Raw genomic sequence first — 70,791 nt, 5'->3', positions numbered from 1 at the left:
TATTATCGGATAAATAGAATACCATTCTAATACCAGTGTGTACTTACATTTATCTCGGAAAGCCTAGCCGTGTAAACCTTTCTTTAACTCGTCGCACTCAATACGTTGAATAACACATAGATTTATGTCATGTTCATTAAAAAACCACAATGTGCACAAAAGACATGCATGTGGACTACCGATTGATATTCAAACACAATTGTTACGCCTTTGTTTATCGATTAAACGCCTAACTGAATTAATAACGCGTAACGTCAGTTTCTTTGTTTCGTAGCAAGATGGAAGCTAGCCTAAGCGCTTTTCATGACGTCACGCGCGCGTGCCCTTTCCCATAAAAAATATTTAAACGCAAAATACTTGAAAACCTGATTTTTCCCAGGTATAACGCCTACGCCAACAGGTAGATCGCATTCTTGTCCATATACATGTCAAATTTCAGCAAACGTGTTCGGCCAGTTTTCAAGGCGCTCAAATCGCGGCTATATGCCTCAACTTAACGAAACTTAGCCCCCTTTATCATTCGTTCGAATGAACGTCATCAATGATGACGTCCAATACATCACTCATTCCATACAGTGTAACCCAATTGCTTTGTTGTTATGCACATTAAAACACAAAGTAAATTATATGTGTTTTGTTGTCAATTCATAATGTAGTTATACTAGACTTGCGACACCTTAAGGGTTTCGCGGGATGGAATGAGTGGGGAGGTTTTTTTTTTTCAATTTTCAGCTTCCGGACGCAAGGACCCTCTGGACGTGAAACACCAGCTTTCCAACACTATATGATTCCAGTTCCAAAGCACATATTGCATTAGTTCAAGGAGAAGAACATAAAACGGCATATTCACAAATCTCTGGAAAACAAAAAGTGCTAAAAAAATATTTTAAGTAGTCATTTACTATTTAATTGATTATGTCCTCTGATTGTTGCATTTTTAATTTAAATATGTGTTCCTATATGCATTTATTGTTGTATTGACTTAAAAAACTAAAATGGATGCCCATTCTTAGTTTGCTGTCTTAGTCTACCCTAAAATTATACATGTTTTTTTGCATAATTGAATTATCAAAAACTGCATACTTTTAAAGGCATTGTCAGAGTTAATTGGTTAAGTTAGAGACAAAGTAAAGCAAATATATTCATTTTTCTTAAAATGAATCATCCTCTGAAGCCCCCACTGGGATTCAAACCCAGATCTCTTTCCTCTGGTAAGGAAAGTATTCTATCTTGAAATACAAGGGCAAGTAAGAGGACAATTTGCAATTTTAAACCTATAAACATATAAACTTAATTTTTCACATGACCTTAGAAACAAAACAGACATCTCTGAATCTGAAATACATTACAGTTACAATTCAGGTTTTTAGTATTGTGCGTTGTACATGAATGTTTAAGTATTGTATTTATCCTTGGTACACAGAACTGCCTAAAGATGCGTAAAATACCAGTTTTCAAATCTGAAAATATCCCATGTGTTTGTTTTAGTCTGTAAGTATCCCTATTTTATTTCAATAAAGCAGTTTTTCCTTCTCCTGAAAATTTAACTAAATGTCAGTTATGCTACTTTTTACATTCAGCAAATGACATGTGTCAGTAATGTCAATTTTGAAAATTTGGTAAAAACATTATTTTTACCAAAAAGGTAGACTTAATATTATTAAACAGTTGATGTATGTCACCTTAATAAAAAACACAAAAATGGGAAAGAAATAAAATGTATAAAAATGTCATTTACATGACTTATAACATTAAGTAGACGATATAGCTTTGATACTTAAGGATAAGAGTAGACCTTAACACAAATAGGATAAGAGTAGACCTGAACACAAAATTTACCCAAATTTTCAATTTTCTAACTATAAAAGGGGGCATTATTCTGTCAAAAAACAGAAAAAAATGGGTACGAAAAAATTATGCCGAAAACAATATATGCTACAATAGCTTGGGGTCTTGACCACCAAAACGGCTTGGATTTTAATTATGCTGAAATAACTCGGGGTCATGACCACCAAACTGGCTTAGAATTAAATTATGCTGAAATAGCTCAGGATCTTGACCACCAACCTGGCTTGGATTATTATGCTGAAAAAGCTAGGGGTCTTGATCACCAAACTGGCTTGGATTTTAATTATGCTGAAATAGCTCGGGATCTTTACCACCAAACTTGCTTGGATTTGAATTATGCTCATAGTTTGGGTTCTTGACCACCACACTGGCTTGCATTTTAATTATGCTGAAATAGCTCAGGATCTTGATCACCAAACTGGCTTGGATTTTAATTATGCTGAAATAGCTCGGGATCTTTACCACCAAACTGGCTTGGATTTGAATTATGCTCATAGTTTGGGTTCTTGACCACCACACTGGCTTGCATTTTAATTATGCTGAAATAGCTCAGGATCTTTACCACCAAACTGGCTTGGATTTTAAATATGCGGAAATAGCTCGAGGTCTCGGCGATGAAACTGGCTATGGTTTAAATTATGCTGAAAAAGCTCGGGTTCTTGACCACCAAACTGGCCTTGATTTTAATTATACCGAATTATACCTGATTTGATTTTAAATATGCTGAAATAGCTCAGGGTCTCTCCCACGAAACTGGCTAGGATTTTAATTATGCTGAAAAAGCTTGGGGTCTTGACCACCAAACTGGCCTGGATTTTAATTATACCGAAAAAGTTCAGGATCTTGAACACTAAACTGACTTGGATTTTTATTATGCTAAAAAAGCTTGGGGTCTTGACCACCAAACTGGCTTGGATTTTAATTATACCGAAATAGTCCAGGATCTTGACCACTAAACTGACTTGGATTTTAATTATGCTGAAATAGCTCTATGGCGAGAAAGCTCGGGTCTTGACCACAAAAATGGCTTGGATTTTAATTATGCTGAAATAGCTTGGGATCTTTACCACCAAAGTGGGCGGGGCCCTGGGGTGGGTAATGTGAACATGGATGGTCAAGATAGACTGTGTTGTCATAAGAAATCTTAAGTATTAATTTGAAGTCAATTGGTTAAAAATGGTGCGGCAGAGGCCGACGCGTATTCCCACGCCGCATGTTTGACCCAGGGGGCGCCCCAAGGGTTGGTAATGCGGCCATGCATGGTTGAGATTGACCGTATTGTCATAAGAGATTTTGAGTGCTTGACAGGTTACTGTAAGCCATCATGGAGAGCGGGGGGTTTATGTGGGTTGGTGGTAATTTAAAAGATGAACTTTCAAAAATAATTATAAAAAAAAAAATTTGGGGGGGGGGGGGATTCTGGGGTGGGGCATGGGGGATAGTTTGGGTGCAGTGCATTGTGGTATGTCAGGTAAGTGTTGCTTTGTCAAAGTATGAATCAAATGTGATCATAAATAAAGAAGTTATGGCAATTAAGCAAAATGTTCAATTATCTAAGTATAAAAGGGGCAATAATTCTGTCAAATGCTTGATACAGTTGTCTGTTCTTGTTTATAGATTGGGATCATGTTGGTAAAGAAGTATGCAAAATATGAAAGCAATATGTCAAAGGACATAGAACATATTTGAGGTGGTATGCAAATTTAAACATAGATTTATCAATTATATATGCATATTCTAAGTATAAAAGGGCAATAATTCTGTCAAAATGCTTGATACAGTTGTCTGCTCTTGTTTATAGATTGGGATCATGTTGGTTATGAAGTATGCAAAATATGAAAGCAATATGTCAAAGGACAAAGAAAATATTTGAGGTGGTATGCAAACTTTAACATACATGTAGATTTATCAATAATATGCATATTCTAAGTATAAAAGGGGCAATAATTCCGTCAAAATGCTTGATACAGTTGTCTGCTCTTGTTTATAGATTAGGGTCATGTTGGTAAAGAAGTACATGTATGAACTAGTGACCTCAAAATCAATAGGGGTCATCTGCGAGTCATGATCAATGTACCTATTAAGTTTCATGATCCTAGGCATAAGCGTTATTGAATTATCATCCGGAAACCATTTTACTATTTCGGGTTACCGTGACCTTAATGTTTGACCTAGTGACCTGAAAATCTATAGGGGTCATCTGCGAGTCATGATCAATCTACCTTTCAAGTTTCATGATCCTAGGCATAAGCGTTCTTGAATTATCATCCGGAAACCATTTTACTATTTCGGGTCACAGTGACCTTGACCTTCGACCTAGTGACCTATAAATCAATAGGGGTCATCTGCGAGTCATGATCAATGTACCTATGAAGTTTCATGATCCTAGGCCTTAGCGTTCTTGAGTTATCATCGGGAAACCACCTGGTGGACGGACCGACCAACCGACAGACCGACATGTGCAAAGCAATATACCCCCTCTTCTTCGAAGGGGGGGGGGGGGGGCATAAAAAAATATATAAATAATTTGTTAAAGTAAAAAGAAAATATTTGGGGTTGTACACAAACGTTAACATGTGCACGCTAACGGTAACGCCGACGTGATCAGGATAGCTCCATTATATATATTTCATATATAATAGTCGAGCTAAAAATGAGTGAAAATCTCTGACCCGTCCCCACCCCAACCCCTATAACTTTTGACCCAGGGGTCAGATCAAAATTCCAAATAGTGCAGGGTCGCACATAATGCTCATAGCTACCATGTGTTTAAGTTTCAAGGTTCTAGTGCTTATGGTGTAAGAGATAGTGGCTAGGACAGACGGACAGACTGATGGTGGAGATAACTACAATGAACCTGTTAACAGCCAACTAACGCTGCCAACAAAGCACAAGCTTTACGTGTCAGTATGTGGCACTATCTATACAAACTGCATAAGAAATAACAAGACGCTTAGGGTTTGAGGGACACCAAACCTGATTATGAGTCTTCCACACCTTAAGCATCTTAACCCTTTGCATGCTGGGAAATTTGTCGTCTGCTAAAATGTCGTCTGCTGAATTTCTAAAATTAGCATTTTCTTCGATTTTTTTTTCAAAGAATACTATCAGAATAGCAAACAGTTTGGATCCTGATGAGACGCCACGTTCTGTTGCGTCTCATCTGGATCCAAACTGTTTTCAAAGGCCTTTAAAATTCGGTTCCCGCACTGAAAGGGTTAAATATACTTATTTGCTTGTGTACATGTACCTGATAATAAATTATTATTATTACCTGTTTTGGCATCAACAAGCTTTATCAATTTGCCCTCAAATTTTGCACATAAACGCTACACGATCAACCAATATGCCTTTTCATTTCAAGTTGGAAAGCAATTTAGCCCTTATTCGGCCATAATAGGGTGGAGGATCTATTTAAAATACAACTGTTCCAGATACAAAAATATTAATTCAATTATTTAATGCACTTATTTTCTTCTCTTTTGCTACGAAATGACCAGTCATATTTTGCACTAGCAGATGATATTTCTTTTTTTACATATGAAAGGTAAAAAGAAATTCAAGCAGCATTTTATAATATAAATTTAAAAATGCACTAAATCATGCACTTAAAAACAATATTATTGTGATTCTGTTATTTATAATCATATTAATAATGCCTCATTTTTCTCCATTTTATGGTTTACTATCTATTTTTCCCAATTTTATAGTTTATCTTGCTTATTTTCTGAATTCAAAAGGCACTGGCTTAAAAAAACTGTCTATGCATGTAACTGTATATTGAAATCTCATTATGAGTGATTATAAATGCATGATAAAATTCTAACATGTTATGTTATAGATAAATCTATATTGTTTGTATTTTTCCTAAACATTATTAGCCACCGGTGTGGTCAAACATATTTTTTTTGTTTTATTAATGACGTTGTTTCACAGATTACTGTAACAGAGCTACAGATTAGGTGCGCATTTGTGTAAATACCCAATGTAAAATTGCCGATTACGCATAGAAAAATAAAACCATGCGTTCCGAAACCCAATTGAAATTGTCGATTAAGCATATCATATTTTTCCTTTGCATAACGAGTAAATCTGTCCCGGCCGGATTCTTTCCGCTTTGTCCAAGCGCTTTCAGTATACGTGTTATTGTTGTGAAAATGTAGATGTTAATGTTATACTTGTAATGTACAAACTGACTTAAAATAAAATTTGTATTTGTATATTTGTATACCATGTGCTCAAGTGTTTTCAAATTCAGAATGACATTTCCCGGTATTTTAGAATATTCTGGCTTGTTTTGTTAACAAATTGTAGTGTAAATACAAACTCAAAGTAAATATTTAAAACTACCCGATTCACACTGAAATCAGTTTTATAATCCACCAGACGTATGTTGTTAATCACAAATAACAGATTTCAGAAAACAAAGGTAATGTTTACAATATCAGCAAAAGATGTCAAGGATGATCCGACAGTATCCAAATTAAAACTAGTCTTGGACAAAGCGACAATGGCTTCAAAATTGTGAATTTCAGACTGATGAGAGTTATTTTGCATCTATTGTTAGACGCATTTGAAACGTTTAAACCTTAAAATATTCCTCGATGCAGTAATTTATATTCATTCACCAATATATGTAGAAATGTATCCAAGAAAATGAGTATTCTTTGATTTATAGCGTGACATAAATATGTTACGACTCTGGTTGACTTTCGATACAGAGTTGGCTTCAGAGTACAGGTATGTCAATACCATATAAATTGTACGCTGAAGTTTCTTTAGCTAATATTTTTCTAATGTTGACAGACCATTGACATTGCTGGGGTTTGTTGATTTACAGACTTATTATCATCACGAGCAGAAAAACATTATAGACATTAAACAGCGCGTCATTAAGAAGACAACAGCTGCACAACTGTATGGTAAAAGGTAAATATGTATCTTAATAATTATGTTGACAACTAGCTTACGTAGCAACGTCCGATAATATGAAATATCCGACATGTATTTCAATATTTAAAATTCAAGATATAATGACGACTGAACTGTTTTACTTTAAGGAAAAAACGGTAAAACTATGTTGAAAATGAAACACAACAAACTAAATACTTATCTGTTACGGCTAAACGACTAATTATCCCAATATAACACTGTCATTGAATCGCACATTTCAATTATAATTATTCCCCTTGAAAGTTAATGCATATTAATATAACGAATTCATCAAACGTTATCAAACATTAGTAATTTGAATTGCATCGGATTCGCACAATATTATGTGGATGTAAATCCGATCCGGTTGTTGTTTATGTGTCAAGCTCATTTTGTCAGTGACTGAGTGAGATATAATAAATTTCTTCCGTAGTAAAATCTACTGTAAAGTACACAATGATACTTACGTAATTCTGTCGTATCCGTCTGAATAAACATCCGCTGCACAAAATATAGACATTTGTATTAATGATAATTAAACACAATCATATTTTCTGTGTTTATTGAATTAATAACACTGAGTTTCTTTGTCGCGTTACAAGATGGCGGATGTCTAACGCTGTTTGTGAAGTGACGTCACAATGTTTATCTGCGCGCGTGCCCTTTCCCATAAAAGTATTTAAACACAAAATACTCGAAAACTTGATTTTTCCCAGGTATAACGCCTACGCCAACAGGTAGATCGCATTCTGGTCCATATACATGTCAAATTTTAGCAAACGTGTTCGGCCAGTTTTCAAGAAACTCAAATCGCGGTGATTCTCGCCACCTTAACTCAACTTAGCCCCCTTTATCATTCGTTCGAATGAACGTCATCAATGATGACGTCCAATACATCACTCATTCCATATTACTAGAGTTGCGACACCTTAAGGGTTTCGCGTGATGGAATGAGTGGAGAGATGAAATCAAATTGAAAATCGATTATTTCTATAAAAAAATGGTACGAAAAAATATGTGGGTAGGAAAAAAAAACAAATTTGGGTACGAAAACAAATTTGAGTACGATAAAAAGGGTACAAACAAAATAAGGGAACGAAAAAACTATTTTGGTACGAAAAAAATGGGTACAAATAAAAAATAAGGTACGAAAAAATTTGTGTACGAAAAAAAAATGAGTACGAACAAATGGGTACGAAGAAATTTGGGTACGAACAAATTTGTGTACGAAAAAATTGGGTACAAAAAAATGTGGGTACGAAAAAAAAATTGGTTATAAAAAAAATTAGGGTATGAAAAACTATTTGGGTACGAAAAAAAAGGTTCAAATAAAAATTTGGGTACAAAAAAAATTGGGAACAAAACGAATTTGGGTACGAAAAAAAATTGAGTACGAACAAATGGGTTCAAAGAAATTTGGGTTCTAACAAATTTGTGTAAAAAAAAATTGGGTACGAAAAAAAATTTGGTTATGAAAACCTATAGGGAACGAAAAAATTAGGGTACAAAAAACTATTTGGGTACGAAAAAAAAAGGGTACATATATAAATTTGGGTACAAAAAAAATTGGGTACGAAACAAATTTTTGCACCGACGGACAGACGAAGCGGCGACTATATGCTCCCCCTAAAAAATTTGGGGGGGGAGCATAATAAACAAGTTATGGCAATTTAAAGGTGGTACGCAAACTTAATAATACATTTATCAATTATATGCTTATTCTAAGTGAAAAAAAGGCCATAATTGTTACAAAATGCTTGATACAGTTATCTGCTCTTGTTTATACATTGGGGTCATGTTGGTTAATAAGCAAAATACATGGTGTATGAACGCAATATGTCAAGTGACATAAAAAATATTTGAGGTCATATGCAAACTTTAACATAGATTTATCAATAATATGCATATTATTCTTAGTGAAAAAGGGCCTAATTCTGTTAAAATGCTTGATACAGTAAATGAGTTGTCTGCTCTTGTTTATAGATTGGGGTTATGTCGGTAATGAAGTATGCAAAATATAAAAGCAATATGTCAATGGACATAGGAAATATATTTGAGGTGGTACGCAAACATTCCAATGCGCACGCCGACGCCGGGTTGAGTAGGATAGCTCGACTATATATTTCATATATAACAGTCAAGCTAAAATGTAAATATACCATAAACAACAGGCTAACCTCAATCACAACTTTAATGCAATGCTTATAACAATAGAGATACAATGATATGCCAGGGATTGAAACTAACTGTTTACTATTGTGGGCAACCATCTTTAGTATTTTGGTTGCCCAGATAAAGAATAACGAGCCCAGAAATATGAACATGTGAATATTATACATTCTTTTAATAAAATAATAGATAATTAAATACATTTGCTGACAACACATGTTCAATGCATGATGTTTTATTATGAGCCTGAATTGAATCATGTCCTATTCCTAAATAATGAATGTTATTTAACTAGTATTGATCCATGGTGATCAATTGTTTTTCAATTTTATTGCAGTGAATTGTTTTAAGCTTTAAAAAAAAGAAGTTTACCAACTTTTGAAATTGAGTTGCCCAGGCAAAAATCTACTTGCCCCGGGTTCACGGTAAACCACTTATTTCCATCCCTGTATGCTCTTCATTTTCTGTTCTTCCATCCCATTCTCCAAATTAAATTTAAAGCCGATATTTTTTAATAACATTAGTATGAATTACTAACCATTATCACCCAAAAAACAATTTTACAAAGCTGTAATCCCGTCGTAGAGATTTAGTTTACTATTATCAGTGTTCTCTTTAAATACCGGCTGCTAGCGATCTTGCCGGTTACATTAACTCTTGATGCCGGCTACTTTTCCCAAATATATCAAGTAAATGTCACAAATGCTTAAGCCTTTGGTTTTACTGCATAGTTGCCGGCCATATAACTGGCTACTCAAATTTTTCTGGAAAACACTGAACTATGCATGACAAACACACAAAAATTAAATACATCTTAGATTCATTGTAAAAAATAAATTGACACTTCCAGCTTGTCGTCACTAAAATCCAAAGATTCAAATAATTTTCCACGAGATACGTCAACAATTGCGTAATCAAATGAATGAAAAATAAAAGTAAAGAAAGCCGGATTTTACATAAATTTCAGGTTGAAACACAACAAGGTAAAGGTAGTCGGTGAGATATAATAATAATACAGTTAGTAAGGCTCGTACCCTGGGTACGGTAAATATACTAAAACATACCCGGGAATTTTAACACTAAATCGGTTGTTGTCGGCTATTTTGTAAAAATTAATTATGTTTACATTTATGTCAATTTTCTGTTAAATGGCATTTATACAATGTATTATCAAAACTCATTTTTACAATCATTAATGTGATTCAATTTAAAATCTTAAATTGTTTAAAGTCGCGTCATTGTATGACGTTGTCAAGTATATTTTCCGCGATGTCGCACGTTCACTTTTTACCGTCATAGATTTTTTTAAAGAAACATTTTTTGGTTTGCGAGGTCCGTTAAATGGGGAACACCATATTTGGTATTTATATTATGTTTTAACAAATAATTCATGCTGTGTAATAAATATTGTATAAGATATTTCGATATTTATTGATAATGTTTCAAATTGTTATTTATGAAACCTTTTATTCTAATGAGTGTATGCTATCATATTATACTTCGAATAGCAGATCTGTTGTACTATAATCGTATTATTCATTCTTTATTGTTAATTTCATTTATTGTAGAGAATCGTCAATGTTACATCTAGACGCCAATCCTTGTCGTTAGTGTTAGTTTTCAATGCTTGTTATCATTGCCGTCAATGTTAGTCGTCAATCCTTATCGTCATTATACATGAAGGAAATAAAAGCAGAAACAGAGACGTATTCTTGATTACTTGATTATTCCTACGGCGTCCTCTCAACACTCATACTAAAAAGCATGTTGATGCAGATTTTTTTTAAAGAGAAGTTTCTTTAAGGTAAACAATATTGTTTTACTTTAATCGCTAGCATGTTTAACGACATCGGATTTTTGGCAGATATACAACTCGGATACAATCTAATATTTGCGGGTATGTTTAAGTTTCTTTACCGTACCCGGGCTACATGTAAGTAAAGTTAAGAGTACCCGGGGTACATGTACCGGTAAGTAGTACCCGAGCCGAGAATGTCAATTGAAGGTGTTAGAGATGCATTGAACCATAAGATTAAAAAGGGTAATTAACCACGGGCTTATTAAAATTAAAACGATGACATTACATTGTACCAGCTGTTTATTGTTGTATACTGTAAGCTTGAAATATTTTAAATAATGTAAACAACTTACCTTGTATAAAGTTGGCACATTGTTGTCAGGTGTAGAAACTGTTATACTTATTTCTGTTAAGTTGCACTGGCTGAACCAAAAGAATTATGTAGTCGTTTCTAAATAATCACGAAACAATCTACTAATGCATATATGCTTGCCAGTTGCTGAGTTTGTGCATTTCCATTCATTATACTATCGGCCTTGGCAAACAGCGTAGACTCAGATTAGACGCCGCATGATGTCTGCTATTTGGTACGCAGAAGATTTGCATATCCACGGGTGTTTTATGTCAAATGTTATGGTTTTCAATAGATCGTATACTTATCTACAAAACAGCGAATTAGCGTTCACTTTACATCATTTTTAATTATGTTATTTTGTTAATACTTTCTCGCGTTCTTTTCGCCATTGGTCGACGCCGTCTGCTATTTCCAACGATGAAGATTTCCATATCCACTGGCGTTTTTTTATGTCAAATGTTAGTGTTTTCCAATGGATCGTATACTTATCTACAAAACAGATAAGTAGCGTTCACTTTACACCGTTTGAGATGATGTTTTTTTGTAAATACTTTCTAAGCGTTCATTCTGACGAAGTCGACCATTTTGACGGGTGTGAAGAAATACCGAATTTCCCGTAATTACCAAAATCCTCAGAAATCCACGAGATCCCACGAAATCCCCATTAATATTGATTGTGTATTGAAAAACTGCGTATTTTAATATAGATCGTTGCGAAATACACTGAAATCACTAATGAAACATTGTTTTTATCAAAGTTTGATTTCGGGGATTTCGGTAGGACTTCGGTATATCCACATAGCGCATTTTGTAATTCCGGTTATGTAAAACTTGCGAAACTTTTTCGTGATTTAATCAAAAACTTGATTTTTTCCAGGTATAACGCCTACGCCAACAGGTAGATCGCATTCTTCTTCATGTACATGTCAAATTTCAGCAAAAGTTGCCGACCAGTTTTCAAGCGCCTCAAATCGCGGCTATATGCACCAACTTAATGAAACTTAGCCCCCTTTATCATTCGTTCGAATGAACGTCATCAATGATGACGTCCAATACATCACTCATTCCATACCAGTATTGCGACACCTTAAGGGTTTCGCGTGATGGAATGAGTGTGGAGTTCAAATAAATTTGAGATTTTTTTCTGTGCAAATGATGATTGCAACTATACAGTACTTATTGCAGAGATTGTTTATATTTAAGCCTAGGCCACTTAATTACAGATGTTGTTATTTCGGCCGGACCACTAGCTTTTTAAAGCCATAAACAATCAAGTGTCATAAAACTTATAGGAGGTTTTGGGGATTCCGATAATGACGTCACGTTTGCGCATGCTCAAATTTTGGCCGTCAAAACTGCGTCCATTCTGCTATTGTTTGCATGTGATGAACCGCATCGTGATAAAGTTACAATCATATTCGCGACCCTTTTGAAGAACAAAAAATGCTCAGAACTTGAAATTCTTTCAGATTAAATTGAATCCAATAAACGAACACAAATAAGGACGAAAACAAACAACAAATTGATTGAATTTATGTAATCAACATATAGAAACTGATTGAACCTATTTGTCTGTAAAAACTTACCTTGTTGCAGATTAACTAAATCCTCTTGATAAATGTTAATGCTTTTATTTAACTGTTCACACCAGTTTTGACACTCTTTGTTTCAGCATTTTTAACCCAGTGTTTAATTGCCCCTTTGTTTATCGCAAACCGATTATCTCGATATGATCGGATACTGTCCAGACAATTACTAAGAAAACAGTCCCAGGGACCTATACTTGTATGACTCTGTATGGGGTCTCTGCATAAACCACATGTGCCTGGTCATTTAAAACAGTTTATGATACCTCCATGTCATCTCTTGGCATATTAAGTCAAAAACTTAACAGTTGCTTTAATAAAATATTTGAACATATTTAAAAAAAAAAGACATTTGTCCGAAATAGATTAACAGCTTGGAACTATTAAGTATATATATTAGCCAGTTTAAACATAACAATAAAGTGTTTAATAACTATACATTTAAAATATTTTACAAATTTACTGCTACACAATTAACGTATTTAACGGGTACCTGCAAATGTAAACTCTGCTATAACGTGTAAAGATCGTGCGTTACTGCAGTGTTCGAAACATCATCATGAAAACAAGCAATCGCGTTTGGTCATTATACGGATATAAAATACTTGCGTAAAATAAATTAAATGTGTAGATTTATGGTATAATAAAATGCTAGATTTGTATCGCTCATTATTACTACAAAAGAGTTTTCAATATACATGTACATGCAAAGACAGTTCAATTTGCAAAACATGCAGGTGTTTTTTACAATTGGAATGCTTAAATTTATTAATATTTTCATTCAATGTAAACAAAACGAAAATTCATTCAATGTAAAAGAAAATTAAAACTACATTTCAAGTTTGAAATGTATTGAGCTATTTTAGGGCTTTGTTTTATAACTGCTTCAATGCACCCCTTACACTAAATTTCAATCGCGGATGAAAAATAACACTCTCGCATCCACACCACTTATAATAATATTCAAATTATTATATGTTTTATAATTTTTGAAATATCATTTATTAAAGTCTTACTTAAAAAAGAATACGGGTATTTATAGTTTTGTTTTGTGAAATTGTAAGTATTAAGTCTTCCGACGACCTTTACTCTGATACAATGTATTTGGCCGCGATCGAGAAGTTGACGGCCAATCTATTTTTAGTAACGGAAAACCCCTCTTGTGACGTCACACAAAAACCTCCTATATAAAAAATTAGCGACAGTGTAACAATGTTTAGTTTCGTAATATTCATTTATTTAGGCATAACTTTTCCCTTTGACATGAACTTAATTCAGAATGGCCTCTCAAAATAGGGCATTGTTACAAATTGGGCAAAAGTCAAGGGCAATACCGTCAAAATGCACTTTAACAACTCGGGTGACATTAAGCTTAAGTCGATTTTTTCTGTACAATATTTTTACAGCGAACACACATAATGTCATTCTTTTTTAAGAAATACATGTCTTATGACTTAATATGGTTATTACACTGTATATATCTTTTTTTTAAACAACCTACACAATATATTATTATTATAACCATAAGTTATGATAAGTGTTCAATTTCATCAGTGTATACTTAGGGAAAATAAAACCAATAGTGCTAACATTGGCTCTATTATCTTATTGACAAAAAAGTACTCTCCAAGACACCCCAGACACTTACCAAATTCATGATTAAACATTTATAATTGCTAAATTTTGGAAAACCTTAAGTAAATTTGCGTATTAACTATTTCATATTTGAGGATTTTGAAAATTATGGACCCGAACGTCTGGTGTGTTTCGTCCCAATATCAGTCTGCAAAACTAAGTTTTTTGTCTTCATAGCCAATGTGGCTATGAATCTTTGAAAATGTCATAGCCAGAAGAGTTTCATGTCCAGACAAAATAATTTACAGTGGCATTATTATGAAAGTAATATCAACAGTCGTTATATATCAATTGCAATTGGGTGGGGGGGGGGGGTAAGATTGCATACTAATCAGTATCCCAGGTTTCAAACTTTTATTCCATCACATCTGACACTGAGAGATTTTTACAATATAATATTTTGAAATATTATTTTCATTATTTATGATATGAATGATAAACACTGTTACGGTTATTTCGTTATTTCAAAGCTATTGTAATAAAGATATTTAAACGTTTTACATAATGTATAAAACCCCTCGCACTATTATTTTATTTATCGGCGTAGAATGCAAGTTCAGTTTACCAAAAGTATTACTTTTAAATAGGCGAGCCAGACTTTACACTCTCTATAATATCTAATAGATATGACTAATGATAGAAAACTAAGGGAAGTAATTAAGCGTTGTCACTGTAAGAATTTACACCTGGAATGCGTAATTGATTATAACATGTAATTGGTTTATTTGCTCTGAATTTTTTTCATTGCAATTCAGGCAATATATATTCAATTTTTCTATCGCTAGTGCCGAGATTCCATCGCATTGGCAATCAGGCTTTGGGTTAATTTTGCAGACTGCCCAATATTACAGAAAGTAAACTTGTGAACTTCTGGATGAAGCACAAAAATTACATTAATTAATTATTGCTTTTAAGTAGGGTATAAGAAAAGATGTGTTAGTCAGAAACACAATGCCCCCTTCTGCACCACTTTGAAGCCATATATTTGACCTTTGACCTTGAAGAATGACCTTGACATTTCACCTGTCAAAATTTGCAGGTCCATGAGATAGACATGCATGCCATATATCAAGTTGCTATCTTCAAATTTGCAAAAATATTGACCAATGTTAAAGTTTTCGGACGGACAGATAGACTGACAGAGAGACAGACAGTTCAAAAACTATATGCCACCCTTTGAGGGCATAAAAAGGTTCCCATACGTCTTTCTCTTACAGTAGGTCATATTGAAATAATGCTTATGACCAGAAGTTACAAACTTTACTTACTGTTAATGTTTTGTCGACTCGTACCGTGTTTCCCGGACTCATCAGTTGGAGAAACACCATCAACTTGAGTCAACAGAACAACTTTAAAACTGCTAAATAACTTTTAAACTAACAACAAGAATTTTAAAGCGAGATTATACAATTTTGTTAAATATCTATGAATTTATATAAAATGTGTAAAAAACATATTATATATAATACATATATTTCAATATCAAATAAAATTAAAGTTAAGAAGAACAGGAAAAGAAACTACGCTGAGGCTGATATTTGGGCCATTTACCAGGCCTTTTACCTGGTGCGCTGACTGCGATGTAGTTTTTCTTGGGTGAAAAGTCGCCTGTAAATGGCAAAATAACGCATAACAAATGCTAAATGTAAACATTGATTGGAAATGTTTCATTAGTATGTTTATATTCCTACTCACATAAATTGTGTTCTCCCCCATCTGTGTTTACACGGGCTTTGGACCGTTCCCTGAGAACAAAGCGTTCACAGGAAGCCACATTAAGGAGTGACACATCGGCACCTCCCCACCCTCGAACCGAAACTCTGAGTTCGGGGGTGTCTTACCCGTCGTTGTTGATTTGACCTAGTTTTTAACCCTATTTGAACTAAATAAACCACCAATCCAGATATCATCAAGATAAACATTCCGGTTAAATTTCATAAAGATTGGATGAAAACTGTGACCTGTATTGTCTACACAAGGTTTTTCTATCATTTGACCTAGTGACCTAGTTTTTGACCCCAGATGACCCAAATACAATCCCAACCCAGATTTCATCAAAATAAACATTCTCATCGAATTATATATGAAAACTGTGACCTCTATTGCCTACACAACGTTTTTCTATTATTTGACCTAGTGACCTAGTTTTTGACCCCAAATGACCCAAATACAATCCAACCCAGATTTCATCAAGATAACATTCTGACTTAATTTCATACATATTTGATGAAAACATGTTGACATATTAGTTGTAAATATATGTGTTTAGACGATGTACAATGTGCAAGTCTTGAATAAAAAAGTCTGTCTGTTTGTCTGTCTGTCTGTTTGTCTGTCTGTGACCTCTATTGTTTACACAAGGTTGTTCTATTATTAGACCTAGTTACCTAGTTTTTGACCTAGTGACCTAGTTTTTTACCAGACAACCCTAAAACAATTTTCATAGGGATTTGTCCCTTTGCCCCCCAGGTTGTTACTAATATTGAAACTTTCTAATTTTATCAATAATGATTATAAAAGCTTATTGCATATTTCCAATTTTCTCAATAATGCTTATAAAGCTTATTGCATAACTTTACAGTTTCACAGCTGCTTGTGGATCCATGTACAAAGACATTTGTAATAAGCAGTTACTTGAACTAAGAAACCTGTTATAATGCATTCTTACTTATATAAGATTACTGGTTGAACAAGTTTGTCTCGTAGCCTTTGTCATTGTATTGGTACAACATTCCATGCAAATCAACAAACATTTTCATGATGCAATATGTATTACTTATTTATCAAGGTTTCTTTATAATAGTGTTGTTTATTGTGGATTTGATTTGACAACAAATGTTTTCTGTATTGGTTTTCTATAACCACCTGGTAACGCCAATTATGCAACAAATTCCTAGGTTACACCAAACAAGTATAAAAAGGAAATGCAGACCTTCATCTGTACTGCATTCCTTCTTTGTAAATAAATGGTGTTTTTCTATTTGGCGTTGCAGGTAAGAAACTGATTTTACTACATTATATTTGATTCAATTTGTTTTACTTCAAGTTTCAAATACTTAACTGTTTTATGGTAATATAATTATTTATTCAGAATTTTTGTCAGTTTCAATGATAAGTCAGTTATGAATTTAAATGCAATAGAATTAAGTCTGTTAATTTATATCAGTTTAATAATTATGTTTGTTACAGTTTAAGTCAATTCATATTTACTTTCAAAGCGAGTGGCTCTATAGACTTAAGTTCCCTATGTAATCGTGTATTAGTGATTTTAAGTAATTTGTGTATTGTATTTGTATATTTGACTGCATTCCTTCTTTGTAAATAAATGGTGTTTTTCTATTTGGCGTTGCAGTCCGGCTTCCTCCCAAACCTCTCACAGAAAAAGTTAAACTACATTAAGGAGTCGTTACATCAAAATTATTCGAGTTCAATATTCAATTTTCAAAAGACAATTCAATGAACAAATCGTATTCCAAATAACTGAATAATATATAAACAAAACGCTTATAAACAAAACACTTCTTAACAACTTATCTTGACAACAAACTCACAACAAAAGTTGTCAAAACTGGTGGGAATACTACAAGATCCCTGAATTCTTCATGCTGAGGAGGCCGACTGCTCCAGGACCCTACTTGCTGAGATCGACCCCAATCCAGGACAGTTCAAGGGAGACCACCCCAAACCAGGACCGGTCAGAGGAAACGAACCAGACCCAGGACCCATCACAGGAAACAACCCCAACCCAGGACCAATCAGAGGATACCACCCCCACCGTTGACCCGTCAGAGGAGTCTACCACCACCCAGGACTCAACCAGCCTCAGAAGACAGTGCCCACTGCAGAAGTCAACCCAAGCTTCTCCTGACATCAGACGTGCAGGACCCATGGAATTCGCAGGTAGGCCCTTTTCTGTTGATAGTGTTGGTAGATTTGACCCCAAGAAGGATGACGCAAGGGCTTGGTTAGAAAGATATATTTACATTGGTGGTATTTCAAAAACTTCCCCAAGCCAATTGGCACAATGTTTTGGGTTATTTTTAACATTGGGGTCTGCATTTGATTGGTTCATTAGTCTCTCTGAGGACATTAAAGAAGATTTTGAATTGTTAAAAACTCAGTTTTTAAGGAGATTTTCTCAAAAAGTTGATTTAATACATACAACTTCTGAAATTTTTCAAATGAAACAGAGCCAAAATCAAAAAGTTAAGGATTTTGTTTATGAAGTTGAGAACAAGGCACTTAAGGCAGGTATTGCCCAAGACACTATTTTTAGTGCAATTCATTGTGGGTTACTCCCGCATATTAGGGCTGATTTAATAAGAAATCCTCCAAGCAATTTAGATGAGCTTTTAAAAACCTCTGAGCAGTCTGAAAGTGCACATGAGTTAAACCCCCCTCAGGCAAATTTATCAGCTACTTTAATTACTGGTATTGTGCGGAATGCACTAGGCAATGCTAATTTACTGGACCTACACAACAAAGTTGAAAATTTAATGTTCACACAAAATTCTGTAAATGCTGTTGAAGCAACACCTTCTAATATACAAAATTATGTTGAACAAAGGTCTAATACTAGGAGTACTTTTAAAAGCATCAATTCAAAATGTACAGCTTGCGGTGATAGCAAACTTCATCAAATTTCAAAATGTTGGGCAAAATCTAAAACTTGCTATTTCTGTAACAAACAAGGTCACATTCAAAAGGCATGTTTTCATTGGTTGAAAGCTAATAACAGATGACAATTTCCACCTGCCAGTGGTTACAGAGGGAACCATCTGGAAAGGTCCAAATCTGACAAATATTCTGTGCAACAAAATAAGCATTCAATCGATAAAACTAATGCTAAAACTTCAATAAAACAATCAAACATTGAAAACAAAAAGTCTAGTCTGAAAAGTAATTCCAATCAAGGCAAAAATAATAAATCAGTTCCATCAATTTCAAATGTTTCAACAGAAACAAACCTACTAAACAACTTCATCCAAATAACAATAGGTACTAGACAGCTTAAAGCATTAGTTGACTCAGGTGCGAATTTGTCATGCATTAGCAAATCCCTCTTGAAAAAAATCCGACCGGATATCAAACACCTCAATGCAAGTGACCATTTATGGGTTGTAGGTGTCAGTGGCAAAATGATCAAAGTTAAGGGCACAATTATATTAGACATTAAAATAGGAGAAGATTCATTTTCACATAAATTCTATGTCTTTGACCACATTCATCAGGCTTTCATACTTGGAATGGATTTTCTAACAAAAAATAAGTGTGTTCTGGACTTTGAGAGTTTACAGTTCAAAGCAAATCAAACCAAAAGATCAATAAACATGATTTCCACTCCTAAGGTTGGGTTAGCAAGGCTACAGAATAGTTTGACCATAGAGGCATGCTCTCAGGTGTGTGTGCCAATTAAATGTTCAAAGTTTAAAACTGGTCAGGTTGTTTTGGTCGAAGCTGTTAATTCCCTTATGTCAAAAAGCATTGCTTTAGGTAGGGTTGTTGTAAAGCCGACTAATGGCAAGAGTTCATGTTTGCTAATGAATCCCTTACCTTGTGATGTGCATCTTAAAGCAAATACTGTGATTGGAAAACTCATTCCTGTCCATGAGGACTCAATTAGAAAATTAAATGATGATGATGATGATGATGATGATGATGACGATGATGATGATGATCTGTGCGAACCTGGTGTTCATGTCTTGACAGAAGTTGAGGTGAATACCATTCTCAATGACTTGGGTATTGATGTTGATGGCCAATTTCTTACTATTGAACAGAAACAAAAATTGAAACGGTTTATTGCTTCAAACAGGGATATGTTTGCTAAAGATACATCAGAACTAGGGTGTACTGATTTACATCATCATAGGATTGAAACTGGTGATGCTGTTCCACAGCGTCAACCTCCTTATAGAGCGTCCCCTCAGGCTAAGGCAGAAATAGAGTCACAAGTCAAGGATATGTTAGACAATGACATTATTGAACCATCAGATTCCATGTGGGCAGCCCCAGTCATTTTGTGCAGAAAGAGAGATAACACTTTCAGATTTGCAATTGATTATAGGCGTCTCAATGCTGTAACTCAACCAATCAATTTCCCTTTGCCGAGGTTCGAAGATGTTGTTGATTCTGTTTCTGAGCAAAATTCTAAAATTTTCACTGTGTTGGACTTGAAGAGTGGTTTTCACCAAATTCCATTAGACCCTGAGACAAAGCATAAAACAACATTTGTTACACATGAAGGTAGTTATAGTTTCAAACGCCTTCCATATGGTCTTCGAAATGCACCTGTAGCTTTTCAAATGGTAATGGCTCAGGTCTTAAGAGGTATCAATTTCAAATTTGCACTTGTTTATGTTGATGATATCATGATCCACTCTTCTAACTTTGACCAACATTTAGAACATTTAGAGCTAGTTTTCAATAGACTAAGGCAAGCTAATTTAAAATTACAACCCAAAAAGTGCAATTTTGCAGCAAGCCGCGTTGAATATCTTGGACATTTATTCACAAGCACCGGCATTGAGGTCAACCCAAAGAAAATAGAATGTGTTAAAACTTTTCCAAGACCAAAAACCCAACGTAATGTCCGTGAATTTCTTGGTTTATGTAACTACTACAGAAAATTCATAGCAGGCTTTGCAGCAATAGCTAGTCCTCTTAATGAACTCCTTAAGAAAGAAATTCCTTTTAAGTGGACTGACAAATGTGAACTAGCTTTTCAAACATTAAAGGAAAAACTAATTTCAACTCCAATTTTAGTGTTCCCTGACATGTCAAAACCATTCATTCTCTCTACTGACGCATCTGACTCAGCCATAGGCTTTGTGTTAGGTCAGTTAGATGATGAAAAGAAAGAAAGAGTGATTTCTTATGGAGGTCGCTCACTTAGGGGTAACGAACTAAAATGGAGCATTTATGAAAAAGAATGTTTAGCACTTATTGAGGCCATAAGTCAATTTCATCCATACTTAGCAAATTCTAAATTCACTGTTTATACTGACAATATGGGAATGAAATTTATTCAAAATCTCAAAGACTTGACTGGCAGGAAAGGTCGATGGTCTCTTAAGCTGCAAAGTTATGACTTTGACATCATTCACAAACCAGGGCTTAAAAATGCCAATGCTGATGCATTAAGCAGACGATCATATGACATTGATCCAACCAGTGCTTCTGTTAATGCAGTTGACTTGAGCAGCAAAAAGCATGAATCTATACAAGTAGAGTTCAGCTATTTTGCTCAAAATTCTGTATTGCATGAGGTGCCCTTGCTGGCGGCGTTGGACATTGTTGATGATGTTGATGATCTGCAGTCTGTTGATTTGCATGATTTTTCATCAGATCTTTCAAAAGAACAATGGGCTTGTTCTGAGTTAAAGGAAATTTTAGATTACCTTGTTCACAAGAAACTGCCAGATGAAACCAAAAATCATCGTTCAATTGTTATAAAGTCTGAGCAGTACTTTCTAAAGGACAATGTCTTGTATCACATCTGTGACCCCAAACACAAGAAAAAGAAACGGGACTCCGAACCTTTTTCACAGGTAGCTGTTCCTAAACACTTAAGGGAAGATGTCATGAAATCCTATCATGAAAAACATGCTCATTTGGGTTTTGATAAAACCTATTTTGCAATTAGAAGCAAGTACTACTGGCCAGGTATGTATGTAGACATTGAAAACCATGTTAATACTTGCATTGTTTGTCAAAAGTCTAAGAGGAATTATGCTAACCATAAAGCCCCTCTCTGTCCTCTGCCAGTTGCATCTAATAGCTTTTCCAGAATTCATGTTGACATTCTTGGACCCCTTCCTGTCACAAAAGACAATCACAAGTACATTTTAGTTGTAGTAGACTCTTTCTCTGGTTGGTGTGAGGCATTTCCACTTCGAACACAGGAAGCGTCAGAAGTAGCGAAACTTTTATTTGAAGAAATTTTCTGTCGGTATGGCGCTCCAGACATTCTAGTCAGTGACCGTGGCTCAAACTTTCTCTCTAAACTTGTAGCAGCAGTTTGTGAGAAGTTTCAAGTGACTAGACATCACACATCCTCATTTCACCCTCAAACAAATAGTGTAGTTGAGCGTGTAAATGGTAGCCTTGGTCAAGCACTTAGATCTCTATGCAATGATAACCAAGATAATTGGTCAGACTTCATTCCTACAATAATGATGGCTTTCAGGAATTCAGTCTCATCTTCCACTGGCTACACACCCTACCAAGTCCTTTTTGGTAGACAGATGAGACTGCCTATAGACACTTCTCTTGTGCCAAAAGAAAATTTGCCTGTTAATGTTAAGCAACATGTTCAACGTTTAAATGAGCACCTCAAATTAACAGATGCAATTGTAAAAGCCAATCGCCTTGGACAACAAGTAAAGCAAAAACTCTACCATGACAAAACATCTAAGGAACCAAACTTTAATATAGGTGACAAAGTCTTAATGACTAAAGAAAATGTTAAGATTGGCCTATCAAAGAAACTCACACCTAAATTCCAAGGTCCATATGAGATCATTGACATAGGTCCAAATTATACATACCAATTAAAATCAATTGCAGATGGAAAAATAAGCAAATCATTAATAAATGCTAACAGACTAAAGAAATATTTTGATGGAGAATCAATAACAAAAGATGATACTTCAAATGAGGAGCCAGAGCCAGATCTTGCAAATAATGACGAAAATGTCTTGCAACATGAGCCAGATAAAATACTGCAGTATCGATATCAAAATGGCAAAAAGTACTACAAAGTCAGATACACAGGCATTGATGGAAGTTATAACATATGGGTGTATGAACATATGGTGCCTCAAAATCTTAAAACTGAGTATCATAACATGTACACCAATAGAAATCGAAAACGAAAAAAAATGCAAGTTTATAAAAGACAGTAAACTTTCTGTATACTAATGTTAATTTATGGAAATCTGTACAAATATAAATGTGTGTATATCATTAAAAATATGTACACTATTGGGATTGTTACCAAAATTAAAACATTCAGTTCTTCCAAAAACTATTTAAAGCTTAAGTGTGGGTTTACTACCCTAAATGATTAAATGTCTTTCACACAGATTACTTTTAAAGTAATGAGTCTCACTCATGAAAAAAGTGCTAATAGGATATACCGGTTATCCATTAATCTGTCTTGAGGATTTTTATTCAAACTTGGGTACTTTGTCTACAGTCAGGACACTTCCTGTATCTTATGCTTATAGCTTGGATTCCTGTTTGTCTTTGGAACAAAAGTCTGCATTGAAATAGGCATTATGTTTAATATAATATAGCCTTGGCAATCTGTTATATTTGTAAGGCATATGGGTTGTATATATAATTGATTTCGAACCATTAAAGAGCAGCCCAATTTTAGACGACTTTTTTGTAATTCTAAGAAGCCAGGCGAAGTCCTTCAAATGGTCAAATCTAGTATACATGTATATCAACGTCGGGCCTACCAATTGATGGACAGAAGACAATGACTGTCATGTGTATATATGTGTCCATAATTGTGTTTGTTACACATTTAATTTGTTTATATTTTCATATTGTTTGTATGCTTAATATGTTGTATAATTTTGAGTTTCATTACTTAATATGTATGATCAACTGTTTTGATTTATTACTTCTATTCCCTTACAATGCAGGAGCATTGTTTTGCGGGAGGGGGGAAGTTTTCATAGGGATTTGTCCCTTTGCCCCCCAGGTTGTTACTAATATTGAAACTTTCTAATTTTATCAATAATGATTATAAAAGCTTATTGCATATTTCCAATTTTCTCAATAATGCTTATAAAGCTTATTGCATAACTTTACAGTTTCACAGCTGCTTGTGGATCCATGTACAAAGACATTTGTAATAAGCAGTTACTTGAACTAAGAAACCTGTTATAATGCATTCTTACTTATATAAGATTACTGGTTGAACAAGTTTGTCTCGTAGCCTTTGTCATTGTATTGGTACAACATTCCATGCAAATCAACAAACATTTTCATGATGCAATATGTATTACTTATTTATCAAGGTTTCTTTATAATAGTGTTGTTTATTGTGGATTTGATTTGACAACAAATGTTTTCTGTATTGGTTTTCTATAACCACCTGGTAACGCCAATTATGCAACAAATTCCTAGGTTACACCAAACAAGTATAAAAAGGAAATGCAGACCTTCATCTGTACTGCATTCCTTCTTTGTAAATAAATGGTGTTTTTCTATTTGGCGTTGCAGGTAAGAAACTGATTTTACTACATTATATTTGATTCAATTTGTTTTACTTCAAGTTTCAAATACTTAACTGTTTTATGGTAATATAATTATTTATTCAGAATTTTTGTCAGTTTCAATGATAAGTCAGTTATGAATTTAAATGCAATAGAATTAAGTCTGTTAATTTATATCAGTTTAATAATTATGTTTGTTACAGTTTAAGTCAATTCATATTTACTTTCAAAGCGAGTGGCTCTATAGACTTAAGTTCCCTATGTAATCGTGTATTAGTGATTTTAAGTAATTTGTGTATTGTATTTGTATATTTGACTGCATTCCTTCTTTGTAAATAAATGGTGTTTTTCTATTTGGCGTTGCAGTCCGGCTTCCTCCCAAACCTCTCACAGAAAAAGTTAAACTACATTAAGGAGTCGTTACATCAAAATTATTCGAGTTCAATATTCAATTTTCAAAAGACAATTCAATGAACAAATCGTATTCCAAATAACTGAATAATATATAAACAAAACGCTTATAAACAAAACACTTCTTAACAACTTATCTTGACAACAAACTCACAACAAAAGTTGTCAAACAATCCCAATCCAGATTTCATCAAGATAAACATTTTGACCAAATTTTATAAAGACTGGATTGAAACTGTGACCTCTACTGTTCACACAAACTGTTGAGAGACGCACGCACGGACGCCAGACAACACACAATCACATACAGTACAGGCAACGTGTACTTTGACAAACGCCACTCGTTGCGGTGTTCATTTTACGGTGTTCGCTTAAACAGATAAAAGTGTGATAGAAACGCAAAAATCACAACATTCGCCATATCTCTAAACTATCAAATGAATTTCTGCATGTTTCTATTTAAAGATTTGATGTAATAAGCGCCCAATCAGAACAGGTGTATTGCAACATTCGTAAATCACCTGACGCCTAGTGTGCGCATTGTGTAGAGTTCATGTTCTGTTACAAATTGTAGCCACAAATAAATACATGTATATATGCCCATGATATTTTCATTTTCTTTGTTCTGAACCATAAAAAGCGCGCAAAAATTGGCATGGGTGTATTTATTTTTGACACAAAATCTTTGTAGCGCAGACAACATTGGGATCTTTTAATTTCGATTTAAAGTTTCGTAGTGAATTTCTTCCTAAGTACCGGGGTAGCTTGCGAATTATTTGGAATTGACATTTCATCTGAATAAAATAAAAATCAAACACGCTGTAACACGCTATATTTAGATTTCATGCAACATGTACAAGTCATTTTCTGGAAATCGGGAAAAATGAAACCCAATTTTGTGAAAACAAAAAGGGCAATTGCATTGATTAACACCATAAAAGTTAATAGTATTGATCATCTAAACGCTTAGTTTCAGTTTCCGACTTAACATACTGCCCGAGTTTAAGTACACATAAAAAATGTGCACATAATATCAACATGTACATAAAGTATATGATTTTATTTTGTACATGTACATTTAAAACGTGTGAATGACTCTCACAGACAGGTGTTTACGGTGGCTGCGCAGCATCGCGGTGATCACGGGTGTTCCCGTTTACGATAGCGTGCAATCGCGGCAATTTCAGGTGTTTGCCGAACACCGCGGTCAGTAGTGTGTCCCCCCCCCCCCAAAATGTCACCCATTGGGACAATTGAACACCGCGGACACGCGTTTTTGTCAAAGTACATATTGCCTGTACTGTGAGCTCACCATGTAACTTTGTGACAGGTAAGCTAAAAATAGAGTAAATCAGGTCCGTGAAGCAAAGTTTATATGTAATTTTATAGGGAGGGCTACCATCCCGAAACCCAAAATACTGCCACACTTTTTATTTTAGCTTCATAGGCGCATCTGATTATTACAATTTTTCGGCCACAACTTTTTCAGCCATTTTTACTCTTTGTCCGAAAGTAGACTGTTACCCGCTTATTGATTGGATGACCAAAGTAATAATTAACCAAATCGCGCGTCGTTATTTCAGGTAAAGATAAAACATTGACCTTTCTGTATCAAATAGTCAGAGTACAGGGCACTCTACTATCAATGGCTATATATTAAAGAATTAAATTTAGTAGGATTGGCATCGTAATCAAATCGATGCATTTAATTATAGTTATAACTCGTATTAGCTGCTCAGTGGCAGGGGTATCAACGGGCGCCATCCGATTTAATGTTCCTAGGCTCGGCTTATATCACCTTATCAGGCTTCTTCTCCCATTTGTAGTTTAAAAATCCGAGTGTCACTTGTGTTCGGAGGCACAGCACTTAAAAAAAATTCCGAGTGTCACATGTGTTCGGACGCACAGCACTTTAAAAAAAATCCGAGTGTCACATGTGTTCGGAGGCACAGCACTTTAAAAAAATCCGAGTGTCACGTGTGTTCGGAGGCACAGCACTACAAAAAATCCGAGTGTCACTTGTGTTCGGAGGCACAGCACTTCTATTTACGTAAAACATTAAATAACATTGACAAAAAAGATGATTTCTCCATTGCAACACAGACGCTCTATGCATTTAATACATAAAGTGCCTCGCCGATGATGCTAACGGTGCGTGCATAAAAATCGCACTCCGTTAAAAACGTTGACGTGGGTAAAAAACGTTCCTCCAGTACAGTTTTAATTTTATCGCGATTTTTTTTATTTTGGCTTTTAATTTTGAATATAATGATGTAGGGTCGCAGCAAAATAATAGGCCCCGTTGGGGAACCGTAACCACAACATTATTTTGAACCCCGTTGATGCTGCACCCTGTAAATGTTATAAGCAATTTAACAATTGCTCAGTTATACAATTTTATTTCACGGTCAAAGAATTATTCCATTTCTGATATTGCTTGCAAATGCTATTTTACTTAAAATTAAGAAAATCAACTGACAAAAGCCTTAAAAACAAGAATATCAGTGAAACTGATGGATGCTGCCCGATGACGGGCTTTGTCAATCTATGTGTTAAAAACCACCTAAAAAAACTATTATAAGCCTTGGTGACCTTGACCCCAGTGACCTCATCAAAAGGTAGAGGTCCATGCAAGGTACCTACATGCCAAATATGAAAGAGATCAGTAAAGAATTGAAGGTGCTATGAGAAACTGTTACAAAAGTGTGACAGAAGAATCTATTATTAGCCTCAATGACCTTAACCCCAATGACCTCAAACCTCATCATAAGGTAGAGGTCCATGCAATGTACCTTCATGCCAAATATGAAAGAGATCTGTTAAGAAACTGTAACAAAAGAGTGACAGAAAAATCTATTATTAGCCTCAGTGACCTTGACCCCAGTAACTTCAAACCTAATCAAAAGGTAGAGGTCCATGCAAGGTACATACGTGCCAAATATGAAGGAGATCGGTTAGTTATTGAAGGTGCTATGACAAACTGTAAAAAAAGTGAGACATTAGAATCTATTATTAGCCTCAGTGACATTGACCCCATTGACCTCAAACCTCATCATAAGGTAGAGGTCCATGCAAGGTACCTACATGCCAAATAAGACAGACACACAGCTTGTTTTATTGACGTAAACTTTACAGTTTTTTGTCATTTACAAAATAGTTATACAAAGCATTAAGTAAATGTGAGAACAAATAAGAATATTTAAATATCATATTGATCGCGTAAAGATCATATAACACTGTATTATGTGAATTGGGAATAAGACATCAATTTGGGAATAAATTGTGTTTTATCAAAAGTGCATAATATGCAGTTTTATATGTTGCATTTTTTTAGTTTTACAAATTATACTTAAAACATATACTTGCATATATAATAGCATCATTAAAATTGATTATACTTCAAAACTGGATTTCTTATTAATAATAAAAAAAAAACTCATGAAATGATACTGTGTCCATGCCGCGCATGCACACGGTTTCAAAATACACTTTAAATGATACAAATTCAATCACTGTTAATGAAAAAGTCATGGAAAATTTCTTATTAAGCTTAAATTATAGATAATGTATTACAAAATATATGTAGATCATGAAATGAATAGTTTTGTTTGAGAAAATCACCAAAATGATGTCCATTCGCAGTTTGATGTCTTATTCCAAATTCACATAATACATTGTTATATTCATACATACATGAATTTAATAAAGAAGTTGTACATAATAAAGATTTGTTTTACAAGTATTAATAAGAAAAAATAAATAAATGTATTCGTGTTTCGCTCGATTAACATATACTGATGATGAAAACAATTATTTGTTATTAACTTTCATAGAAATATTGGAAATATAAGAAAGAGATTGGTTAAGTTTTGAAGGTGCTATGAGAAACTGTAACAAAAGTGTGACAGAAGGAGGGACAAACTGGCAACTATATGCTCCGCCGAAATTTTATTTCGGAGAGCATAAAAACTAATTACTAAAGAACATTATATTTACAAAACACAACAACATTAATCTAACAGTATTTACAATTTTACATGCAATAATATATTAATAATTAATATCCAATGCTAACACAAACCTAATCAAACATCATGTATATTTACATAACAAACAACATTAATTTTACAGTATTTACATGCACAAAAACCCAATGAAACATGTATATATTTACATAACACACAACATAAACTTTCATGTAACTCAGCACCCTTCAATCCCATGAAGATGCTTTTCCGTTATCCAGCATTTTCCAGCATATATCGAGAGTAAAGTAAGATTGAAATCATGGGTCGGAGTGGGCCGACAAGATACAGGTTATAAGTAGTTTATTTATGTTTTGATACAAATTTCCTATGTTTATTCCGACAACCTATTTATTGGGATTGTTATTGCTTGACATGTTTGTAGATATTTTGTTTTTTGTTTATTTGTTAAATAGATTTGACAATGGTAATATCAGATTTATGTAAAAATTGTTGATTTTATGTGCCTTTCAACAGATGCAGCCAGAGCAGGGCGAATAGACAAGAAGCCGATGACGCATGTCGAGGGACCTGTCATCTATGCCCTGCTCGGCGACACCTCTCGTGGCTATTGTTGATGGGTCAGAGTGGGCCGACAAGATACAGGTTATAAGTAGTCTATTTATGTTTTGATACAAATTTCCTATGTTTATTCCGACAACCTTTTTATTGGGATTATATTTTTTATGCTTGACATGTTTGTAGATATTTTGTTTTTTGTTTATTTGTTAAATAGATTTGACGATGGTAATTTCAGATTTATGTAAAAATTGTCGATTTTATGTGCCTTTCAACAGATGCAGCCAGAGCAGGGCGAATAGACAAGAAGCCGATGACGCATGTCGAGGGACCTGTCATCTATGCCCTGCTCGGCGACACCTCTCGTGGCTATTGTTGATGGGTCAGAGTGGGCCGACAAGATACAGGTTATAAGTAGTCTATTTATGTTTTGATACAAATTTCCTATGTTTATTCCGACAACCTTTTTATTGGGATTATATTTTTTATGCTTGACATGTTTGTAGATATTTTGTTTTTTGTTTATTTGTTAAATAGATTTGACGATGGTAATTTCAGATTTATGTAAAAATTGTCGATTTTATGTGCCTTTCAACAGATGCAGCCAGAGCAGGGCGAATAGACAAGAAGCCGATGACGCATGTCGAGGGACCTGTCATCTATGCCCTGCTCGGCGACACCTCTCGTGGCTATTGTTGATGGGTCAGAGTGGGCCGACAAGATACAGGTTATAAGTAGTCTATTTATGTTTTGATACAAATTTCCTATGTTTATTCCGACAACCTTTTTATTGGGATTATATTTTTTATGCTTGACATGTTTGTAGATATTTTGTTTTTTGTTTATTTGTTAAATAGATTTGACGATGGTAATTTCAGATTTATGTAAAAATTGTCTATTTTATGTGCCTTTCAACAGATGCAGCCAGAGCAGGGCGAATAGACAAGAAGCCGATGACGCATGTCGAGGGACCTGTCATCTATGCCCTGCTCGGCGACACCTCTCTTGGCTATTGTTGATGGGTCAGAGTGGGCTGACAAGATACAGGTTATAAGTAGTCTATTTATGTTTTGATACAAATTTCCTATGTTTATTCCGACAACCTATTTATTGGGATTATATTTGTTTGACATGTTTGTAGATATTTTGTTTTTTGTTTATTTGTTAAATAGATTTGACGAAGATGATTCATCCATTGCGTTGCAGGCTCTCTTTGCATTTAATACGTAAATCTCTGATATGATGGTGAACATGATTTTGTCTGTAATATCAGATTTATGTAAACAAAATTGATTATATGTGCCTAGCAGTTGTATGTTAGGTGCCTACATACATGCATGTACTCATGTTTTCTGAATATAATTTGTTCCATTAAGACATGGCTTTTATTTCCCAGATGTAATTTTAAGTTATAAATGCAATTGTCGTTCATAGATTAAAACAATGGCACATTCTTCAAGTGGTGTTCTCACTGTATTTATGGAAAAATTTTGTTGTTCTGTTTCCTCTAAATTTCCGTGGCACAATTGAACATGCTCATCACTGTAAAAAATATAGTGATTATTATTAACACACCCAACAGTAGTGTAGTGTTGGTGGTGATGATTGACAGACGCTTTGAACTCATAGGTCTCGTTGTTAATAAAAATGTTATTATCAAGAGAGATTCTCTTTTGTGCACTACGATGAATATTTATTATCAGGAGACTGGGCGGTCTGACCAATTCACGTTTGACATCATGTAACTTTTCACCACAATGTTCACAATTAAGCAATTTCTGTTCCATTAGCCATTTGTTAATGCCCTCTTGTATACGTATTTGTGTTTCTTCTAGATCTACAAGATTGATTAAGATTCTTTGGGATCGGAATTGTTCTTTGATTTTTGAGGAACTGCAACTTTGACATGTTTTTGTAGTTTTGACAGTTCCCTTGTGAATTTGGCAATCGTATGTTTGATCAAGACGGTCAAAAAGTTTAACAAGGAACTCATCCGCATCGTGTTCTATTCCTAGGCGCCAACCAGGGAGCAGGGACTCTGTTAGTTTTATAATTGGCATTTTAGGGAGATCCCTTAGGGGTAAATTGTGATGCCGATAGGCACGATTTACAACCTCATTCAGTGCACAAAGAGGACAAATCTCATTTTGAAGGTGGTAACCAGAGCATTGCTGGTGCAAGTATTGACACTCCCTTAAGAAGGCATCAAAACTTCTGGTATGGCAAAGAGCTATAATTGGGGCATTCAAAAAGCACACATTATTTCCACTGTTTTGCAAACCTTTAAATGTTTGTCTGGAAATATCAGGTCGAGTTTTTAGGGACAGCAAATTTTCATTAGGTATGGGATCAAGAGGTGACAATTTTTGTTTTGGGGTTGGTAATTTCCTTTTCTTAATGTCACATGATGGGCCTCCGAGAGATAACTTATCGTCAAATTGTCTTTTTAAAACCTTTGGTTTAACAGATTTGTTCTTTTGGTAATTAGTCAAGGTTTCATAATCCTCTTGACTTATGTGTGGTGCTGCTTCAGCTACCAGATATTCTTGGGTTTCGATCAACTTTTCAAGCACTCTCATAATAACATTTGTATCGGTGTCTATAAACATAAGTTGCACGATGCGAATCAATTCCTCTTTGTTCTTTTTGATACTTAACCTTTTTGCAAAAGCTTGATCTATGATACTGTCTGCCAAATCATTATAATGAGTAGTCCAAAATGGGTCGCCACAGTTTTTATGTCGGTACATGCGTTCAGACTTAACTTTTACGGCTTCTTCAAATGCTTGTGCATCAAGAACATTTTCCTTAAGCCTTTGTACTTTAAGGTCCATGTAATTTGGAAAAGTACGTATATGAAGATGGGCGGGACTTCTAACCCTAGAAATGGCAACCAGGAATATGCCAGGCACATGAAACCAGCCATCCAGATCAACTTCAGCCAATGGGAAATTAGCTCCTTGTCCTTTAAAACTTGTTGCTGCATCTCCTCCTTCGAGTGGCAAGGCGATTCTAATCATGGGTATGTTTGACTTTGTCTTCCCAGCTTTTTGTTTGTAACTTTCAACAGGAGGAATTGGGACATAATTTTCGCATCCTGGTAATCTTAAAATATTTGGGCCCGAGTAATTGGAAGCTTCTATTACCATAAAATCAGGCATTTCTGGTGGGTTACTAGGACCCTGAAACTTACAGGTCATGTGTACGCCTGAAGGAAACTCATCAACAGTATCCTTACAATAAGGAACATCATCAACAGAAAGCAATACACTCTTTGGGGGAATCTGCTGTACTTTTCCACATGTATCGATTGGTTTTGTAGTAATGCAGTCCTGTAATTCTCCTGTTTTCAAATCTGCACTAGTTAAAGAAGCAACAATGCTGTCCCTGTTATATATTGGTCCCACCAAAGTATGTAATGATCCATTGTAGAGACCTATACTTGGAGCAATGTTACGTAAGAGCATGACTCTCATTCCCCTGCATGCGTGCCAGCTGGGTGGGGCACCTTCAAATTCTTTTGCAGACATTGCTCTCAGCTTGTTTTCTTTTGCTGCTGGACGATGTATTGAGTCGATTCGCATTATCGGATTTCCTGTTATTTTGTGATGTCTGAGAAGAGCTTTTGCGTTTTCAGACTCAACAGTTGACCTATTTTCATGGTTTTTTGAATGAAAATGATACCCATGGATGATATGTGCACTGTTCCACTTCCCGTCCATCTTCATATCACGTTCTGTTGCACAGTTTTTCCTAAGGAATAGCATTTCTTTTTCCCTGCATTTTTTACCATACCTCATATTGACAAGCACTTTTCCAGTGAAACATTGACTAATGGGATCAACATCTGTTCTTTTGACTTCAGTCAAAAACACAGCATCAAATTGGCCCAGCATCAGATCTTTCCGACAAGCAGTAATATCATCTGATAAAAGACGATCTTTAGGCGATGTTAAGGATTGCCATTTGTCATAGTTTGGTATTGTTTGTAACGGTGGAAATTTGAAGACCTGTCTAAACCTTATCAAACCATTAATAGAAAGGGAACTGCATTTTTTGTTTTCATGCGTGTACGAACGAGCGCTCCAGAGAGGTTCAGCTGCAATCGGAAGAATCTGTGCTGGGTCCCCAATAAGAACAATGCCAATATTGTCGAGATCAATGTTGCACTGAATCAGTCGTTCAGTTACAAAGGCAAACATCTCTCGTGACAACATGGAAAACTCATCAACAATGAGGAGAAAGAATTTTTTGGGGTCAAAATTGAGCATAAGTCTGGAATATGTGGCAGATGTTTCTTCCAGACGCAAATCTTTTTCATTTAGATGGACAGGTATACAAAAAAGTCTATGCAAAGTCTCTGACTTGAAGTACATCTGACTTGATGCAGCTCCTGTGGGAGCTGCAAGTTTGATTCTGTCTGTCCAAGTGCTTACCTGTGCATCTGAATCAGGGTTAGATTGTAAGAGGCTTATTACACTGCTTATAATGCATTTTAGTGTCCAGCTTTTTCCAGTACCTGGATTGCCCATTAGAATGAGACGCAAGGGGTTTGGGGGAGGTGCTTGTTTATTTTTTTCCCAATTTAATCTAATTTTAACATAATCAACAACAATGTCATGAGCCATCTTTTGTTTATCATTTAATGAAGATGCTTCAAATGAATTACTTGACAAAACTCCTTGTGTGTTTGTGAGATTTGAAATATGAGCGTGTATTTCAGCCGTAGAAGGTATAACATTTTCTCCTAGCCAGCTCTTCATAAAATCAACACCTTCAGGATTGGCTAAAACGTCAGAATCACTGAAACATGGCTTGGAATCTATGCCCTGCTGCGGGGCAGACCGCAAGCGATCAACGGGGTTTTGATAAAACTGTTCATTTCCGGGGCATGCTATCGGTTTTGAAGCGGAATCGTATTCACTGCTTTTAATTTTGCTAAGATTAGTGTCATCAGTTGCATCTACTGCACAAGCTTGCTGGTTTTCTTCGACATCTTCGTCTGAGGATGAATCTGAATCAGAGTTGTTGTTTCGAGGAAGATGGTGATGTTTCCAAAATTTGTATGCCCATGGTGGAAGTCCATTACCATCAAGAAATGTTTGATTGAATAGATCAATCCAAGCTTTCTTTAAAGATTCTGCATCTTCAGCAATTGGTGAGAAGTCAGTAGTTTTGTGGCAAGGAATCTTCCAAAGGCAGAGTGTTCTACAATAGTGCCAATATTGTTTTCCACGGGGATTTGCCATTCTTATACCATGGCAAGGTATCAGCTTTAATGCATTTAATCTGCCATTTCTTGCAGTACTTCTTCTTTTAAATTGTAAGAATCTTTCCCCCCCATCATTGGGTTTAATTTCTTTAACATCAAACAAGTCACAAAACTGATGTAGACACATGTTGCATTGTATCTCTGCCTTCAGTTTTGGCGACTCTTTGCCACATTCGATGAAAACAGCTGTTGTGCCATGTCGCCCATCAAATTGTTTAATGAGAGGTGGGAGAATGTAATCTTCGCCATCTTTTTTATCATAGTCAGTTCTCAGCAGAGACAAACCAGATACACTGCAACTTTTGATGTTAACATTTGAAAGAACATGTGGGATATTTTGATTGAGGTGAGTTGCCTGAAAGATAGATGTTGTTCCAGCAATGGCATGGCTATTGTACATTTTTTGAACAGCACCTTGATTTATTGATTCACCATCTTGCAACTTCTCCATTGCAGTTATGAGCACTTCGTTAGATGTTTTAGTGGGAATTGCATCTTTAAAGGCATATTTAGTTACATACTCTGTAGCAGAGTCACCAGTATCTGAAAAGAACTCAAGATTTAAGTCCTGCACCCTATTGTCTTTATTTTGGCAACAACTGACCTCTATTACTGGAGGTTTTCTGAGAAACTCTGGCACAACAGCTTTGTCATCAGCATTGCTAAGAACATGCAGAATCTCAAAAGGATCATGACCATTAAACCATTTGTCGTTACATTCAAACTGAAGTTGAAAAATTTTCTTATTGTGTTTGTCAGGCTCAATGGTGGGTACTTTATTCATTGGTTGCGGTTTTCGCCTTTTACAGGTAATAACCTCTGTGGACTGTTTATTCCCTGTTTCCTTGCATGTTGATTGCTTTTTCTTAACCACTGCACATTTATCTGTCTTTGAAGGCTGATCGTTTATTCCTGTATGACCTAAGTGGCGACATGTTCCATTGACAACAGTCACATATATTGTGTCCAATGTTGAAAAATCACCGGTTGTGAGGGCATTGTCTATCACACTTGCCATGTTAAGTCTGCAGATGGCGGAGGTCCTTTCATAGATGAAATCAAATGTCTTATTTTTACCATCTGCAAGTAAACCTGCATTCCAGTTGGTGTAGAATGGTCGCATATATTCAATGTAATCCTTCCTAGCATGATCCCAACAGTCTAGTACCCTAGTACGGATAGTGTCTTGAACAAGAGGATTGTCGAGATCCTGGCCAGTATTAAAGCATTCGTCTTTGGCACTCTGAAGGCAGTTTTGTATATTTTGTTTCAAGCTGTCCATGTGCTGACTGAATTCACGACTAAAATACAGCCTATGAGCATGTGGATTGGCATTTGCACCCCATTCAAACCGTGTAAAATAGGCATCACCATCATATCTAATTCTAGATAAAAACGTTGTGTCCAGTTCTGCCATCAATGCGCACATAAACGATACGATGCTTGGATACTGGAGTACGTTTCTTCGCCGACCTTCCAAAAATTCTTGGTCACTCTGGATGGAGAGGGTCTCTGTACCTGGACAGACGTTGTGAATTGCCGGGTGATGGTTATACGGTGGAGCACGAGTCTGGAACAGCATAATTGACATTGGCATTTTGTCTTTTCGCCAAGGAACACTTTCTTCCCAATCCCGTTGAACAGCTATTGCATCATCCCTTGACCTTTTCCAGAATGGAGCTGTATCCGGTATTGATGACTTGAACATCATTAGGTTTGATACGGTCCAGTCACGAAGCTCTGCATTTTGCATTAAATCCTCTTTTACAGGTATTCCAGTTGTTTCAAAGGCATCACTTTTCAGAGCGAGCTTGGCCTTTCCCTTGCTATGTTCTCGTTTAATCATGCTATGAACTAGAAATTGAAGCTCAGTATTGACCATCGCTCGTTTTTGTGCGCATACCCAATACAGGTAAGCAAATTTGTAGCTGCCTGATTTATTTTTAATGCTACGGGGACGTTCTTGGTGTGGACATGCATCACCAGTGAGGAAGACATCCGGGAAAGCCATTTGTAGGTATCCTTGTGTATCCTCAGCAACAGGGTTCTGGCGGTCCACATCTGGTGCGGAGATCCTTTGTAACACAGTGTTTTGCATTCCATTCTTGAGAATTTGCTCTGGGTTTTCAGACAAGATAGAAACTCCACCATGTGCAACACTACCTGAATCTCCTTCATCATTGCTGCTCTCCCTTAGGAGAAGTTCTACTTCTTCACAACATAGGTAGGTTAGGTTTTTCAATTCATCTTCAGGTAATAATACCTGTTCAATGTTTTTTTGTGATGCATTTGAAACATTTGTGCTAGGATTGAGCCATTTCCTCTTAACACCGTACAAGACAACATCAGTGAGTGTTATTTTTATGGTTTCATTTGGATTTTCATCATGGTTAAGTTTGTCATTAGTTTGACTCTCTAGTATGAACTTTGCTAGATCGTTCCATATTAGATTTGCAATTTGTTCCATGTTAAGGCAGATGGATGTGGCTTTTTGATTTTCAATTAGAATCGCATCTTTTATGCCACTTCCGATAATAAAACCAGAGTTTATCCATTCAGAGAACAGCTGAATAGTTAATCTTTTAGAAGCACGCTCATGGATCAGCTCAACATTGATTTTTCTCAAACCATTTGGGTAAACAGCTGTGCTTGTATCTGATAGCTGACTTGCTAGATTCTCCATGGCAGCTACTGTAAAAGGTGTATGAACCTTATCACAGTACCTGTAAAATGGTCTTTTGGTACCATATACAGGACAAGTCACTTCACGCTCCATAAGCTCTTTTGCATGAACAATCTTTGCCATATTAATTTTAGCTTCATTAATGCTCCCATCTTCTTGCTTAGAGACCATGATAACAAATGGCAACTTTTGAAAAGTGTGCCAAGGAAGAGCTTTAGTTTTGACAGGTTCTTTAATCGCAAAAGATATTGATCCATATCTGGAGAATGGAATATTATTTGTGCGAGAACGCAATATAACAATTACAGCATGGATTGGTGATAGAACAAGTTTTTCAGCCTGAGATAAAGTGTCCATGAAAATTGCATGCTGATATGAGGCCTCATCTTGAAAAACATCAAGTGCCATCAGATTTTCAGGACCATAAGGGTTTATATTTGAAATATTGTCATCAAGAGATTGCTGACTATCAACAGTGGTTCCCTGAGAACTCTCTTCAGCAGCAGACTTTTTGTGCAGCAATGATACAATTCCATCATCTATTTTGCAAAATTTTGAACAATTTGTACATACCCCTGTTACTGTTTCATCATTATAAACTCTAGCACTTGAAAATGCTGAGTCGAGAGTGACACTAGACCCTGCTAAGACCTTAGACTGCTTTAAAGCTTGCAGAAGAAAAGAGTTTGACAGTGGAATCTGTTGGCCAGCTTCAGGGACGTTTATACAATTAGCTGCATCTGCTTCAAAGCCAGGTGAACACATTCCACATTGAGAGCAATGGATCATCTTCATGGCACCATATGTTGCATGGAGATCACGAATTCCACTTAGATTTAAGACAGTGTGCTGAGCAGATGGGTCTTCAGATGACAGCTCGCTATGATCTAACCATGATTGACAAACAAGAGCTTCGCGTGGTTTCATTATATTAAGCTTTCCTTTTTTCAAAGTAGGTATTTCTTTACAAGACTTAAATCGACCAGTAGTCAAAGATTGAACAAACTTCACACATGCCGAAGGCAGAGACTGAGTGTATACTGCCTTGCCTTTGATTATGTCAAATTCTTGACTCGTGCATGCATATTTTGCCATTATCTGAACATGTTCAACACCTGCACTAACTTCGCTTATTGTTTTCAACACAAAAGCAACTGGTGGAAGTTTTGACTCGTGCAGACTGTTGTATGCTACCCATAGTTGTGGACTTTGTTCAGAACATGGAAGAGGAATAATGTCATTTTCCTCATCACATGAAATGCCATGAAGCAGATTGCAGGAGAATTGTACTTGTTTATGAAGGTTACCATATACATATGAGCCCAAGACAAACTTTTCAGCTGCTCTCTTTCCTAACCATCGGACTTTGCTGCAAAGATTGCATTTTCTAAGGTAAAATTCGCTCGTGTCTGCTTCTGTTTGGTCTAATACTTTTTGTAAAGGCAAGTCCGAGTCTATCTTAAGTTCCTGTTTTGCCTTAGAAGAGGCAGATGTAAATTTGACATCAAAGTTGACCCTTTCATTATTAAGACGATCCTCATTACATTGAGGCCCAGCAAAGTTCTCTAACAACTTCTCGTGTCTTGAATAATTGTGGATAATTTCTGAATGAACGTCCTTTAATATTTCCTCATAGTCTGTGCAACTTATGAGTCGTGTAGTTGGGTCTACCAAATATTCAGCCTTTACATTTTCTCCATATCTTTTTGCAACTAGCTGCAAGAAAGTTGTTTTTCTGTAGTACTTTATTGTGCCCTTTCCATAATAATGAAGGCGCTCTAAATTGCAAGCATCTTCATGGGATTGTGGTCCACGATTTGGCTCTAAGCCTTCATCTCTACAAGCTTTTGAATATTTAGTGTAATAAAGATTTACTTCGTGTAGAAGTGAAAGAAATTGACCCTCATTCGTCAGCACTGAGTTTATTGGGAATTTTTTTTGATTTGCAATGGCCTTCAAACGAATCCATGAATACCAACGGAAAGCGAGGGATGATCTTTCAGTAGTTGGTATTCCTCTTGTTAACATGTTATCAAGGCGAATTGAATGACTGATGTCTGAGCCTTGAATGGTATACTTTACGATGCAGTTACGATCATTTTTATACTCCCAGGGTCCAAGAACAGAATCCTGTAGACCAAACTCAGTTGTGACGGACAAAACATTAATTGGGCCAAGAGTAAGCAAATTTTGTAAAGTTAAAATTTGTGTTGTTTTATTTACATTTGTATTAGCATTGGATATTTCTATACTTTCCTGTGTGGTAGACTGAGCAACCATATACTTATCCATTTTAACAACATCATCTGGTCTTCCTTCCTGCAATATTAATTTTTAGTGATAATTTTCATTGTTTGAAACAGTGAAATTATCAGTTTTAATTCACTGATATTTCTCTATAAACCATCGGAAAGCATAAAATAAACATGAATAATTCCAATTGCACTCCGTGAGATAAGATTTTAGCAGCATTCAGGGCTCGACATTAACTTTTGAAGCCACTTGTCCGGTCAGTCAAGTAGACCAAAATTTCACTTGTCCTGACCAAAAAGCAACTTGTCCTGACCATTATATATTAATCTGCTCAGTACTTTGCAAAATAATGAAATAATACAAAATGCTCAAATCATAAAGACTGTAATCATTCAAAATACATGTTAACATAATTGTAGGCAATTTCAATACAAAAAGAACTGACTAGAATAACGGAAAACTCAAGATTATTGTTTTTTAAACATACAAAGCCATAATACCTGACAAAAACTTGTGTTATGTAAAATCATTCTATACATAGAAATGACGTCACTTCGTAAATTGTCTGTAAGATCGGTGTGTACCGGTGTTGTAAAATGCATATTCTTTACAAGGGAGAATATTCTTGTTATCTTGGCAAAGAAAAATGTTAAGGGTTGCTTCCCGTGTAAACAGTACGGTGTAGTATTGCATGGAACTATCAGAATACCTTGCGCTTTGTCGTTTAAATGTTAACATAATATAATCGAAAAAGTTTTGTGGTAACTCCACAGAAATAATGGATTTAAAGGCATTTTTTTAAGTAATTAAATTATAACGACCGCTTGTCCCGTCGGACTAGCAAATTCTATATTTACTTGTCCGGACTAAAAATTTGGTTGTCCCGGACAGTCGGACTACCGTTAATGTCGAGCCCTGGCATTTAATACTAAGTCTCTTTCATTTTGATAATCCACAAAGCAACCATGCACATCAACACAGTAGTGCTGCAACAATACGCCAAAAACTGTATTGCAATATATTGTCAGTTCAAAAACCCGTATTGCAATATATTGCAATATATTGCTAACTTGTACCAAAATTATAACTTGCCAATTACCCAATAATCCCATAAATTCCAATTTTAAAGCAAATTCTGGTAAATATTTACTATAAATGTGCTCAAGAATAATAAGAAACACAAACATTTGCAAATTTTCTTAAGTATGAAATACATTTTTGCAATTGTTACTATTTAAAGATGTGATGAAGTAACGTCCAACCGGGGCGTTTTTCCCACTGAACACGCGTAATTCAGCTGACGTGATGTTCCCGTTTTTATACAACACAAAATACACCCATACTTTCCATGCGACGTTCTACATGTCTGTATAATTTTCGCGCGCTTTTTATTGAGACAAAGGATAAAGCACTTTTTATTTGACGCTATAATTTTTTATTGTCGCGTTAGCATTCAAATTTGGAAGCGTATTTCCGAAATTCGGATTACAAATAATGCTCAAATCAGAATCGAACGAAACATTTACAGCTGTGCGCAATTAATTCAACGATAATCTGTTCAAAAGCATCGAATGAATGCTCCCATGTAACAACGCTACTCCGTATAATACACTTTTTAGAATGCTTTTTTTACGTAAAAAATAATTTACCCTGCTTTGTTTTGTTTACCTTTTTATCATTATTTCGGATGGCTTTTCTGGACGAAATGTGAATGAATTTTTGTAAAATTTTCGTACCGGTATGATGAAAATCATATCGCAATACAATATGCGGATTGCGTATTGCGATATATACCGATATACCGGTATATTGTTGCAGCCCTACAACACAGTAATCTTCATTCAAAGTGTAAACTCAAGACTCGGAAAGCTTTCATGTGCATCATTGTCTACTCTCATCTCAACTGTATTATCGACTGCGACTTTCATGGTAGACGAAGCACATTCATGGACATTTTTGTCGACATAATTGAAACACCCATTTCAGTGTTTTCTTTCCTTCAAAATGTTGGCCTTTTTTCCGATTCCCAATGGTCATTACATAAACAAATCAAAAGAGGCGACTTAAGGTGTGTATTAAAGCTTCGGAAGCAAAAAAAGCCTTTATGTGTAAAATATTCACACCACATGAATTCTTTCAACCAAATTCTCAAGAACCAAATAACCAAAGTATGGTTTTGTCAATAATTCATGAACCTATAAGCTCATGCGTTAATGACTGTGACTCTGAATCGGTTAAAAACCTTCAGGTTCATTGTCCAGGAGAATAGCTGAGCCATGGAAACAGCAATAGCTCTGGCTTGAAATAATTAATTTAACAAATAAGGAGCTATGTAAGATTAAATTTTAGAAATAGGGGATAAAATAATAATTAATTTTTAAAAAAGGGGGCAAAATAAGAATTTGACCAAAATGTTATCTGGAGCTCTGGGTACAAGTGCGTAGCATGTCAGACTCAGGACTCCAATAATTAACTTTTTTATCAACTCGCAAAAAAATTTTAACTCGCATTTTTTTCTTTCCTGCTGGCAATACAAGTTGGTTACAATCAAAGCGCAAGCCACGAGACTGATACAAGCACTTGTAACAATTGACTTGCGTAATATTCCTTTTATTATATACAAAATTGAATCATTTAATTTAAAAATAAGAGCCGTCTCCATCGAAAGACACATCATCTACTGAATGTCATAACTAGGGTAACTGACATTTTGTGAATTGTTCAAGAATATATATTTTCCGATATTTTCTGACATACAGTAAGAGCACTTACGTTATTTGTTGAATTCAAAGTATTTCAGTGTTGAAATTATGATATAATTACTGCTCCTTGTTTAATTTTTTAATTAAAAATAAAGACATATCAATTTGGAGTTTTTTTCGTTTTTCAAGTGTTATAATAATACTAATCACAAAATTTGAATACGAAAAAGTTTATTATTTTAATTGAACAGTTTTTTGCTTCTCTTGAAAATATAACGAAATGTCAGTAACGCTACTTTTTACATTCAGAAAATGACACGTGTTCATAATGTCAATCTCGAAAATTTGGTAAAAAACATTATTTGTACCAAAAAGGTTGACTTAATATTTAAACAGTTGTTGAATGTCATCTTATAAACACAAAAATAAAAACAAGAGGGCCAATATGGCCCTAGTTAACAAGAGGGCCAATATGGCCCTAGTTCGCTCACCTTAAATAGTCGGTTCATTCAATCTTTACCTAACGTCAAACTTGACCTAGATATTGTCCAGACAAACATCCTGGTGAAGTTTCTTCATTAATGAACCAAAACTCTGGCGTATAGTGTTATTGTTTTTGTAACATTTGACCTGGTGACCTATATTTTGAGTTAAGAACCCTTACCAAACATCAAACTTTGCTTACAAAAATAAATATTTTGACCAAGATTTATAAAATCTGAAACAAAATTGTGACCTCTAGAGTGTTTACAAGGATTTTCTATAATATAATGAAAATTTGGACAATCTAAGGGCAATATTTATAACATTAATTATGTGATTTTGCTCATTATAAAACTTGACTGAGATCTTTCAGCAACTTTCACAAAGAATGCTCAAGAAGTGTGAATGCTCGAGTGTTTACAAACCAAATGTTGACTGACGGACGGACGGCGGACAAAGACCAATCCTGAAAACTCACCTGAGCAATCAGGTGAGCTAAAAAGTGTGCTTCACCAATCTGAGATATTTTCCAACTTGTCCGACAAATCAATAAAACCAATGAATTGACTAAATTTCACGATGATTAGGCAAAATATGTGACTTTCATTTTCAATATTTGTAAACAAAGTTTTGAGCAGCTTAAATCAACAGCCGCTTATGTTTTAACACACTGCACACATGTGCTGGGCAATCAGCTGATAATTGGATTACTGCGCATAAAGCGCATGTTTTGTAGTTCCCGGATAACTATTATAATGTAAAATAAATGTTTTGCGTTGCGTTCGGGACAGAGAGTAATGGCCGAACAGTTGTCATTCAAGTACGTCGTTGAGGAATGCGAATCTGAGGTAACTGTGATTGACGCATTTTTCAACTGGCTTTTTGTAGAATAACCTGGCACATAATTGCTTATATATTTTCTGGTGGTTCAGGTTTGCTCTCTCTTTCACATGGATATATGGGATACATTTCTGCTAATTTTTTACCTAAACTTTATGTATAAATTTATAATTGTGATTTGATTGAAATCTGTGTGTGATATTAATTTCTTCTTATTTCAGGATCCGAAAGAGGCTGGCTCAGATGACGAGGAAGCTAACTTGGATGAAGATGAAATTAATAAGAGATTTGTATTGTATTCTAAAGATTGAATAAATGAATGCTTCTTTGGATGTTTTATGTTATGTTTATCTGCATTTTTAACAAAAATGTTTGGGCTAGTAAAATCTGACTCGGGCTTGTTCAAATTCCCATAGTACTAGCCCGACTTGCTTGAAGATTTGAATCTGAATTTCAGTGACTGAAATAGTACACAAGAAAAATAATATACATTGAATAAATCTTACGTAAAACCGTGTTAGAATCGAAATAATTCGTATACTTTATACTTTGTTGTTGAATATCTCACAACCTGAAAATTAGATGCGTGGTTTCAAATGCTTCGCTCTCGTGATTTAATCCCTACGCATCTAAACTATCAGACGTGGTCGTGGGTATTTGACAACAAATTAATTCTTAATTATTTGGTTTGTTGTTGTCAGTAGCCAACCTACGTCATTCAAGAAATGCAACAAATAAAAAAATGTTTTACATGATTGGAGTATTCATAAATAACTCGGTGTATTGCCTCTTTTGCCTTGAAACTTTTCTGGAAATAGCTTGTGGAATTCCAAATTTCGCCATAATTTTACTTCCGGACACGAGGTCTGGCAATATAAGAATCATTTCCAGATTTTCCAAATTATTATCAGAAAAATCCGAGGACCGACAATATTTCGGAAAGACTGCACTGGGGGCCATGTTTTTTTCACTGATCTGGACCATTTTCGAACTCGTTCGAGATATCAATAAAACCAATGTTTTCACCAACTTTCATGATGATTGGGCAAAAATTGTGACTTTGTGTTTACAAGGTTTTTCTTTTTTTTTTACCTACTTTTTGACCCAGCATGACCCAGTTTTAATCTCAATCAGGACATCATTGGGACAAATGTTCTGACCAAGTTTCATAAAGATCGGACAAAAAATGTGGCCTCTAGACTGTTTACAATCAAATGTGGACAGACGACGGACGGACAGACGACGAATCAAGAGCAATCACAAAAGCTCACCTGAGCAATCAGGTGAGCTTAAAAGTGAAATGTATAAAAATGTTGGTTACATTACTTATAACATTCAACACTTTCGAAACCTAAACCAAGATTTAACAAGAGCACCGCCTTGCGGGTGCAGACCGCTCATCTATTTTCTTTTTAAAGGTGAAGGGACTCTCATTTTCAATCACAAAGGAGGGAGGGGTGGAGTGAAGAGCGGTGCATTGTGTGGGGGTGTGGACATTTATTACATTTTCTTCTAAAATGCGAAAAAAAGGAAAAAAAAATCGAGGGGTGGGGGGTGGGGGGGGGGATTCTTGGGTGCGATGGTTGGACGGTATATCAAACATAAAATAATAAAAATAAATATTTGTGTTTTTTAACCGTTTCATAAAAAAAAATTGGGGGGGGGGGGGTGAGGTGGGGGGGTATAGTGTGAAGGTGTGTGGTGGTAATTTGTGAGATGATCTTAAAAAAAAAAAAAAAAAAAAAAATAGGGGGGGGGGGGGGGGGGGATTCGGGTGGGGGGAGGGGGGGGTGGGGGGGATTCTTGGGTGCGATGGTTGGACGGTATTTCAAACATAAAATTATCAAAATAAATAGTTTTGTTTTTTAACCGTTTAAAAAAAAAATTGGGGAGGGGGTGGGGTGGGGGGGGGGGATAGTGTGAGGGTGTGGTGGTCATTTGTGAGATGATCTTAAAAAAAAAAAAAAAAAAAAAAAAAAAATAGGGGGGGGGGGGGGGTTGGGGGGGGGGCACGGGCGATGGTTTGGGTGGAGTCTATTGTGGTATGTCAGGTAAGAGTAGTTTTGTCAAAGTATCAATCAAATCTAATCATAAATAAAGAAGTTATGGCAATTTTAGAGAAATTTAATAATTTGACCTTGAGAGTCAAGGTCATTCAAAGGTCAAGGTAAAATTCAACTTGCCAGGTACAGTAACCTCATGATAGCATGAAAGTATTTGAAGTTTGAAAGCAATAGCCTTGATACTTAAGAAATAAAGTGGATCGAAACACAAAATTTAACCATATATTCAAAGTTACTAAGTCAAAAAAGGGCCATAATTCCGTAAAAATGATATCCAGAGTTATGCAACTTGTCCTTTTACTGTACCCTTATGATAGTTTGCGAGTGTTCCAAGTATGAAAGCAATATCTATGATACTTTAGGGGTAAAGTGGACCAAAACACAAAACTTAACCAAACTTTCAATTTTCTAATTATAAAGGGCCCATAATTCCGTCCAAATGCCAGTCAGAGTAACATAACTTTGCCTGCACAGTCCCCTTACGGTAGTTAGTAAGTGTTGCAAGTATGAAAGCAATAGCTTTGATACTTAAGGAATAAAATGGACCTTAACACAAAACTTAACCAAAATTTTCAATTTTCTAAGTATAAAAAGGGCACATAATTCTGTCAAAATGCACGCCAGAGTTATCTAACTTTGCCTGCCCAGTCCCCTCATGATAGTAAGTAAGTGTACCATGTTTGAATGCAATAGCATTGATACTTTCTGAAAAAAGTGGACCTAAACGCAAAACTTAACCGGACGCCGACGCCGACGCCAAGGTGATGACAATAGCTCATAATTTTTTTTCAAAAAATAGATGAGCTAAAAAGCTAAACACGGACCCTAAGTTCAAGGTCAAGGTCAAAATTTGTGTGTGTATGGAAAGGCCTTGTCCATATACACATGCATACCAACTGTGAAGGTTAAATCTGAAGTTACATACAAATGATATTTTTTTTTAAATCTAAACGCAAAAGTGTGACGGAAGGGCAGACGGACAGACAGTGCACTATAATTATGCACTCCTTCGGGGGAATAAAAAATGAGTTTAAGCATTCATAATTAACGAAGAATGAATGCTCTTATAATTTTTTTTTTCGAGGTGACTTCATTAAAAGTAGTCTGGCTAGAATGGTTATATGAAATTGGTAAACTTGTGAGTACTGTAATACGGAAATTATTTCTGTGCAGATAACTTTTACTGATTGATACAACTTGTATTTTTTGGGAACATAAAGCAGGTATATTACTAGTGACCTGAAAATTTCATAGGGGTCATTTGCCAGTCATCATCAATGTACCTATGAAGTTTCATGATCCTAGGCGTAAGCATTGTTGAGTTATCATCCCAAAACCATTTACTATTTAGAGTCACTGTCAGGGCTCGAAATTAACACTCGCACACTCGCAAAATGCGAGTAAAAAATACCGAATGCGAGTCAAGTTTTAAGCCACTTGTATTTTTTTGCAAGTAAATAGTGAAAAGAAATGAGTAGGTATAATGCTGCTCGACACATGATCACTAAATCTTAGGTCAATTTATAGAACGCCCAAGAACCCTTATGCGTAAGCGCGCACCTTGTATGTAGACTGGTATATACAGACACGCGGATGGTATTGGTACAAAGGAAGTGAAACAGTCGTCTATTCACACATGTTCATTGAAGCGAAAAATAACTTGTCACTTTATTCCCACAGACGGAAATAACACAAAATATACATAATACAAAAGATAAAGCAAAGTTAACCGTTTAGTTAGAAAAAATAGATTTTAAATCCTTCTATGAAAACAGTGAATTAGTGGAAAAAATAACTTAAAATAAGACTAAAACTTGTTATAGATGAAAATGGTCAATCAACCTAATGTGGGCCCTTGTGGTACAAGGAACTGATATCTTTGTATGGTTGCAGAAATAAAATGTGTATACATGTTAAGTACTTTTATTTTGTTTAAATAGAACTAAACTAAAAACCAAGGTTTTTTATGTTTCCATCAAAATTTGCGAGAATGTTTTTGATTTTGCGAGTTGGTATTAAAGCTGCTCGCAATTTTTTGCAAGTAGAAAAAAAAGTTAAATTCGAGCCCTGACTGTGACCTTGACTTTTGACCTAGTGACCTGAAAATGATTAGGGGTTATCTGCTAGTCATGATCAATGTTCCTGTTCCCAAGTTTCATGATCCTGGGCATAAGAATTCTTGAGTTATCATCTGGATACCATTTTACTGTGTCCAGTCACTGTGACCTTGACCTAGTGACCTGGAAATCGATGTGGGTCATCTGCCAGTCATGATTAATGTACCTATGAAGTTTGATGATCCTAGGCGTAAGCATTCTTGAGTTATCAACCAGAAATCATTTTACTACTTAGAGTCACTCACTCACTGTGGCCTTGACCTTTGACCAAGTGACCTGAAAATCAATAGGGGTCATCTGCCAGTAATGATCAATGTACCTATGAAGTTTCATGATCCAAGGCCTAAGCATTGTAGAGTTATAGTCCAGAAACCATCTGGTGGACGAACCTACGGATGGACCCACCGACATGTGCAAAACAATATACCCCCTCTTCTTCGACGGGGTGCATAATAAATGTAAATAGTTTAATTTTCTATTATCATAAAAAAAATATCAATCAACACATATTTCAAGTATTCAGAATAAAGTCTACATATTAAGTGAAGACAATCATATCGTGAAGACAATCATATCGTGTACTGAATGTAATAACTTGTTAAACTAACATTTTGTATATTTTTCAGGAGAGCATATTTTCCGAAATACATTAAGAGCACTTATTCTACTTTTTGCATTCAAAATATTTTATTGATAAAAGTATGGTAACTGCTTCTTTCTTAACTTTGTATTGTTTTTAATGATATCTCAATTTGTAGTTGTGTTATTTTTTTACAAATTTTACTATAACACTGATAATAAAATTGGAATACTCAAAAGTATTTATTATGTTTATAAAACAAATTTTAGCTTCTCCTGAAAATTTAACAAAATGTCAGTTACACTACTTATAAAATTCAGAAAACAACATGTACTTGCTTATTTCAATAAGGAAAATTATTTATTCCAGAGTGAGGGGGCCAGGGCCGCTATACAAATCAGAAAAAAGCGCTGTTGTCAAGTAAGTATTCAGGTAAGTATTCTTACCTTTTTCTGTTGAAACTGTCGTTTCTTTGGTCTCCCGCGCCCGCGGGTATTTCCAGTTCTGTTGTTATTCATAATTGTTTTGAATCTATTGAGAAAAAAAATATAGGTTTATATCTACATGTAGAACTGTTTAGGAAGTGACTACAGGTACGCATCTGTACCTCTAGAATCTCGTTCTAGGGGTATGGATCCGTACTTCTAGCCAAAACCACTAGGGTTTTGCTACAGGTACGGACCTCCCGTTTTCACATATTATATGCCCTTTTTCATAGTTAAACTGTTGCACACGTATGTTATATCAATAACAACAAAGTATTTACATTAATTTTAAATCAAATGCAATTTATCCGCTCGGCAGGACTCGTTTGTTTACATTGTTCCAGCGTTTTTTTCCTTCGTTGAACGGGTCCGGTAAACGGCCCTGTTCCCAATCGGGACCGGACCTGGTCCCAACTCGCTGACGGACCCTTCCCAATTTAGAAAACAGTCTTATCCCAAATAGTTTATATAAAACCGGCCTCGTATCGATTCAAAAATCCCAAATAGACTATCTTTTTTGTCACAAAACAACTTCAGAAGTTAGTAAACAAGTATGAAAAGGAAACGGTTGTTGTTGTAGTTGTTGTTCTTTTAGAATGAGGCCGACACAACTTCCGATAGGTGGAGCCATCTAGTTACCAAGTTGACTGTTCCCTGGCCGGCATACATAATGCGGCATTATTGAATGCTGGCAGGGAAACAGTCAACCAAATAAGGCAATAGTAGTAAAATTGACCTTGTTTTGTACGCTTCGATAACAATGTTTCACATGTTCGTGACAGTTGTTTATTGAACGTTCTCGTTAAATACAGATTCAATAAACAAAATAAAACCCTTATCCGAAAAGAATGATAGATATTTCGAAATGCCGTCTTTGACAAAATATTTTTTCCCGGGTTTTGGTTTTATACATAGCGACGTCTTTAAGTAGTAAACAAACCCAAATATGGAAATCCGAAATCTTGTTTTACTCTTCAAATACTCGCAGGGAAATTAAAGTCAACTACTTCCGACAATTTTGCACACTCATCGTGGTTTTTATATAAATAGCCAGAAAATGAGTCAAAATTCAAAATACTACTTGAAGAAAGTGAACAAAACGAAATCAGCCAAGCATAAATTTAGCCACCTAAATTTCTGTTTTCCATTATAACAATGGTCATCTGCTGGTCCTTTTAATTTAGACAAGTTATCTCAAATTGCCACACAAAGTAATTGTTCAATTGGGCTTTATGCCATTTTAAACAATTTTCAGTTATATTGCGGCAAAACCCATTAATTCTATCTGGAAAACCAGTTCTTATTTTTTTTTTTAAATAAACTGGTATTTGTTATACAGACTTATGATATACCCTATCCCAGAATACCATTGATAGTGTATAAAAGCATTGTTTACTACATAAAATAGATTCCAGTTGATGTATTTGTATGATGTTTGATATTTCCCAATTTGATGGATTTCACGACGCGAAAATTCCCAATATGAAGGATTTCGGGACTCAAAAATTCCCAATTTCTAGGGGACAGGACCTGTTCCCAAACAGGCGGAAAAAAAAACACTGTGTTCAGGTCAGCAATAATAAACAAGTAACACCGGTTATGGTATAATCTATAACTGCTTCTGTACATAGTGAAAGCGTTGTCGTCTCGCGGATGGGAGCATTTTAATTTAATAATTGTTAAAAAAATAAATAATCTTATGATAAGACAATAACTATTACATTTCTGTATTTCAATACTGAATGTATTATACTTGTTAAATAAAATGCTCTGCCTCTTAATGCATCATTTCAAATTCAATTGAAGTATTTGGAGGAATTGCTGATTTAAAGAACTTTTATATAATAACTTTAATTATTTGTATTAATTGCTGATTCGATTGAACTTCAAGATATTAAAATGAACAAAGGCAAACTTTACAAACAGTAAGGCTTTACAACTTCGGTAGTTTGCATGTGCGTGTCAAACTTTGAAACATCTACCGAACTGAAACAACGTCTGTTTTCCACGTGTACAGTTAGTAATTGCCTTTATGGAAGTTACTTTCTGCAAACAAATTAAGCTAAGTGTGAACATTTTAATTGTCTTCAATAGGACCAACAGTGTCTTTAATGTGCTTTCTGACGTGCGTTAGCGCATTTTTGGAAATGGTAATTACCTTTAATTACAAATTGAGTGCAATATGAGCACATACCAGCATACAGTATGCAACTCCCAGACAATGCGTACAAGTTGTCATTTGAGTTTTAAAATTCAATTATGGCGGCCGTCTCTTTTCAAGTCGGGGAACAATTTCCCTCTTTTCTAAGTCTGCAGAGTAAAATAAAATAATATCAAAGTGCTAACAAAATTCAAATGTACAGACGCAGTTCGCGTAGTCTTGCAGCTGCTTAAAGTAGGTGTCCAAATAGAGTGTTCAAGGAAGAAATAAAATATTGGAAATTAAGGCCTAAATTAAAATTAAGTTTGTTTGCCCTTTACCGACCGACCCACTTTTTACCCCACGACCCATAAAATTGTATTGCGATTTCTGAAAACGTATGTTTGTTATTTTCGTTTTTTTTTCGCCGATCATTAAATTAAAGAGCCAACTGCAATATTTAATTGTGCGCGTATTTATATCCCTGTCCATTATTATCGCCCCAGAGTGATCTAGCAGGTCGCGCTGATGGGTGGAATTTCATATGCCCCAGCAAGCGTCTATAACCAGTATTGCGATCGGCGGTGTACCGTGAAAATTGCGAACGACATTATACTTAACTATTGGTTCGCGAAAGTAGTCTGACATATGCAAGTTTACATTCGTTGCACACATGTTGTTAACGTGATCCAAGATGGCGGACAATGAAAAGAAATAACGATGCTCAGCGAGGACAAATGACTATGGAATCAGGGGTTTTTCTGCCTATTTTGGGAAAAGGAGTCTGACCAAATTGGGAATTTTTATCGACAAAATTGTCCATTTTGGGAATTTTCGAGTCGATGAAACCGTCAATTTGGGAATTTTATCATGCTTAAATAAGTTAGTGGTTTTACAAAAAAAACATATTTTTATTTGTTATTTTGTCTTCAAAAACAAACACTGGTAACAGGTAAGTAAGTCACACAAGTCACAGCATGATTTTTCTTTGCTTTCTGTCTTTTGCATTTGATGAACTTGAACTTGGAGACTGAAAAACAACTTTCTTTCTAGGCTCCGAAGAAGAATTATCGACCGAGTCGGACAATGGAACAGCCATGGGTATTTCACTTGCTTGCACTGCTTGTTCGGGGTTACTAGAGGGAGTAGAAGATTCAGCGATTTTCGCAAACATCGACGTTATCGTCGAACATCCTTTTGCATCTCTCTTTTTTTTTTTTTTGCTGTAGTACTTATCGTTATGGGAAGCCATGTTTGAAAATAAGCGTCTACAGATTTGGACTAGAATGTGTATTGTGCGGCTCTATATACTTGTTATAATGCGGAACAGTTCAAACCTTTTCGCTGTCAATGTTGGCAGATGCATCCGGCAAATACACCTGCGAAAATATGAGTCGCTAAAGGCTTAATTACGTCGCGGATGAAGGGAAGTCACTCTTTCGATATAAATTATGTTTACTTTTTACGATTTTGAATTTTTTTTTTTGAAATTGGGAATATGTAATCAAAATTCGATTGGGAACGGGTCCGTTTGCTTTGAGAATGCCTCCGTTGTCCAGAGGCGCAGACAGTGCAGAAAAACCCCTGGGAATTTACGACGGACATCATATAATTAGTTTGGATTAATGACAAGAGCGTGTCATTCTACGATGGAGCATACGTTTTAGATACAAATAAAACTCTTTTTTTTGGAAATGTATAAACTGAATGTCACAGTGACCTCTTGTCATGTTATGAAATATTTAAATATCAACCAATCAGAAGAAGGCATTACAGTGTAATAGGCTGCGTTATAGATTAAAATCTACCTGCGGTATACAGCGGGCACAGCGATTGGATTGGAAAATGTGAGTAGTGTGTTGATTTAAATTGGTCAGGCGTGCAAAATTGAAAGATTCATTACATAATTATTACGGAACATTATTGACAAATGAATTATCTACACAGGTATGTAAATATTATTGCAATCCGTTGATATTAACTGTCTGATATCAGGGCTTGAATGTTGCGCACCAAATTCCTTGCGCATCAATATAGACAAAGAAGGAAAACTTTCGCTATTAAAAAGATAGAGTGAACTATTGACACCAAGAGTCTGCCAAAGCAAAAATCATCAAAAGACTCTATGGCGGCAATTTATATTGACTAGACTCTGTGCAGAGTAAGAATGTATCATTTACTTAGGATTTTCAATAACAATGTATTATGCATTTTATTATAAAATATAAAATAGAACGATTTGTTAAAAATAAAATCCTTCAATGTTAACCATAATTTGTCTCAATCCTTAACCACAAATTATCAGTTACAAATACTACAACATAAAAACACTGTAATCATTAAAGATTCTGAATGTATTAAAAAAACACAATTAAATTCAACTGTAACAAGACATTATTTAAAATAACGATTAAAGTTGTTGGTTTTAAATATTTTCTACAACAAATTAAATTAAAAAACAAATAAATGAGATCAAAAACACAATGGTACGAGTTCGATGTTAACAAAGTAAATGAAGTATTTCATATGCATTAAACATTACAACTATTGGTCATTTGACATTTAATATATTATATACTTAAAAACACATTAAAGTACTTCGGTTGTGTTTATTTGCATTTGATTTTACGTATATTGCAACATAAATGCAATAAATAGAGGCATTTTGACAGCAGACTGTTGAAACTCGGTACGAATTTCCACACGACCAATCTGAATGAAATTTGATCGTCTGTATTGTAATGAATAAAGGGAAATCAACATACAAAATAACATAATTGAAATATAAAATACCTTACCATTTGATTGCTATCGTTTTTGTAGGTTTATATAAAGTAATTGTTGAAGAAACGGTTATCGATCACGCTACCAGCTTTATCAAATTTTCCAATATGGCGCCGCTATTTCGACACTATTGAAAAGTTTGATTCTAATTGGTTCGTATATATATATATATATAGCTGGGACTCTACTAGAGCCAATCAAAAGACTTGTTGCATTATTGAAGCCTGATTCTGTTAGACTTAGCGTAACTCGTACCCAAGAGGGTTCGTACTTATCGTGATTAACGTATGCGTTAACAGATTCCTTTCAGCAATCGTCCACTGGGACACAAATATTTTAAAACTATGCGTCTATTTCGATATCTGTGCATGATAAACGCGGGACGCGCGGATAGATTATTAACTGATTAGAATCTGTTCTGTATTTACATAATCGTTGTTTGTACGATTGTTTTTCATTTGAAAAGTTTTCTGTAAATTTCAAATCGTAAAAACGACCCTTATCTCTTGCCCTGAGTAAAGTGCATTAAACATGTTAAATACTGTCAGTTTCTTCAGTATTACTGAAGATGGTGTTCATGTCACTAATATTCATGATATTTCCATGTGCGAGTGTTATTGTAAACACAAGTTTCTGAAAGCAGTGCGAAAAAAGTGCATTACGCAAAGCCAATAAATCTGCGCAGATTTTTGTCAATATTGTCAATAAACTGCATGTTTTCTTACCGTAGGCTAAGTCGACTGACAGTCCGTTGGTCACATTGTGGAAGATCTTGCAGCCGTTTAAGTTATTGTTGCCTTTCACTTTAAATACACATTTATTAACTTCAAACAAAATAAGTAACTATTTAACTGACTAACACGCGCGTTTCTTTTTTCCAATATCCGAGACAAATTTACTTTCGCGCTTTGCCAATCATGTTCTGGCTTTTAAAGTTAACCGCTTTTTTGCGAATGCAATGACGTTTACATATGAATTGGCCAATGAAAAATTTCGGCGGGATAGCGTCAGGCGCCAAAACTGGCGCGTGGTTTTTCCCGGTATAGACCGCTCTTTCAGATCTGTGTGAATGCGCGCTAAGGATTGTGGGAAACGGACTATTTCCAGCATTATGAACACGGAAGTAAAAATAGTAATTAATTATTATAAAAAAAACAGGACTTATTAAACCGGGTCAGCTGTGATATATAAAAGTATGAAAGAGGTATACATTTAAACAGAGGAAACGTTCTTTAAAACAGTCATATCAAGAAAACACAAGAAACGATGCCTTCTTTGAAGTTTAGTTTCAACTTATTAACAAACAAACGCGTTTATTTTTTCCAATAATCGAAAAAAAATCACATCTTACTCCATCGGTTAACAACTTGTTGGCATTTGAAAAATAAAATCTAAATATAATCGTTTAAATATAACCGATCACGCTCTATTTGTCCCCATTGATTGTATCTATCTTTTGACTACCAATATAGTCCGGATGTTAACACGCAGGTGCGCGTGACGTCACGCGTGAACTGGTCTATTTGAAAGTGACCGTTTAAACCGTTTTTTAATAATTCATGTTTTGGCCAATCAGAAGTTTCGGCGATATGACGTCATGCGAATTTTTGTCGCGCGGTATTTCCCGCAGTTGTTAACCTCCAATATTTACATCAACAAGCATTGAATTTGAACCAGAATTTAGTATTTGAAATGACAACCGAGACTACGAAGATAGCGTTTTTCGGTGACAGTTATGTAGTTCGTTTGGAACGGTGGGGTGTGATTCCAGATGTACGTATATCTGAAGTGTTATATTTAAGAAATAATATTTTTCTATCATGGTTTGTTGTCGAATAACCAACAGTAAGGCTGGAATGGTCATTGTCGGCTCGGTTACTACTTACATATACCCCGGGTACTCTTAAGTATACTTACATGTACCCCGGGTACAGTAAATATATTAAAACGTACCTGGGGATTTTAACACTTAATCGCTCGTTGTCGGCTTGTTTTTGTTAATTGAATGTCATGGGTGCATGCGTATACGGGAGCTTACACCGCGTTTAAGTGAGGTTAGTTGGAACTAAACTTCAAAGAAGGCATCGTTTCTTGTGTTTTCTTGATATGAATGTTTTAAAGATCGTTTTCTCTGTTTAAATGTATACCTCTTTCATACTTTCAAAAATACGAAACCTCAAGCTTCATTACAAAAGATGAAACATAACTTGTATTGTTATAAACTTCGACATTATATGTGGGGAGCTTCACTTTTTTGCAATATACATGTACTATTAAGAAGCATAGCGCCCTTTTTGGACGGGATATTATGTTCTGATATTATGTAATCAACGTACCGATTCGGAAACCATTTTAAACTAATTTGCGGGTGCAAACAGCAGCGGACGTGTCAGGTTCAAAATAGATTTTACATCCTGTGATGCTGGTTTTGACACGACGCATTATACATTTATGAATGAAAGGGTTCATGAACGTTGACGTCGCTCTTGGTTACCAGAAAAATTCCCACGCAAGGATTTCAACAGTCATTGTTTACAATCAATTAAGTGCACAAGTACCGGAATTGGTATAGCGTTTTTATAAGGTGTATGTTCAGCGCGTGTTCCGGGAAAACAGGGCTTAATGTTGTTGTTTGTTCAGCTCTATAATAGTTATATCAAATCTCTATAAAAAAAGTCGGTGAACAATAATCCGCTGTTAATTTTTTTAAATATTGAGGCGTTGATTAATTATTCATCTAAAACCGAGCATTAATCCGCATATAAAAAACACCGTGCGCAATGCATATTAGTTTGGAGACATGATATTATTTCGAAAGAAAGAAATAAGAGATTCAATTCTATATGAGCAAGTCTCGCTGCGCACAATTTCGCTCTTGCTTCTTGTATATATTTGACTGGTATGGATCTTGTAAAATACGTATTGTTTCTGAAAGGAGACAAGTTAAACGTAAATATTAAATTAATTAAAGTTACATGTGTTACATCTCCTTTTGCTAAAGTGATATGAAATAGCCTAAGGGCAGATTTGCTTCATTGTCAGTATCAGAGACATATTATCACTGCATTTTATTACCAATTAAGGGCCAAATGTATACCCCTAGAAAACACAAGATTTCTTATATATTTTAGGCAGTTAATAATAAAGAAGTATTTTTATGCACTCCCAAAAATTTTTTGTGGGGGGGGAGCATATAGTCGCCGCTTTGTCTGTCCGTGTGTCCGTCCGTGCACAATTTTTGTCCGCGGCAATTTCTCAGCAACAAATGACCAAAATTCAATTAAACTTTATGGGAAGCTTCACTACCAAGAGGAGATGTGCATATTATCAGCGGGTTCTGGTCGGATGAGTTATGGCCTTTTAAAATTTTCCATTGTACATATAGTGCAATTCTTGTCCGAGCTATTTCTCAGCAACTTATTACGGGAATTCAATGAATCTTTATGCGAAGCTTCACTACCAACAAGAGATGTGCATATTATCAGCCGTTTATGGTCCGATTTATTTTCACAGAGTTATGGCCCTTTGAAATTTTCTATAAACTGTACATATAGTGCAATTTTTGTCCGGGCTATTTCTCCCCACCTACTGACTGGAATACAATGAAGCTTTATGGGAAGCTTAACTACCTTCAGGAGATGCGCTATGTTATTAAGTGGGTTCTGGTTAGATGATTTATTTAGAGAGTTATGGCCCCTTGAACTTTTTAAGTTGCTAAACCATCCATCGTATTATTTTGTCCAAAGTTATGCCCCTCAAGACGTTTCCTTTTATCTGAATATATAGTGCAATATTGTGACCAAAAAAACCTTCGGGGAGCATCACCCGTCTCTGACAGTTTCTTGTTTTTACAGCTTTACAGATTTTTTTTACAATAAATACCTTAACAAAAATGAATAAAGAATCCACATCCTTTTACCGCACTAATTCAACCCTTTCCCGCGAAGAATAGATACGAAATGCGAACCTGCTCTTGCCCGGATCCTACAACATTATTTCCAATGTTTTAAAGACACGTGATACCCTGTTAAAATATACGTACATTAAAACTCATCGCGTTAAAATCGTACAAATATTTATTCAGGCAACGAGAATGTACTGTTTTTAATAAAACAATAATCCTATAGTACTTCGCATTAATGGGAAGGTACCACGACGCGGGGATTAGTATAAATGAATAAAAAACATAAAATTCCACATTTCTGATCTATTATATGGCTACTCATATATCCAAATCAATATTTCTTCAAATACATACTTACAATAATCCATATGCTATTTCACCATTATCTTGAAAATTAACCATTAATATAAACGAACATAGACTACTTTGAAGCCTTCAACATTTTATAATTAACACCCCTGCAATATAAAATATATAAGAAAACTCACATTATACGAACGATAAATATCACAATATTTCTTTCTCCGATTTTTTTTTCTGGTGGAATACAATTTAAAACTATCAGTATAACCGCATTTAATCAGTGAAATAAACGATAGAAAAAGGAATTCTAAAAAATACGCCCTGTTTACATGAATAAATTAACTCCCTTAAGCATATCGGAATATCAACAAGAAATGTGTTTGTCGGAAACACTATGTCCCCTTCTGCGCCGCTTTTAAATTTATTTATTTTGACCTTTGACCTTGAAGGATGACCTTGACCTTGAAGGATGACCTTGACCTTGAACTTCCACCATTCAATGTGCAGCTTCATGAGAAGGCCGCTTTAAAACAAAGAACTAACCCCAAATATATTGGACAACATGCCCCAAGCAGAAGACAACTTGCCCCAATTTTTTTTCTTATATATTTTATCTTGAAATACTTTGTTCATGAAATATTTGTTAAGTTTGATGTATTATATTCGTGATTATTGTATAGAAAATGTAGTTGTATAATGTTATTTTTTCATTACATACAGTAAAACTTTGTAATAAATTAATTGTTCACATACTGGATTACTTTTAGTTATGAAATGTTATGAGCTTTTTTATAATTGTGTTAATTAAAATAAGCACCATTTAGTCTGGGTTTTTTTTAATATGAGCAAATTGTTAAACTTCATTATTCACTTTTGATGAGACAAATTATATGATAGTTACCAGACGACTCCCCCAAAGCCAACTCGCCCCAAAATCTGAACTACTTGCCCAAAATTATTATTATCCATCAGTCCATTTTTGTTTACTATTTCAAATTTTGTATTCATGTCGTAATAAAGGATACAATTAAATTACAAAGACATGTTCATACACATACTTACTTTACCATATGTGTGGTGTTTTAACTATGTAATAACTATCAATACACAAACTTTACAAACGTTTCGCAGTCAGAGACATTATTCCCCCCAAACATGCCTTTCAACTAATGATCTCAATTTCAATAGCATGGGTGAACGATGAAAATGTCTGAAAACCGGACGATGTTCCTGGGGGTCAAGGGACCACCCAGTTCCTGGTCAGGGTACTGGGCATGGGAGTTGGGGAATGGTTCCAGAAATTTAGCCATTACATACCATTTAAGTAAGGTTAAAGTATTTTTCATGCTACTTAAAAAGACCATCTTCTTATTTTCTCCATTATATTTATAAGAATGTATTGATTAAACAAGAGGGCCTGAAAGGTCCAAAGACGCTCACCTGAAATAACAAGATATTATTGGGACAAATCTTCTGACCAAGTTTCATGAAGAATGGAAAATAAATGTGGCCCCTAGAGTGTTAACAAGGTTTTAGTATAGCCATATAAGGAAAAATGCCCCCCCCCTGGCAGCCATGTTTTTCAACCAACCGACATATTTTTCAAGTCTTTCAAGATATTATTGGGATGAATCTTCTGACCAAGTTTCATGAAGATCAGACAGTAAATGTGGCCTCTAGAGTGTTAACAAGATTTTACTACAGCTATATAAGGAAAAATGCCCCGCCCCTTGGAAGCCATGTTTTTCAATTAAGACAAATCTTCTGACCATATTTTATGAAGATTGGAAATAAATATGGCCTCTATAGAGTGTTAACAAGGTTTTAGTAAGCCATATAAGAAAAATGCCCTGCATCTTTGCAGCCATGTTTTTCAAGCAAACGTAACCATTTACGAACTCATCCAAGATATCAAGACCAATCTTCTGACCAAATTTCATGAAGATTGGACAATAAATGTGGCCTCTATAAAGAGTTAACAAGGCAAATGTTGACAGCGCACAACACACGACAGACAAAAGGGATTACAAAAGCTCACCATTAGCACCTTGTGCTCAGCTGAGCTAAAATAATTGCATCCATTTTTGTCCAGATGTTCTCTTAAATCAATATATAGTATGTTTTAATAATGAATCAACTATGAAGACCGTAACAATAAAGATATAGCATGTTTTATTTGAAATTAATTCAGAGGAAATGTCAAATCCAAAGTCATGGTAAATGCGTCAAGGTCCCCACGGTTACTACTTCCCAGTACCCAGTGTACTTTAAAGTATACTTCACCGTACAACGATTTTCAAATGATATTTTGGGTACCCCAGTATAATAACAGGTACCCCATCTTTCCTAATAAAAAAAGGAAACAAAAATGTTCGTACCCAATTTTTTTTCGTACCCACATTTTTTTCTTACCCAAAATTTTCATACGCACATTATTTTTGTACTTAAACCTCTGCTTACTTATCTTAACTTATATAGTGCGAATTAAAAACTATAAATATAAATTTAACTATTAAAGCTGTTACAGCCACACACCTTATTTGGCAAAGTAAATATAAGAATAAATAAGAAACATATTTTATCTATGCCAATTATAATATATCTGGTGGTTACAAGGTATAAATCCGTATTTTTTAGCACTTTAAAATTTATAAATAAGCGCGTTTGTCGAAATGGACATACATGTATACTGCTAGAAATCCTACTTTCGGTTTTTAAAAATGGTACCGTTTGAAAAGTAATAAATTACTTGCTAACTAGGCTATAGATTTAATGACAATTATGCATTATTGTGCGACCCTGCACTATTTGGAATTTTAAACTGACCCCTGAGTCAAAAGTTATAGGTTTTTTTGGCCAGGTCAGAGATTTTCACTCATTTTTGTATGTTTTTTACATTAACTTCTTTATTTCTACTCCGATTTACTTCAAATTGATACTGAACATCTATTATGACAATACTGTCAATCTCAACTATGCATGGCCCCATCCCCCCCCCCCCCCCCCCCCCCCCCCTGGGTCACTCCACCCACATAGGCCACACGCACTCAACATTGCCTTTTACTATAATTTCTTCATTTCTACACCAATTCACTTCTAATTGATACTGAACTTTTCTCATGACAATACGGTTAATCTCAACTATGCATGGCCCCCTATTACCAACCCTGGGACGCCCCTGCGTCAAACATGCGGCGTTGGGATACTCGTGGGCCTCTGCAGAGCCATTTCTAGTTGAATTTGCTAATATTTGCATATTTGTAAATTTCATATATGTATCATACAACTTTGACATTTAAAAATCATACCCATTTTGATACTATTACTTTCAAATCTATGTGCATTAATAAACATGCAAATTTCCGATAGGCTGAAGGTACCCTACCTGACGAATGGTATGAGGCCACAATTATACCGATCCTCAAAGCCAATAAACTTAACACGCCCCAGCCTCATATCGACCGATCTGTTTAACCTCTTCATTCACAAAATTAATGCAAAAAATTATTAAACCGCGACTCTGCGCTTACCTCGCAAAACATAACAAAATTTCAAACTATCAATCTGGATGTAGAGCCCATCACTTATGCGAGGAACAGAGATCTATAGTGCACCTGGAGCTGACATCAAAAGAGCTCAATATCTCAGCCAATCATAAAACTTGGTTTTGTTTTTCGTGTAGTATTTATCGTTCAGGGTATAACTAAGTTAAACGCGAGTCATGTTTTTAATGTTTTATTCAAAATGACATCATCCACTACTAAGATAGCCTTCTGTGGTGACAGCTATGTCCCTCGGATAAGACACTGTGGCGGGATCACTGATATGTGTATACTTGAGGAGTTGCTTCCAGTGTTGAATGGTAATGAGCATTAATGGTCTATTTTTCCTTGAAGCTTACTGGCGTATGTAGCTAAAGGGAGAGAGTACATTGCCAGGGACTATTAACTTAGTATGTTAAGTTGTTGTCGTGTGTACACCCTCTCAGCACTCACAATCGCTGTAGCCTTGTATATCCGTTTATATCAATATTGTTTTCTTTTGTTTATTAGGTGCCTGGTCGTTTCCGGTTTTTCGGGCAGGGGGGGATGAGGGCCCAGCGGCCTCATCAACAATTGCTCGAAAGGATGTTAAGATGGGAACCAGATGTAGTTATCGTCGTCCTTGGGGGAAACGATATCACTTCAAGGTGCCAGCCACGTGATATAAGTCTGGACATCCTTAAGTTGTGTCGGCTGGTGAAGGCCCGAGGTGTTGCCACCGTGGTGGTGGCCGGCATTTGCCAGAGGTGGGCATTTCGCGATAACGCCCTTACATCGGACCGCTTCACGGCCATAGGCAGCGCTATCGATCGTTATGTCAAGAGATATTTTGCGGTATCATCCATGGTTCACGTGCGGGAGGATGTCCACTGGCTTTCAGACGGCGTACATCTAAGTGAGGAAGGAATGGCAGAATTTATGGAGAGTCTAAGGCTGAAGTTGGCCAAGATTTTTAAACCTAAGGACTTAGTATTGTAAACAAGGACTGTTTGTAAAACATGCATGCCCCCCATATGGGCTCTCCGTTGTAGTGACAGCCATTGTGTGAATATGTTTTTTGTCACTGTGACCTTGACCTTTGACCTAGTGACCTGAAAATCAATAGGGGTCATCTGCCAGTCATGATCACTGTACGTATGAAGTTTCATGATCCTAGCCATAAGCGTTCTTGAGTTATCATCAGGAAACCATCTTACTATTTCAGGTCACCATGACCTTGACCTTTGATATAGTGACCTGAAAATCAATAGGGGTCAACTGCGAGTCATGATCAATCTACCTATCAAGTTTCATGATCCTAGGCATAAGCATTCTTGAGTTATCATCTGGAAACCTTTTTACTATTTCGGGTCATCATTACCTTGACCTTTGGCCTTGTGACCTGAAAATCAATAGGTGTCATCTGCGAGTCATGATTAATCTACCTATAAAGTTTCATGATCCTAGGCCTAAGCGTTCTTGAGTTAACATCCGGAAACCATTTTAGTATTTTGGGTCATCATGACCTTGACCTTTAACCTAGTGACCTGAAAATCAAAAGGGGTCATCTGCGAGTCATGATCAATGTACCTATGAAGTTTCATGATCTTAGGCATAAGCGTTCTTGAGTTATCATCCGGAAACCATTTTACTATTTCAGGACACCGTGACCTTGACCTTTGATATAGTGACCTGAAAATCAAAAGGGGTCAACTGCGAGTCATGATCAATCTACCTATCAAGTTTCATGATCCTAGGCATAAGCGTTCTTGTGTTATCATCGGGAAACCATTTTACTATTTCGGGTCACCGTGACCTTGACCTAGTGACCTGCAAATCAATAGGGGTAATCTGCGAGTCATGGTCCATGTACCTATGAAGTTTCATGATCCTAGGCCTAAGCGTTCTTGAGTTAACATTCGGAAACCATTTTACTATTTCGGGTCACTGTGACCTTGACCTTTGACCTAGTGACCTGAAAATCAATAGGGGTCATCTGCCAGCCATAATCAATTTACCTACAAAGTTTCATGATCCTAGGCATAAGCGTTCTTGAGTTATCATCCGGAAACTATTTTACTATTTGGGGACACTGTGACCTTGACCTTTGACCTAGTGACCCGAACCAATCGACAGACAGACCGACATGTGCAAAGCATAAAAAGGGGGGCATAAAAAGAATGCATGTGTGTGCCTCCGAACACAAGTGACACTCGGATTTTTTTTAAGTGCTGTGCCTCCGAACACATGTGACACTCGGAATTTTTTTTAAGTGCTGTGCCTCTGAACACAAGTGACACTCGGATTTTTTGTAGTGCTGTGCCTCCGAACACAAGTGACACTCGGATTTTTTGTAGTGCTGTGCCTCCTAACACAAGTGACACTCGAATTTTTTGTAGTGCTGTGCCTCCGAACACACGTGACACTCGGATTTTTTGTAGTGCTGTGCCTCCGAACACAAGTGACACTCTGATTTTTTGTAGTGCTGTGCCTCCTAACACAAGTGACACTCGGATTTTTTGTAGTGCTGTGCCTTTGAACACACGTGACACTAGGATTTTTTTTTTAAGTGCTGTGCCTCCGAACACACGTGACACTCGGATTTTTTTTAAGTGCTGTGCCTCCGAACACAAGTGACACTCGGATTTTTAAACTACAAATGGGAGGAAAAGCCCGATAAGGCGATATAAGCCGAACCTAGCAACAATGAATCTAGTGGTGCCCGTTGCAGAGCCCTGAATCCATTTTAGGGAAAGAGGCTCGCTACCCTCATGAGGGGAATTTTTTGCAGCGTTTCGCTTTTGGGGGGGGGATTTTTTTACTTACTCTCATTATTACATTTTAGGGGGAATTTTTCCCCCAAAAGGGGAAAAAAACGTATACTTTTCAGTTGGGGGAATGCGGCTGAAATTCGGCCACAGATTTGAAAGATTGAGGGCCCTGCGTTGATACCCCTGCCACTGAGCAGCTAATACGAGTTATAACTAGAATTGAATGCGTCGATTCGATTACGATACCAACCCTACTTAATTCAATTTAATTCTTTAATATATAGACATAGATACGTAGAGTGCGCTGTACTCTGACTATTTGATACGGGAAGGTAAATGTTTTATCTTAACCTAAAATAACGACGCGCGATATTGGTTACTTATTACTTTAGTCATTCAATCAATAAGCGCATTACGGTCTACTTTCCGACAAAGAGTCAAAATGGCTGAAAAAGTTGTGGCTGACAAATTGAAACAAGGGCTGTTTGTAAAACATGCATGCCCCCCATATGGGCTCTCCATTGTAGTGACAGCCATTGTGTGAATATGTTTTTTGTCACTGTGACCTTGACCTTTGACCTACTGACCTGAAAATCAAAAGGGGGTCATCTGCCAGTCATGATCAATGTACCTATGAAGTTTTATGATCCTAGCCATAAGCGTTCTTGAGTTATCATCTGGAAACCATTTTACTATTTCGGGTCACCCTGACCTTGACCTTTGACCTAGAGACCTGAAAATCAATAGGGGTCATCTGCAAGTCATTATAAATCTACCTATTAAGTTTCATGATCCTAGGCATAAGCGTTCTTCATTTATCATACAGAAACCATTTTACTATTCAGTGTCACCATGAACTTGACCTTTGACCTCAAAATCGATAGGGGTCATCTGCGAGTCATGATCAATGTACCTATGAAGTTTCATGATCCTAGGCAAAAGCGTTCTTGAGTTATCATCCGGAAACCATTTTACTATTTCGGGTCACCTTGACCTTTGACCTAGTGACCTCAAAATCAATTGGGTCATCTGCAAGTCATGATCAATGCACCTATGAAGTTTCATGATCGTAGCCATTAGCATTCTTGAGTTATCATCCGGAAACCATTTTACTATTCCAGGTCACCGTGACCTTGACCTTTAATAAAGTGATCTGAAAATCAGTAGGGGTCAACTGCGAGTCATGATCAATCTACCTATCAAGTTTCATGATCCTAGGCATAAGCGTTCTTGAGTTATCATACGAAACCATTTTACTTTTTTGGGTCACCTTGACCTAGTGACCTGAAAATCAAAAGGGGTCATCTGCGAGTCATTATCAATGTACCTATGAAGTTTCATGATTCTAGGCATAAGCATTCTTGAACTATCATCCGGAAACCATTTTACTATTTAGGGTCACCGTGACCTTGACCTTTGACCTAGTGACCTGAAAATCAATAGGGGTCATCTGCCAGCCAGTATCAATCTACCAACGAAGTTTCATGTTCTTAGACATAAGCGTTCTTGAGTTATCATCCGGAAACCATTTTACTATTTCGGGTCACTGTGACCTTGACCTTTGACCTAGTGACCTGAAAATCAATAGGGGTCATCTGCGAGTCATGATTAATCTACCTATCAAGTTTCATAATCCTAGGCCTAAGCATTCTCGAGTTATCATCCGGAAACCATTTTACTATTTCGGGTCACCGTGACCTTGACCTAGTGACCTGAAAATTAATAGGGGTCATCTGCCAGCCATTATCAATCTACCTAAGAAGTTTCATGATCTTAGACATGAGCGTTGTTGAGTTATCAACCGGAAACCATTTTACTATTTCGGGTCACCGTGACCTTGACCTAGTGACCTGAAAATTAATAGGGGTCATCTGCCAGCCATTATCAATCTACCTAAGAAGTTTCATGATCTTAGACATGAGCGTTGTTGAGTTATCAACCGGAAACCATTTTACTATTTCGGGTCACTGAAACCTTGACCTTTGACCCAGTGACCCGAAAATCAAGAGGGGTCATCTGCGAGTCATGATCAATGTACCTATCAAGTTTCATGATCCTATGCCTAAGCGTTCTCAAGTTATCATCCGGAAACCATTTTACTATTTCGGGTCACTGTGACCTTGACCTTTGACCTAGTGACATGAAAATCAATAGGGGTCATCTGCGAGTCATGATCAATTTACCTATGAAGTTTCATGATCATAGGCCTAAGCGTTCTTGAGTTATCATCCGGAAACCATTTTACTATTTCGGGTCACCTTGACCTTTGACCTAGTGACCTGAAAATCAATGGGGGTCATCTGCGAGTCATGATCAAATTACCTATGAAGTTTCATGATCCTAGGACCAAGCGTTCTTGAATATCGTCCGGAAAACACCTGGTGGACGGACCGACAGACCGACATGTGCAAAGCAATATACCCCTCTTCTTCGAAGGGGGGCATAATTATCAGATGGCGTTATGAAACTAAAATCAAAAGTGTGGCAGTATTTAGTGACTTGGGATGGTAGCCCTCCCGATAAAATAACGTATAAACTGTGCTTAACGGACCTGATTTACTCTTTTTTTTAGCTTATCTGTCACAAAGTCACATGGTGAGCTTATGTGATTGTGTGTTGTCCGGCGTCCGTGTGTGCGTCTCAACAATTTGTGTAAACAGTAGAGGTCACAGTTTCAATCCAATCTTTATAAAATTTGGTCAAAATGTTTATCTTGATGAAATCTGGGTTGGGATTGTTTTTGGGTCGTCTGGTCAAAAACAAGGTCACTACATCAAAAACTAAGTAACTAGGTCAAATAATAGAAAAACCTTGTATATACAATAGAGGTCACAGTTTTCATCAAATATGTATGAAATCAAGTCAGAATGTTATCTTGATGAAATCTGGGTTGGAATTGTATTTGGGTCATTTGGGGTCAAAAACTAGGTCACAAGGTCAAATGATAGAAAAACTTTGTGTAGACAATACAGGTCATAGTTTTCATCCAATCTTTATGAAATTTAACCGGAATGTTTATCTTGATGAAATCTGGATTGGTGTTTTATATAGTTCAAATAGGGTTAAAAACTAGGTCACTAGGTCAAATCAACAACGACCGTAAAGACACCCCCGAACTTAAAGTTTCGGTTCGAGGGTGGGGAGGTGGCGATGTGTCACTCCTTAATGTGGCTTCCTGTGAACGCTTTGTTCTCAGGGAACGGTCCAAAGCCCGTGTAAACACAGATGGGGGAGAACACAATTTATGTGAGTAGGAACATAAACATACTAATGAAACATTCCCAATCGATGTTTAAATTTAGCATTTGTTATGCGTTATTTTGCCATTATAGGCGACTTTTCACCCAAGAAAAAAACATTGCAGTCAGCGCAACGGGTAAAAGGCCTGGTAAATGGCCCAAATATCAGCCACAGCGTAGTTCATTTCCCTGTTCTTGTTGTTAACTTTTATTTTATTTTTTATTGAAATATATGTATTATACATAATATGTTTTTTACACATTTTATATAAATGCCTAAATAGTTTAAAAAATTGTATAATCTCGCTTTAAAATTCTTATTGTTGTTAGTTTCAAAGTCATTTAGCATTTAAAGTTGTTCTGTTGTCTCAAGTTGATGGTGTTTCTTCAATTGATGAGTCCCGGAAACACACGTTGTTCTACTTGACTGAAACAAATAAGATTGAAAAAAAGCAATAAAAACATCAATTCCAAATAAACAATATAATTTTTTTTTAACAAAACGGTATTTGTGTGATAAAACTAACACGTTGACACATTAAATAAACATGAAATTAACTGTAATATTTTCCATTTGCTTGTATGCATCATAAAATCGTATAACAATTTGTATTTCGGTGTTTAATTGCCCCTTCGATTTGCATAATCCGATTATCTCGTTTTTATCAGGTATTGTCCAGACTTAACTAACAACATGGTGTCGTAAAGCACACTGGGGTACGGGGATGTAGTACCCTGAAAAAATTATTATGCACAATTTTTCGTACCAATTTTGTTTCGTACACAAAATTTTAATACCATTATTTTTTTCGTACCCACAATATTCTTACCCATTTTTTTTTCATACCCAAATTTTTGTTGTGCCGCATTTTTTTTACATAATTTGTTCTTACCCAAAAATTACGTACATGTATGTTTTCGTAACCCAATTTTTTTTTATCCATATTTTTCTTATCAAAATCATTTTTTTTTTTTTGTACGCAATTTTTTATTATTTTTTCGTGCCCATATGTGAAAAATTTGGGTACGAAAATTTTGGGTATGAACAAAAATGTGGGTACTAAACTTTTGGGTATGAAAAAATTAGTATACTTCAAAGTTCCCGGGGTAAGGGGAAGTTGTAGCCGATGGGACGTTGACCCATTCAGCATTCCTTATGGTCCGCAAATCTTTGCAGTATAGTCAGCTTATCTGTTCTGTATGGTTTGGGTCATTGTGTATGAATGTTCAAGTATTTTATTTTTACTAGTACATCAAACTGCCTAAAGAAGTGGTGTAAAATAACTGTATTCAAATCTGAAATTATGCCATATTTTTGTATTACTCTGCTAGTAACAAGAGGGTCATGGGCCCCAGGCGCTCACCCTTAGGAAACCTGTGACTCAGACCAATATACGAGCTCTAGGCTACCCAGCAAGCAATGGTATAATTCGCAAAGTTGCTTGGTTCACCCACACTCAAAAGGCATCCAATATCACAGATACTTCCAATGGTATATGGTCTCTAATTGCTGCAACGTATTAAACGTTGTGATCGGTTCGGCAACCAAACGCAGACTGCCTGAACACAACCCTACAGCTTCAATTAGTACTTGTAGTATAATGCGACTATACTCTGTAATACATATTGTGCACCTTCTTAACAGTCTTGTATTATTATATCATTTAACTTATAAATGAAAATGCAATGTTCAATTCAAAATGCACACACTATTTGCATGGAATTAACCAAAAAGTCAAATATTAGAAAACGGGAATCGTACTTTCCTTTTAATGTAAATACTAGGAATGAACTCAAAGAATAATGAACCTAAAGAATAAAATACTGGCCAAAATCGACACATTCTGACCAAATTTCATGAAGATTTGTGAATAAATGTTTTAATAAGTGCCATAACAAGGATTCACTATAGACGTATAAGAAAACTGCCCCCCGCCTGGCATCCATGTTTTTCAAGGAACTGAAACAGTTTATTCAAATTCAGCCAAGGCATCATTAGAACAAATGACCTTACACTGTTTCTTGAAGGATGGAAATTAAATGTGATTTGTAGAGTGGTAACAAGATTTTACTATTGCCATATAAGGGCAACTGCCCTGCCCGCAACAGCCATGGTTTTAAACTGACAAAACCATTTTTTAACTCAACCCAGACATCATTTAAAGAAATTTTCTGGCTGAGTGTAATTTAGATTGGACTCTAAATAAGACTTCGAGACTAGAGTGTAAACAAGGTGTAATTGAAGCCATATAAAAGAACTGCACTGCCCACTTGCGCTCTCTTGGTCATTGTCGGCTCGGGTACTTCTTTCATGTACCCCGGGTACATGTTAGTATACTTAGATGTACCCCGGGTACGGTAAAAATACTAAAATGTACCCAGCCAACATAAGACTGCACCCGAATTTTATTCTCGCCCAAAATCCGATGTCGTAAAACGCGCTACCGATTACCGTAATTACGAAACAAATTTAATTTTCTTAATGGATCAACATGTTTTGTGAGTATGAGTTTCGATAATATAGAGGCCATTTAACAGAAAATTGACATAAATATTAAAATAATTAATTTTTATTTAAAAAAGCAGACAACGACAAATTTTCGTTAACATTTCCGGATATGTTTAAGTATATCTACTGTACCCAGGGTATATGTAAGTATGCTTAAGCGTACCCGGGGTACACATAAGTAGTACCTGAGCCGACAATGACCAATCAAGCCCCACTTGCCGCAATGTTTTTCAACAGACCAGCTGAGATATTTTTGCGAACAAGGTTGACATAATTATCGTTTTTATTTATAATCATGCACTATATCAAATATAATTTTACTAACTATGTCTGAATAACACAAAAGCATGAAAGGAAATGCATTTTTAGAACGATTATATTATTGTTATTATTTGTCTTTACTTAAAGCGAACGCAGGAGTGGAACACAAATCAAATCTAATCAAAATTTATTTATTGTCTGTATGAGAATAACATGTAATAACATAAGCTATGTATAGCTTTTGACTGACCGACACAATATACCAGCTCGGTATGTGGTTACCACAAAAATTTCTACTTGTCACATCTTTGTGACCATTTTTTAGATGAAAATTTCTCAAATATTGAAATTCTTTTAAAATAAATCAAATT

General features: G+C 35.7%; 1 protein-coding gene and 1 long non-coding RNA gene across 2 annotated transcripts; one reads left to right on the top strand and one right to left on the bottom strand.

Moving 5' to 3' along the window:
- Positions 1-30,421: 30,421 nt before the first annotated feature.
- Positions 30,422-51,130, bottom strand: LOC127835716 (uncharacterized). The gene is made up of 3 exons (XM_052362152.1): positions 48,950-51,130; positions 32,023-39,784; positions 30,422-30,543 (listed from the first exon to the last, which is right to left on the bottom strand). The coding sequence occupies exons 1-3, from the start codon at positions 49,019-49,021 to the stop codon at positions 30,422-30,424; spliced, it is 7,956 nt and encodes a 2,651-aa protein (XP_052218112.1). The 5' UTR covers positions 49,022-51,130.
- A 4,351-nt stretch (positions 51,131-55,481) lies between these two features.
- Positions 55,482-67,577, top strand: LOC127836409 (uncharacterized). The gene is made up of 2 exons (XR_008028753.1): positions 55,482-55,685; positions 62,172-67,577. It is a non-coding gene; the product is annotated as an uncharacterized LOC127836409 (long non-coding RNA).
- The last annotated feature ends 3,214 nt before the right edge of the window (positions 67,578-70,791 follow it).

This window comes from Dreissena polymorpha, chromosome 6, assembly GCF_020536995.1.
Source record: "Dreissena polymorpha isolate Duluth1 chromosome 6, UMN_Dpol_1.0, whole genome shotgun sequence".
Classification (NCBI taxonomy): Eukaryota; Metazoa; Mollusca; class Bivalvia; order Myida; family Dreissenidae; genus Dreissena; species Dreissena polymorpha.
Note: the sequence above shows the minus strand (reverse complement) of the source record. Positions and strands in the feature narration are given on the sequence as shown.

What these genes read in the sequence shown, in the direction of transcription:
- LOC127835716 (XM_052362152.1), bottom strand. Translation starts at nt 49,021, where the DNA reads ATGAATAACAACAGAACTGGAAATACCCGCGGGCGCGGGAGACCAAAG. An exon ending in GACAGTTTCAACAGAAAAAG is followed by an intron (nt 39,785 to 48,949) that starts GTAAGAATACTT and finishes TTAATATTGCAG; the next exon opens with GAAGGAAGACCAGATGATGT. An exon ending in TGAAGCAGCACCACACATAA is followed by an intron (nt 30,544 to 32,022) that starts GTCAAGAGGATT and finishes GTATCTTGTCAG; the next exon opens with CCCACTCTGACCCATCAACA.